The sequence below is a fragment of the Marmota flaviventris genome, chromosome 12 (genome assembly GCF_047511675.1).
Source record: "Marmota flaviventris isolate mMarFla1 chromosome 12, mMarFla1.hap1, whole genome shotgun sequence".
Classification (NCBI taxonomy): domain Eukaryota; kingdom Metazoa; phylum Chordata; class Mammalia; order Rodentia; family Sciuridae; genus Marmota; species Marmota flaviventris.
This window is the reverse complement of record NC_092509.1, coordinates 12,769,102-12,839,844: the sequence shown is the minus strand read 5'-3', so window position 1 is coordinate 12,839,844 and position 70,743 is coordinate 12,769,102. Positions and strand designations below refer to the sequence as shown.

Below are 70,743 nucleotides of genomic sequence, written 5' to 3'. Positions count from 1 at the left end.
TTCCTCAAACAGAGCGACCTTGGGGCTGAATTCTTTGAACCTGTGTTTGGTTATGTCACCAAACTGAACAATGGGGTTTACAGCTGTCCTTCTCTGGACAAGGACGTTTGACCAACTGTTTTTGCAGCAGGATTTGAGGAGGGTGAGGAGCATGTGATTCCATGTTTAAATAAGCCTGTCTACACAAGGGGAGGAAGGGAGCCCTCTACATAGAGGGCAGCGGCACCCACCATCCCCAGGAGACCCAAGGAGAGACCCTGCCTGGGCAGAGGCCCAGATGCCACTGGCTATCCTGTGAGCAGGAGGCTGCTCTGGAGCCTTGGACTGCAAGGTTCCCGGGGTCCTTAAGTCATGCCACATGGTACCCTTCTGAGGCTCAAATCCCCCTCGAGTCCACTCAGCTGCCGCAGAGGCTGTGTCTGGACGCTTCTGAGGGCAAAGCTGTGGCCTGACCGTGTCCCTCCAGAAGTTCACATGTTGGAAACGAATCCCACGTTCACATGAGAGGACATTTGGAGCTGGGGCCTTTGTGGGTAGGGGAACCCCACCGTGGCACTGCTGGATTTGCCAGAAGAGGAGAGGGCCCAGGCTGGATCGCTTGCCCTGTCCCCCAATGAGAGGGGCAAGGAGGTCCCCTAGATTCCAGCCCCTCACCCAGGGCTTCCACCCCCCAGAGCCATGAGAAATGTTTCTTCTCTTCAGAAACTACCCAGTCGGTGGGATTCCACTGAGCCGCAAAGAGTACGCGAGACAGACACACAGCCTCCTGCCACAGCTGGGGTTGATCTACTCTTGATTTTTTTTCCCATGGATTTTTTTCAAGGCACAACTTACAATACAATGTGCAAGTCTTAAATACACAGCTGGGGGACTCCCCCCCACATCACTGTGTACCCATAGCCCTGATCAAGGTGGAGAACGTCATCATCAGCTTCCCCACCTTCCCAGGGAGCAGTCCCCACACACTGTCAGTTCTCTGATGCTCTCACCGTGGGTCAGCCTTGCTTGTTCTTGAGATCCAGGAAAGTGGAGTCAAGGTGACATTCATCAGCCTCTGGCTGATTCCTCTGGACTGAACACCCTCTGGCTCTGCCCACCCCTCTGGACCCCTTCAGCTCCTCTGCCTGGCTTCCTGGTCCCCTTCCTGGTCCTTGCTTGTCTGGTGGCAGGACGGTGGTAGCAGTCATGGTGACATGCCGTGAGGATGTGATGGCGTCCAAGGCTGTGTGGCAGAGTAGGGCTGCGGGCTTCGGTGTCTGGACTGGGAAGGCGAGGTCTAGACTAGGGACAAGGTAGGCTGCTGGGTTGACTGCAAGGCCAGCTCTGTGGCCTTGGGTAGCCTTTGACTTTGCTGGACTTGGGTTTGCCCTTCCCCAGAAGAAGGTGCCCTTTGATTTGGGGGCTCTTCCAGGTCCCTTTGACCCACAGCCTAATTCTTCATCTTCCCCTGCAGGTTTGTGGATACAGCCTCTGCCATTTTGCAGTTCCCAAGGGCAAATGCTCAGGGGCAGGTGTATTTTTCACCCCCCTTGAAGTTCACCATTCTGCAGCCCACTTTATTTTATCCCCTCTGCTGGAAGGAAGACTTGGGCTCTCGGTGGGTGGGTCTCTATATAGAAGGTCCCAGAATTGGCTGCAAAGATGGTTTTGTTTGGAGAGTATTTTGATGTCTTGGTTCAGTAGTTTTAGAAAATATGAAGACACAGAAAGACCTGTATTTGGGATTCGGTTCAACAGGGGGCCCTGGAGCCACATAACAGGGAGGTGGGTAGGATATGGCTGAGCCACCACTCATGGTGACTGTGGGCCAGACCTATACTGTGGTGACAAGACCTATACTCTTGGTGACAAGAGTGAATGAGCCCTTTTAGGATCCTCGTGGTCATCAGATAACATGGCCATCGTAAAACCTTGGTGCAGCGGGTAAACTTGGGTGCAGGTAAGGGCTTACCTGGGAAGTGAGCTTATTATGGGTCTTGTTTCCTGGTTTGGTTCTTTTGTCTCTTGTCCTTATTGTCCTCTCTCATCTCCTTCTGCTCCTTTCTTTTTCTTTTTTCCCAAATGTATTCCCTCTCTTTCACCCCTGTGCCACTCAGGGTGCTTCTGACTACAGTAGTCCCCACTCTTTCACAGTTTCCATTTCTGTGGTTTGTTATTGATAGTCAACTGTAGTCTGAAAATGCTAAATGGAAAACTGCAAAAACAAACAATTCATATGTTTTAAACTGCATGATGAAATCTTGAAGCAATCTGTTCCAACCCCTCACCCCCTTTGTCCAGCGTATCCATGCAGTATACACTACCTGCCCATTATCACTTAGTGGCTGTCTCTTGGTTATTGGGCCAACTACTATTGCATTGCAATGCTTGCCTTCAAGTGACCTTCATAGTAGTCTAATGCTATTGTCACACAACTATGTCATTCATCTCACTGCATCTCATCATGGAGGGTAAAGAAGGGTGATTATGGTACAATAAGACATTCTGAGAAGGAGAGCACACTCACACAGCTTTTACTACAGTGTTCTGCTTTATTTGTTTTATTTTATTATTAGTTATCATTGTTCAGATCTTACTGTGCCTAGTCTGTAAGTTAAACTTATTCATAGGGAGGCATGGAGAGGAAGAGCATAGTCTACCTAGGACTTGGTGGCATTTGCAGCCTGGGGAGTCCTCTGGGAGTCTTAGAACAATCCCCTTCAGATAAGGGGGTGACTGAGTGTACCCTTTTCACTCTCTGCCCTCCTAAACCCACGGCTCCCTCTCACAGACTCCTCCCCTCAGAGCCCTGCCTGGATGTGACCCTCTGCACACGGCCCCCAGTGGCAAGGTAGGCAATCCCAGGAGGCCACAGGGCACTGGGGCTTGACCACTTCTATGCTTGAGCTTTGTTGCACTGGCTGGCTGTCTCGGGACACTCAGAGCCCACCCATTAGGGTGACTGTGGCTCCACACGCCTCACGTCCCTTAACTGAGAGACACAGGGGCCCATGGTCTGAGCCGCCTGCCCCAGACCCTAGGACAGTTCATCTCCAGCTCTCTTCAGCCCCTCAAGTCTGTCTGCTCTCCACTGAGCCCACCTGGGCCTTCCTTGTCCCCGCCTTAAGCTCTTTGAGGACTGGGTCTAAGCCTCACTTTGAAACTCTGTGCTTATTTTCAAGCAGAATAAGCACTTAAATGTCTGTTTCATTACAAGGAAGACCAAAGGAACAGGTGCGCCATGAGAGATGTGTTTGCATGTAAACTTTCTGTGACTAAGCAAGTCCTTGTTACAGGGCACAGCCTGTACCCTTTGGCAGTACCTCCTGCTGTTACTTGGAACTGAGAAGGTCAGGGCCACAGGAGCTTGTGGCTAAGGGTTCATCTCCATCCCCAGTCCTCCCTTTGCTTCCAGTGTGCCAAACATCCTGGGACGTGACCTGCGAGGCACAGGGGCTTTAAACTGAAAGGTCAGCATTTCACTTCCACCTATGGTGCTTGCCCCGAGGGACCAATTGAGAGAGGGTGATCTTTCTCCCGTCACTCCCCTGCGATGACTTCATCCAAGCAGCATCTGCTGTGTGGACCAGGGCCCGCACTAGTAAGGGCTTGGAGCCTACCCTAGTATTATGTCATTTGGTTCCCAGTGACCGAACCTCAGAATCAAAACACAACCAAAACAAAAGGGGAAATGTTTCTCTGAGTTCAGGGTCACCTCCAGGTTCTTGGTGATGGGCAGAACCGGGTTCCCGGGAGCCTCATGGGCACTGGCTTCTTGTCTGAAACCAGCCATCAAATGTGTTTCTGAGGAGGAGCAAGGGCAGAGGGTTGATGTCACCTTCGTGCCTGCATTTCTCAGTGGGGTCTGTGAAGATCAGCAGCTTTCTGCATTCGATGAGGAGTTGGTGTGCTGGGCTCCCAGGTCCCAGCACGATGGGGTGACTTAATTGCGTAGAATCACCTGACTAATGTGCAGTTCAAGGCCAGCTCGCCTCCTCTCTACAGAGCCCGATTAGAAGTGGCTGCAGCTCATGTGCTTTTAAAAGAGACACAAGTTCCCAATCAGGAGGAAACCGTCAAGGTTTTATTTCGCAACCTCCTTTGAAAGACCTGGACATGCCCTTCAAGTGATAGAGAGGTAATTTACAATCCTTCCCTTTAAACTAGTTTCCAAAAATAGCGGGGCTATCTCACAGTCAAGGCTGCCTCACAGCCAAGGTCTGCCTGTGCTTCAGAATGTGGTACTGCCCCATGAGGCTCGGGACCAGGCCCCCCGGGAGTAACAGCCCACGTGGCTCTCCAGGGGCCCCGGGCAGCGGCCTTGTTTCCAGGAACACTCATAACACCCAACACTCCAGGTGAAGGGGGTCTGGGCTCCTCTTTGTAACGGACATCCAGGAAGTCCTAGAAGGAGAGGAGCTCCTGTCCCTGCCAGTACCTGCTGGCCCTGCCTGAGGGCTGTGTAGACCCTCAGCCTGCGTAGACTCCCTGGCTGTGGAGACCCCTGTACAGCACCGAGGTCCCCCGCAGTGTGAGTGAGCAGGGTTTGGGGCCCTGCTGCCCAGGTCCTCTACTCAGCAGGCCTGGTCTGGCTTTCTTGCCTTTTTTGCTTTTGACAAGCGAATCCTCTTGGAACACCTGCCACCCTGCAGGACAGTTGTGCATGTGTGTCTTCTCCACAGCTGTTGCTTCTGGGGAGTTTTCATGGTTTGGGGTTCAGAATAGCCAGTGACGCTCAGGGATGTTCTCTAAGGGTGGTTGATGGTCTGGGAGGACAGGAGGGGAACTGAGGGTGCCTGATGCGGGGGATAGCTAACGCCTGGCCCGTTGCCTGCTGGGAGACTAGCTGGCCTCAGACACGTGCCTGTCCTTGGGGTACCCTGTGGGGAATCTTCAGTGTGTCCCATGAGCACCTTGGGTTGGGGTCCTGGAAGGCTGGCCAGGCTTCTGGCATGGGTTTGTTAAATACTGGCTCTATATGAGGCTCCTTGAAACAATATAAAGAGCAACAAGGGTCCCGGCCCTCATGCACCTCAGTCTTACAGAGGCCGTGGATGAGGAGGGCATCTTGGCACCTGGCACTACAGAGCTCCCTGCAGCAGACCCCACATCCACACAGACCCTGCAGGCCTGTCCCTGCAGTTTCTGCAGCCTGGCTTTGGCGCCTTCCAGCTCTGCCACTCCAGTGGCTGGGGGCGAGCCTGATGTCTTTTCCAGTGTCCTGGTCCTCTGGGGGCTGGAGGCTGCGTGGAAGGACCAGGAGGCCCTGGCTCATCTTGCTCTCTCCCCTTTCTCTGGCCCAGGCCAGCCCACCTCCTGAGTCTTGGGCACAATCCAGGGCAGTGCAGAGTGTGGTGCCCTGGTGTCTGGAGAGGCACTTCCCCTGGAGTCCTTGGCAGTGTCTTCCCTCTGAGTATGTCACAGAGGCCCCCTCTGCTGCACGTGCCAATGGGTATGGTCCCCCCTGGTCCCACGGCGCATGCTCCAGAAGTCAGTTTCTCTGCTGGCCCCTGTTCCAGGCCACCAGCATCTTTGCCCTCCTGTTTGGCTCTCATCTATCCCTTGTCCATCCTGTCCAAGTGACCTTGCTAAAATGAAACTCAATGTGTCACTCTGCTTAGCCCTCTGGGACTGTCATTGCACTCAGGGACAAAAACAAAACAAAACAAAACAAAAACCCCTAAACCTCCCTCTCTTTGGGTGGCCTCCAAGGTCCTCCGTGGCCCAGCCCTTCTCTCCTCCCCAGCAGTCTGTGCCACCGTCTCTCTGGAGCCACCTCTCCTTTCTTCAGTGCCACTGCATTCTGGGCCCTTCCAACCTCCTCAGGCCTCTGTCCCTTTGCCTGGAGGGGACATCTGCTATCTGTGTATCTGCTCCAGGTCTCTTCTACCGGCCACTGTCTTATCCTGATGTGACCCAAATACTGTTCCTCAGAGGGACGCCCTCCAGCCCCCCATCAAATACGGCTACCTCCACTTCTCTGTGTGTCTGTCCCTGAGCTTTGACTCGTGCTGTGGAGTCCTGTGTGTGTGATGACCTGGTTAGGGCCTCTGCTCCCCCACACGGGGCACCTTGGAGGGTCCACCCAGAATGTGTCGTCTGAATGCAACCCAGTCCACAGCAGGGCCTCTGTGAACGTGGGCAAACGGCAGGCTGTTGCCACTGCTGCGTTACCTGGACAAGAGCCCTGATTGCCACGGTCCCCCCCCCCCCTCGTGCCAAGGTTGAATTCTACTTGTAGTTAACTGCAGTGGTCCTGAGGACAGGCCTGCACACCTTTATCTGGATATGGAATAGTTATGCACACCTCATCAGAAAGTACGTCAGAGTCCAAGTTACTCCCATCTCCTTGGCTTCATAAAGCCAGGAGCTGAGGGCAAAGGTGTCCTGAAGTCACACTAGAACAGGCACAGGTGACTTAAAGGGCTACCTCCTAATGTATCTCCCCACACGTCACGCCGTCCTGACATCTACGGAGGCTCCCTTCTTTCTCACTGTTGTGAGCAGTGGCTGGACCCTGGCCACAGTGGCTCATGAGCTCCTGTAAACAGGCCATCCCCTCCTGCTGTCCATGGGCAGCTGCTCAGGACTGTCTATGTGAAGTCCATGCAGAGCTCCAGGGGCTGCAGGGGCTGCAGGCCTCTCTACAGGGGCTGGAGGGTTCAGCCACATGAGCGGAGGAGGTGGCAATGGGGCCTTCAGCTAACCTGACCTTGCAGAGCCACCAGTCCTGATCTGCTGGAGGTGAGACATGGGTGGGTCAGCACCCACCAACTGTGGCTCCTGGTGGTTGTCACACTCAGGCCCCTGGAACACGCAGTCAGTGTGACACTATTGCTGGTTCCCAGAGATGGATGCCCATGGCTGCTATCTCATCAAATCCCTGCTCACCTGAGCCTCTGGTCCTGGATTTGAAGCCACATCCAAGCAGACCTGATGACCGCATCCAGGAAGGCAAAGCAGACCGTGGACCTGCGGAGACAGGGCAGGTGGGGAGGGCAAGAAGTGCAGGTGGCTTGTGAAAAGACCTGGAGGGGTTCTTGTGGCTCAGTCCCTCAGGAAAGGACAAGGTCTCTTGGGACACTCTGAGGGTTATCTGTGTCTGCACAAAGCAGGACAAAGCAGAGCAGCTCCAGGGGCTGGGAGTCTGAGGTGACCAGTAGGGCTCAGCAGAAGGGACATGACGGTGAGAATTCAGAGGGACACATGTGGCAGAAGCCCTCCTGTGAGGAGTAGGCAGTCTTCCTAAAGGAGTTGACTTGGGCCCGGGTTCTGAAGAATGTGTGAGGCTTTCCAGGCAGAGACTGAAAGGGCATTTCAGATAGTGGGCACAGTGTGGACCAGACAAACAAAACTGCTGTCCAAGAATGACAGCAGCCAAGAGAGATGCAGTGGCAGATTCAAGTGGACCAAGGTAGAGGTGACACCTGTCTAGGCTGAGTATGCAGCGGCAATGGTACCTTCACTGTTCCGTGTTACTCCTGCTTTGAGGTGAGAAGGACTGTGGTCATTGCAATGTCTTTCTGAAGCTGTAGGGCCAGTTAAATGGTAATGCCATTTTGAAACCCTGCATCTGTGGCCACTCCACTCCACCCTGGGGCTCTGCTGCAGGTGACGTCTTGAGCTGCAACAGGACTTGGGGATAACAAGGACAGTGAAATTGCAAGTGTTTCCTGAGGGTCTAGGGTCCCCTGCCTGAGGTGGGAGGCTGGCAGTTGGGTGATGGTCACATGGTTGTCAACTGGGAAGCTGTTCCACAAGTCGTCGCGGGGTTCCTAGAGGAGCAGGGACATGCCTCTCACAGGTGTGCAAGGCTGCTAAACCTCCTGGCTTCCTCCACACAGGAATTCTTGGAGTCTTGCAGGTCCAAGTGCCCTGTGGGCTTCCAAAATGGAGAATGTGGCCCAGGGTGGCCGTTTCCACGTGTGGTCCAGAAACCCTGGGTCCCCGAGTCACCTTAAGGGGCCTGGGGAATCAGAACTATTTCCAAAACAGCAATAAGGCCTCATTTCACTCTCACTGTCACGAGTACATGGTGGAATTTTCCAGAGGCTCCATGACAGCCCAAGGGACTGACTCCAGGAGCGGAGACGAGAGTCCAGCTGTTCAGCCATGCGCGAGAGGGGCCTACTGACACGGGGACAGCGCCTTCTTTCCACTGCTTCTGTTTTGGGAAATGAGTCATTAAAAAAAAAAAAAAACCTTATTTATGTTATCATGTAGTGATTTTATTGTTATTATTTAAAACAAATCCATACATATTTTTTAAACTTCCAGGTTGATTCTTGAGGGTAAGTATCCATAGACCAAGCTCTTAGAGATCTCAATAATTTTGAAGCATGCAAAGTGTTCCTGAGGGCAAAATGTTTGAGAACCACTGTCCTGGTTCTCAGTATTTCTTAGACTTATTTGGTCCAGAGTCTCCTGGCCCATCCCTTTAGGTCAGGTGGTAACTGTCTGCGTGTCCAGGTAGCCGTGCTCCAGGTGGGAAGCCCTAGACTAGATGACCTGCCTCAGAGCAGGAAAGACATCGTCAGAGCAGATGCTGTGAATGTTTGGCCCCAGGTTTAAGTCCTGGCTCCTTCGCTCAGTAGCTGTGTGGCTCTGGGCACATCACCAGCCTTCTGGGGCAGTGTACCCTCCTGTGATGTGTCCTGATAGGACCTCTTGGTAACTGGCCTGCACTCTGGGGACGCTGCATGTGCTGACACAGGCAGCCCTGGGCACAGGCACCAGTGACAACGTTGGTGTTGCTATCCCTGCGCAGCTATGGTCGTGTCTTGGTTAAGAGTGATAATGATAGCGAGGGCCAGCCTCTGAGTGAGGAGTGGAGGTCAGGGTGTGAGGAGGTAGGCTCTGGGTCTGCCTTGACCCCTTGGGAAAACAGCTGGCAGGCTTCCCACAGCTGGCCGATGGTTGGCAGCCAGGGGCTCTTGTCCGTCAGCCTGGGTCCAGGCAGGATCTAGCATGAGAGTAACTTCTGAACTCTGCTTGGCTGGCCCTAGCCATGGTAGGCATGAAAAGTCTTCAGGGGCCCCAGAGCATGTGATGGGCCAGGCCTCCCAGGACAGCACAACGTCACTGCCTCCAAAGCCAAGAAAACAAAGAAAATGCTGCCCCGTGACCTGGCCAGCTGGTGGCGTTCCCCTTCTGGCTGCCTCTGGGTAGATGCTTCTCCGGCCAATGGAGTAAAACCAAGACTGCACTTGACCTTGGTGTAGTCACAGCCAGGAAACAGGAAGGTGACCTGAGGGAAACCAGAACAGGGGAGCTGGGTGGGGCCCCTGGGAACCATGTTAGCACGTGAGAGCAAGTGCGCTGATCATTGGTCCCAGGCGTGGTCACCCCGGGAGGGAGTCTGATTCCCTGGCCTCCCTCAGGTGGGCCTGGCTTCCCATCTGTACAATGGGACCAGCGCTCTGCCCTGGACACACTTAAGGAGCACAGCGAGGAAACAGCCTGATCTCAAATCTTGGCAAATACGAAGTGACCTGGCTGTGTTTTCACCTTCTCCAACCAATGAGAAAGCCATACAACCGCCAGCTAAGGAGGGCCATCAGCTGTCCAGCTGTCCCCCACACCCTGGCCCTTCTTCAGCTTTCCTGCCCTGCTGCAGTAACTCTGAGACAAGCGGCCTGGAGGGGACCCCTTAGTCTGTTTGGCACAGATTATCCTCAGAGGAAAGCCACTGTGGCCGGGGTAGCCACTAGCAGGCCCGGGGCAGCTCCAGGCGAGGGGAGGCAGGGCAGCCTGGCACTGATACTGACAGAGGGAAGCTTTCCAGTAAGGAAGTGGACAAGGGATGGAAGAGATGCCATGGAGCCTCATCCCCCTGCCCCCCTGGCCCCCAGGGCTGGAGGGCGTATCCGGCGGCACCTTAAAAGCCATGCCCCTTTTATAGCCCTGAATGGGGCAGAGCACCTGCCCACAGTAGCTGTGTCTATGGGGCCTGACCCACCCTGACACCATCTTGATGCACAGGTGACCCGCATCGGCCAGGTGGCAGGTCTGCCAAGGTGCCACTCAGCCTAGAGGTACAGTGGCCACAGTTTCTTGTGCGAGATCTCTTTGAGCATGAAAGGAGGTGCTATTAATAATCAATCTGGCTGGCAGGAATAAAGGGGGTGAAGGGGACATGGGGCCACCTGCCTGGGTGTCACAGGAGGGTGATAAAGGACGGACCACATGGTGGTTTCCCACGGGATTGCCAGGCCACATCACCAGGCGTTAGCACACAGGTGGAAATAGCCCGGGATTTCTGATCGAGGACGGTCCACCGCTGGAGGCATCTTGGGGAAGGATCACAGGAGCCTGCTCAACTGGAGAAGATCCCTCCCTGGAGTTGGCTTGAGACCGAAACTGCAGGCGTCACAAGACCTCCCATCTTTCCGGGCTTTGTACTTTCCAAAACACTGTCACAAGACCCCCAACCCCATTGAAAATCCCACCCAGCCGTCTAAGGGTGGATGGGCAGGCTGTCACTTGAGAGGCAAGGGAATTGAGGAGCAGATGGGCCCCAAACCTCCAGCCTGTGAGGAGGAAGTTCCCTGGAGTCTGACAGGGGACATTCTACTCACCAGGCCATGGCTGCTCAGGCCACTATCTGGGTTTCTTAGAAGTCATTTCTACCTAAATGAACCCACAAGAGAGTGTAGAGTTAGGAAGGAGGAGTGTCTTGTGCCATGGAGTAGAGGAGCCCAGGCGGGGTGAGAACCTGAGTGGATGTGGGGCTTGGACGCTACGGGCTTTCTACCTGTCCCAAGGCTTTGCATAACAGCCATGTCCAGGGCATGGCACTGGGTGGGCAAAGGAGAGTGGCTTACTACTGTGGTTTCACAGGATGGCAAGAGGTCCGAGCTGAAGGTGGCCTTGGTGGTCATCTCTGGCTTCCTTAAGGAGGAAAGAGGAATTGCGGGTGTGGAGGGGTAGGAGGAGTGGAGGGAGGGGGAGAGGGAGGAGGTGGCCCCCCTTTGCCATGCATCTCACTGGCCTTAGCCTTGTTTAATCTGAAAAGCACTCTAAGATGGGGAATGTGCCTTGAGACTAACTCTATTGCCCAAGCTCACAGGCAAGTGGGGAGAGAGGATCCGAAATCCGTTCTGGGTGTGATTCTCTGAACCTGTTCTTTGTACCGCCCCTCCCTGCGGTGCAGAGAGATGACATCCCTGGTCCTAAGTCACCTCATTGGAAGAGGTTGGGCCAAGCTGACCCTGTCAAAGTCTTTTGGGGTCAACTCTCATTGTAAATATTTTCTCTCTGATTTTGCAAACCAAGGCAGTTGGTCACCAGGGCTGCAAAGTAGAGATAAGCTGGTGGGGAGGGAGCCACGGGCAATTTCTGAATGACTCCTGTTGATGGCAGTTACTCTGGGAGGCGAACACAGGCCACTCTGTGGACTTGACCAGGATTATGGTTTCTATGGTGTCAGAGAAGCCAGAGGACAATCAGTCCAGGGTGATGTGGTGGGACATTGCAGCCACCCAACCAGAGGCCCTCTGCGATACTACGGAGTAGGGCTGTGGTCTCTCTAGAGGAAGCCAACATCCCTCAGGAGAACCCTCATGCAAGCCATGAAGGGTGCCGGGGACCGTCCTTGAGGCCAGGGTCAACACAGTGAGAACAAACAGGTTGTTCTGGAAGCTGTCCTGCCTACTGCCTCTGCCTGAGCACGGGGCCTGGTATTTGTGGAGACCTCTGCCTTATTTGTGGATCAGCACTTACCACATCCTGGAGAAACAGGTCAACACAGGTGGCCCTCCTTACCCGTGGGACCCATGTTTGAATATCTGACCCTAATAGAGGCACCTGGGTTTCCTGGGCTCCTGGGCCACAGCCCCTTTCCCCTCAGGCCTCTGCTGGGCGGCCTCCACCATGACCTCCTGTCCTTTGCCATCTATGAGGTCCTCCTCTGTGCCACCTCCCTTTCACTTTCAGCTTCTTACGTCATGAACCCTGCCAGAGACCCTGAGAGCAAGCTCACCCTCCACCCCCCAGTCCCCATATCCACGCCGTCCAGGTCCCCACTCTGGCTTCACTCCTCTCTCTGTTGTGTTTTCCCCTGAATTTTTTGGAGACATCAGGTCATTTCATCTCTATATTCTTGTTTGCATCCCTAAAGTTTAGGGGCATTGTTAGACATAGTGATATCATGGTTGGCGGGCCTCAAGTTTACACCAGTCCTTTGCTGTCCTCCAACACGGTCCATACTGAGATCCCCCCATTGTGCCAAGAGTTTCTAGCAGTTGATGTTTTGGAAGCGAGTCCACAGTTAGACTTGGCTCTGTGTTTGAAGCATGGGGTTTGCTGTTCCGTGGAACTTCCCAGCACGGCTCCTGTCCCCTCCCTCATGTATGCCTGGATCAGGCCCTTTACTGTCCCTTTCTGGAGCAGAAGCCATTTGAGGCACACTGTCTCCCTTCTGTGTTCCTGCTTGGCCTTGCACTGAGCATTAGAAGTGCCTGAGGTTCTTAGAAACATCACTAGTGTGGAGGGGTCACGAGTAAATTTCGTCTCTGCCACTTAAAACAAAGTCTTGAGATGTTGAAACCCCCACAACTAAAAGTCACCGTTGCATCAGAGGGATGTGTACACAGAGCAGACGGGAGACCAGCTGTGACTCTGCAATTCTGGAGGCCGGAACCTGGCACGTGGTGTGCACGGACTCTGTCCTCTACCTTTGTTCTGGGACTTATCAATTTTCCTGTGGTTGAATCCCACAAGCTGGTGTGGTCTGAGGAGGGCGGATTAGGGCCCAGGGTCTTGCCATTACCTTTCACAGTGTGGCCAGGGTCAGGAAGGCTGCCCTCCCCTTCCTGAATATGATGAGGCTGCTGGAGTCGGGGCTGGCAGGGCAGGCTGCTGACAGCCCCTGCCCCTTGCCCTGCTTTCTGAAACAACCCTCTGATCTCACCACTGAACTTGTTTATTTCTGGAGGCACAATCTGTACACTATCAGTGAGCAAATAAGAAAATATGGCTTGGATTATGGAATTCAGCTTTAGGATTTATTTGTTCAACAAGTTCTTTTAGAAAGTCTACCATGTTCCAGGGCCTGCCTAGGTACTGGGGTCCAGAGATGGACAAGAGCAATCTTGCTAACCAGAACTTCTCCGTTCAATGAAAGAGACTGATGCACAGCGTGCAGTGGAGGGAGGTCCAGGGGTTATGGGGGCAGAAGGACACCCATCTCAGACTACTGGAGCCCAGGGGCTTCCTGGGAGATGGCATCCCAGCTGAGTCTTAAAGGATACACAGAGTTCTCTAGAAGAAGGGGAGGGGAAGAGGGAAGAACTTTGCTTATGTATTCCCAGGAGAGGGATTCACATGGGCAGAGGAAGTCACACTTACTCCATGTTTCCAGAGACACGTGCAATGGGATTCACACCTCATTCATGATATCCACAAAATACAAGCTTTGTGGAGGTTAAAATAGCTTGTGCAAGGAATCAGAGTGATGGTCACAAGCTACGTGGGACCTGGCTCAGTACCCTGACCTCGTTCTAGGCTTAGAAAACACCCATTCTCGATTAGCAATGACAAACCCTCATCAGTGAGGGACACAGAGGGGGGCTGGGCCTGGAGCACCAGGGTGGACGTCGTTGCTACATTTGGAGAAGCAAGCTGAGTCTACACATGAGCAGCAGCCCCAGGGTCTCTTCACAACATCCCTGTGGTCCTCTGGGGCTGGAACCCCAGGCCAGAGGATGGGGATATTCCTCTTCCTGCAGCAAACAAACTGGGGTGCAACAGGCAGAAACACCTGGTTAGAAGTAGGTGATGATTAATGTGCTATGTGAAACCGTTAGAGCATACATTACTAATGTCATTATCAATATGATCAATCTAAGCAGTCTGGAGGAAGATCAGGATTTTTCATCTCTTCTCCAAGCCTGATGATGTGTGTGTGTGTGTGTGTGTGTGTGTGTGTGTGTGTTTGTTTGGTGGTGGTGCTGGGGATTGAACCAGGGCCTTGTGCCTGTGAGGCAAGCACTCTACCAACGGAGCTATATCCCCAGCCCAAGCCAGATGCTTTTTACAAATCTCTGGTCAGATCCCCTGCGTCTCTCCTAGTTGCAGGAATTCTGTTAAAACCGCTGGCCCTGAAGTGTTTGGCACCACAGCAACCACCAAGCAGTGGGCCCTGCACTTGGAAAGCTTGATTAGAGGAGGTAAGGAAGCTCTCATTGCCCAGCTCCATGGCAGGCAGTCTTCTGGATGCTTCTCCATGCTATCCCACTTCTCACGAGCCCCACCAGAAACCCTTGTAATCAGCCCAGATGTTACAGGTGAGGAAACTAATATTCTGACTCTGGAGCTAAACAAGAATTCTGACTCCAAATTTTGTAGGCTGCCTGTGCGTCAGGGTGGTGGCAGGTCCAGTCCCCTGTCCTGCATTCTGACCCTCATACCACAACTGTACTTGTGTGTGATTGGATGGAGTCCTCCAGGCAGACTGTCTGGATTTGAACCCAGCCTCTGATCACTATTCACTCTGGAAAGCCACAACCCTGAGCCTCCTCTCTCTTCCTTCTCAATGGGCTAAACATGGACTATTCCTCCTCAAAAGCCTGACTGATTTGAGGGTGTCTGGAGCAGGCGTCAGCACCAGGGAGCACCCATGAGGCTAACTGCTATCATGGGACCTTTGCTTGAAACCAGAGTGACCTTTTGCCTGGCTTGCATTGTTCAGGAGAGGACAGTGTATTGGCATTGGCAGGGAAGCAAATGTCATATGTAGGAGGATGATCAGGCCCCTGGGAACAGGGAAAAATTGAGTCACTGGAGTCTGGCAAGGTGGGAAAGGCCAGGCAGAAACCAAGAAATCAGGGCTGGTAAACAAGATGGGACCTACGGGACACAGCGGAGGAACAGGCTTGGGCAGGTGGGGTCGGCAGCTCTCGTGGCTGAGGAGGGTGCTGGTGAGGGAGGGCCCTAGTGAGGGACGGCATGGCCCTCCAAGGCAGGGTACTCTGGATGAGCAGTCTGCGCCCATTCCTGCCCCTGGCTAGATGTGCACCTGGGGCACTGTCCTGCAGCCCGCTGGAGTCTCCGTTTCCCTGTCTATTAACTGGGAATAATGCTCTCTGCTTTACAGGGCAAAGTGCAGACTTTTAAGGAACAAGGCCCATGGAAGGGAGTGCCCCAGAAGTAGCATGGTGTGAGGGGGAGTGCCCTGCCCACCTGGTCCCTTGGCCTCCCAAATCTCGCATCATCTCTACAATGGACATAGGAACAACATCTACAGCTGTGGAGCTGCAGGTGGCACAGGGCTTGTGAGGGCTCCCGGTGCCACAAGGTTAGGGGATGGCATGGACAGTAGAGTGATGGCTGGGGACCCAGGAAGTTGTGCTGAGGGCCACCTGAGGGGAGCTGCTGCCCTTGGAGAATGGCAGTTGCTTCGGGACTCCATGGAGGCCCAGCATCCTGCCTGTGACCAGGCGAGTCCTTTGTGTGACAGAGCCCGATCCCCTCTTAAAGGCAGTGAGCTCAGCCCTGCCAGAGCAAGGTTGAATCCTGTGGCTCCTGTCTCCAAACCGCACTGTCACAGTCGTTGCCTGCGGGGGACTAAGCAACAGCCTTCTCTCCTCTGGGTGACATTGACAGGTGGATCTGAGCAACACTGTGTCTCTGGGGGCCTTCCTAGCCTCAGACAAAATGGCCATTGGCAGGACAGGGTAATGGTGATATACATGGGGCCCGCCGGTCGGGCAGGCTGGTGGCTTTCAGAGCTATCTTGGAGGTGACATTCCATTAGGGGTGGGTGAACTTAATTTTAATGGCAGGATGACTTCATATTTCATCATCCTCTCCAGGCCTGAAGGTCAATAGAGAACTTTCTTTTCTCAGGAGTCACGCTGCAAGAGCCCCGTACACAGTGCCAGTTTTGGTTGATGCTGAAACACTGAGCTGAAAGGTACCCTCTTGCACAAACCGCCTCATTAGTTCATGTGGGCTTCCTGCCCAGGGTCCCTGGAGCCAGATGCCTGGGGCTGGACATGGACTCCTGGGCTCCAACACCCCTGACTGGGTGGCCTTTAGCAACTTGCTAACCATCCCATGCCTCAGTTTCCTCATCTGTGAGGTTGGGAATGACAGTGTCCTCCCAAGTGCTGTAGCGAGGACCCCACAATCCGGGTATGCAGAACCCTTGGATCGGTGCCCTAAACCAGCAAGGGCCGTGGAAATGTCAGTGGCTATTATTAGCTGTCCAGGGAAAGAAATCACTGAAGTCATTTGAAAAACGTGTTCAAGAGCAGGGTTGAACCCAGAGTCAGGCAGCAGCCAGGGCTGGAGGGAAGAACAGGGGGTTGGTGTGGAAGGCGGGCTGGGCCGACCACCAAGGCATGGGCACGCCAGGTTCTAGAGGATGACTGGCACCATGTGTGCTGCCTGCCAAACAGAGTTCCGTGCGCTTCTCTAGAGGGAAGGAAGCATTTTCAGAGATCTCGGCCACAGCAGGAGTGTAGGGAGTAAGCAACCAGGAGAGCCACAGGAAAGGGAGCCTGCAGGACATGGGCTATGGGACGGGACGTGGGGTGAAGGAGCAGGGAGTCAGGGCAGCTTCACTGCGTGGGAGAGGCGACCTACTGAAGATGGTGTTACTGAAGATGGGACCTGAGAGGCCTTGGTTTAGCACCTAGCACCGGAGGTCACAGTGGGGGGGGGTCAAGGCTGGTCCTGGGTGGGGCTGGGGTAGAGGTGTAGGAGTCACCTGGGGGAAGGTCTGGGGTGTGGGACAATCGGAAGTGGACTCATAAGAATTTCTACGAAGAGCCCAAAGTGAGCCAATAGTGTCTTCCAACAGAGAACAGGGCGGCCTGCCTGCAGGGAGGAAGTCCAGCTCTCCCACCCTCTGGGCCTTTGCCATGCTTCTTACCTCTCGGATGGGCCCTTGGGCTACTATCCTGCAAGTGTGGTTTGGCTTTGGTGTGACCTTGAGGTTAGCCAAGCTGTTCTGAGATCTCCCTCCCATCGTATGGTGGTGGCCTTCTCTCCCACCCTCTGACCCCACCTGCACACAGCCCCTCCTGGCTACCGCTGCAGACCTGGCCCACTCAGCCCTCCCCTGTTCCTCAGGATCTCCAGCCCTGCTCTCTGTGCCCTCTAGGAACTTAGGACAAAGGTCCAGGAGTTGTGTTGACAATGAAATGGGAAAGCACCCGGCATTGTACCCAGAACTGACCCTTCCCGTGGCAACAGCCCTCAGTACAGGGTGGGAGTGAGGGCAGATTGGCAGCGGCCTTTGTCTCCTCTTCATGGTGTTATTTGCTCTACTGCAGAAGTGAGTGTTGGCCCCATTACTCCGGATGAGTCAGGAGTCCCCACCCTTCTGTGTCCTTTGACACACACTCCGTTATCAAGTGTGCTGTTACGAAAGCAAACGCAGTGAGATACGGAAGCAGAGATGTGTGGAGCCGCGTGGCTCTGGTGGAACTGAGGCCAGCTGTGCTCAGGACTTCCTTCTGATAAGACCCTCCTGAGGAGGTAGGAAGCCTCTGAAGTGGCCTCCTAAAGCTCAAGCCTGTGTACAGTCCCTTTCCACACTGGAGGGCTGACTCTGTGACCGCTAGGACACTATGGAAATGGCCGGCTGTGGCCTCAGAGGCTGTGGCATAGAGATGTGGTGGCTCCTGCCTTGGTCTTTTGGGTCACGCTGGAGGAAACAAGATGCCACCTCAGGAGTACATTCCAGAAGCCACGTGGACAGGCCCACGTAGTGAGGACTTCAAGTCCCCTGCCAAAGGCCAGAGAGGTGGCCATGGAGCCATCTTGGAGTGGGTCCTCTAACCTCAGTCAAGCCTTCAGATGACAGCAGCAGCCAGAATCCCCCAGTAGTCACTCCTGGACCTGGTCCACAGAAACTGTGACGTCAGAAATGCCCTTGTTTCAGGTGCTAAGTTTGTGGCTCATTTGTTAGAGTCCCAGTTAACTGAGACCCACGGCAGGCACACGGGCCTTCTGGCTCAGCCTGGGTGCATGCCCCGGTCTCCCTTCCTGGTCCTCATCCCACCTGTTTCTACCCACCGTTTCTCCCTGTGCTGCTTCTGTTGCTCCGCAGGCTTCTTGCCACCCGTGGGCCTGGGCTGCTCTTCCCTGGGCGTTGGAGTTCCCTTCCCCTCTGTGCCGTGTGGAAGCTAGAGTTCACAGAGATCCTCAGCCCAAGGGTGACGGGCAGAGTCAGGCAGCAAGTGGGTGAGAGGGTGCATGGGAACCCTGAGCCCTGGCATGCCGCTGCCCTGCCGCCCCCCCCCCCCCGGGGTTTTCCTCCTAGGGGATGTCCCCTGTCTGCGAGAGTCCATTTAAGAAATGGCAGGAGAATGGTCTCACGTGAGTTTCAGGATTCAAACCAAAGAAGATGCTGGTTCTTGTTCTGTTTCACTTATGGAAAAACCAGGAAAGCCCGCCATGCTAGAAGAGCTAGTGTGAACCTAGAGATGGCACGCAGTGAGCCTGAAGATAGCACACAGTGAGTCCAGAGGTGGGCACGCAGTGAGCCCGGAGGTGGGCACGCAGTGAGTCCGCAGGTGGGCACGCTGCAGGCACTGAAGAATACTGGCTGAACAAGTGAAGGACTGAGGGGCGATGACCTCACGTCACCTGCTCTGCTCTGAGGAACTTGGGGTGGGGATTGTGCTGTGTCCTGGGACTCACGTTGTCCCAGGAAAGCTGGTGAGGGACTATGAGGTGAATGGGGAGGCGAGGGGCTTCTGGATTATGAGGAGGGGGTGACGGAGCTTAGGAAGGCTGCTGTGCAGGGAGAGAGGCCACAGGCACACCCTACAGGTGCAAGCCCCCAGGGGGTCTTCCTGGGTCAGAGAAGTCCAGCTTGCCCTGCAGGCATCCAAGGTCCCCACTGGTAGGAGGGACCCGGGGCAGATGCATGTGAGCCTAGAGAAGGACATCATGGGCCTCCAGAGCAGCTCTTGGTACTTGGGAGGGGACGAACTGCCTGTCCCAGGAACTGTTCAGTCCTACTCACGTGGGATGGGGGCCCAAGAGTGGCAGGACCAGATGGTTCTTCCTGGACAGATGTGTTGCCCAGGTCCATGGACCAGGCTCTGAGAAGCCCTACGCCGCTGGCCTGATGCAGAACGTTGAATGGGCTGGGTGGGAAGGTCCTGTCCTAGCTGGCTCTCTGTGATCTCACTGTGTGTGGTCTGGCTACTCCAGACGACAAGGGTGTATTTGCCTCTGTGGACAGGAGTCCCTTGTCTCTTTAGCATTTTCAAGGAGAGACAGGAAACACATTGCAGGGCCCTGTTACTCCTGAAAACACCACGGCACCAGTGCCGGGGGCCTGCGTTCTTTTCTTGACCCTTGAGCTTGTGAGCTGGACCCAAGTCTTCCTTCTGTCTGTAGTTCTTGATCATGGGGAAAGGTGGCCCTGGAGAAACCAGTGAGTCCAGGCACGAGAGGACTCTGCACTTACTTTGGGCACATTGAGTATGGAATGGAGAGGGGGTTGGTGGTTCTGCATCATGGCCAGGGGCAGAGCCTACTCCAGTCAGGCCTCCTGAAGCCCTGCCAGGCAGTCTGTGTTACTGCCTGAGCACCCTCTGGGCTGGTCCTCATCTGTCCCCTGCAGCATGGGCTGGGCTGGGGCTGGAACTTGGGCTTACATCTGTGCCCTCTATTAGTGACAGCAAATGCATTCTCCCCAGGCCACTTCAAAAGCCGGGGAAACTGGAACCTCATCAGGACAACTCAGCTCGTTCCCTTGATGAGATCTGAGGCTGGTGGGAACTGGACATTCTGCAGAGGCCTGGCACCTGTCCCCCAACCCCGCCCTGTCCTCCTCCATCCCCCACGGCTCAGTGGTTCCCCTTGAAGTCACAGCGGTGGAACGGCATCCTTCCTTGGGGCAGCAGCTCTGCTAACCTCGAACATACTGTGCTCTGAGCTCATAAATTCACAGCAATCCAGGGAGAAGCTGGAAGCGCTCAGACCGGCAGGGACCAGCGACTCTGGAGACTCTAGTTTGCTTTTTCCTTTCCGTAGGCAGCAGATGTGCCACCTCATCTTGCAGTGCTTGGGCTGGTTCTTGCTCTTCTGAAGAGGAAGGTGAAGCCCAGCTGTGAGCAGGGGACCCTCAGCAGGAAAGATGTTTAAAGCCTGAAGAGAAAGCGGTCCATTCCAGGCCTCTAAGAGAAATGCAGATCAGGAAGAAAGCAGAACAGCAGTTGCACATCTGTGGTCCAGGGAAAAGCTCAAACACAGCAGAGGTCAGGCTGGGCCGGGCCAGCTTTAGCACTAAAGCCTGGAGAGGAACCATTCTGGGGTGGGAGGCTTCTCTTTTCTCAGCTGATCATAGAACCTGTCTGTTGTTTGCCTAGATGTCTTGATTAGTAGCCATTTTCATTCCAAAGCCATCACCGTCCTCTTTTTGAAAAAATAGTTGTCCCTCTGTTGACTTCATCTTCCAGAAATGACCTGTGGTTGGCATCTATCCAACTTGTGGGCATCCTTGGTTACCCATTTATCCTCAACCCTGCCCCCTTCCTCCAGAGAGACTTTAAGATGGGAAAAATACGTGGCAGGTATAAAACAATAGGTTTATCAAGAGCCCAAGGAACTGGCAGGGAAAGAGGCAATTAGTTCACCGTTGTTTTGGAACCAATGACTCTTTCTTGGTTCACAGGATTGAAACTATAAGAAATGTTGCTTCTATCCTTGGTCCCATCAGCTCCTACCCAAATAACCACACGTGTTAGTTCCTTGGGTGTCTTTGTCAAACACAAGCAAGTGGGGGGGAGGGTGTCTTCCTTTCTCTCCCTCTTTCACAGAGAAGGAAATGCAATGGCTCTTGAGAGAATGGAAGGATATTCAATCCCTTATGTTCACAGAAATGCCAACAAAGACTGTGATAAAATAAGCCAGGTTGATACGAGTTAGCATTCTGCATTGGACTTTGCTGTTTTCACTTTACCGGGTATCTTGGACGTCTTTCAAATCTGTACAGCACAGGAAGAATGGCCATATTCATCTTTACAGTTTCAACGTGTCTTATTTATGAACACACCATAAGTTTATCTTACTACTTTCCTATTGATAGACATTTGATTTGCCTCCAATCTTTTGCTACTATAAACAGAGCTACCCAGGTATTTCCTATATGTATTGGCACACCCAAAGGATAAATTCCAGGAAGTAGGATTACTGGGTCGAAGGGCAAGTGTAGCTTTGATGAGGTTTCCAAATACCGTCAGCGGGGTTGTACCCTCTGTCCTGCTGCTAACAATGGACACTAGGCCCCCTCCCCCACAGCCATGCCACCTGGGCATTTCATTGTAGTTTTCATTTTTCCTTCTCGGTTTTCTCAAGAGCCATTAGCATTTCCTTTTTTTTTTAAAAAAATAAATTTTATTTTTTAGTTGTAGATGGACACAATACCTTTATTTTATTTATTTTTATATGGTGCTGAGGATCAAACCCAGGTCCTCACACGTGCTAGGTGATCACTTGACTGCTGAGCCACAAGCTCAGCCCAGCATTTCCTCTTCTGTGAGCTGTATCCTTGTATTCTTTGCCCCATCTAAACAAAACCTGTTGGCTTTGCTCTTTTTTTCATAATAGTTTCTCAGAGCTCTCTGTATGCTGGTAGATCTGCTCTCTGTGATATGAGCTGCTCTGCGTTGCTATTCAATGTCTTTTGGTGCTTTTGCTCATGTTTTGTGAAAATTCAAAAAACTTTAGGTGGTTTGTACAGCAATTTTTAAAATGGATTCTGGATGAAAGAGAGGCCTTTCACACTCCAGAGTTCATGAGGAATTTGCCCACATTTTCTTCTAGTACATTTATTGTTTCATTTTTTAAAAAATATTTATATCTTTGCTGCATTTGGAACTGACGCTGGGGCCAAATACAAGGTTAGGATTGAGCTAAACTCTTTCCTGGCTGTCCAGTTGCCATTGGCTGACACCATTCCTTCAGGATGGCACCTGTGTAATGCACAGGATTCTGACCATAATTAGGTGTACTTATGTATCTTCTAGCTCATCCTATTGCTGGGGCTGTCAGTCCCTTAGTCAGCACCACACTGTTTTCTTTATGGAGACTCCATGATATGAGGCAGAACTATTTCTTTCCATTCCTTTCCCCCTCTCCCTGCCCCTGCTAGAATGCTTTTCTTTTGCCGTTTCTGGATATTCCTTTTGAAGCTAATTTTTTATTAACAAGTATCCACTGTACATATTTGTGGAATTTCAATATAATATGCACCTGTGCCCACTGATCAAGTCCAGCTTTGCTTTGTCCACCTTCCCTCCACCCCTTTCTGATCTCTAGTAATCACTATTCTACATTCAGGCCCACTTTTTTTTTTTTTTTTAAACTTCTGCACATGGGATAGAACTTCTGGGTCTTGTTTATTTCACTTAACATAATTTCCTCCACTCTCACCCAATTTGCTGCAGGCTGCAGGACTTCATTCTTTTTTATGGCTGATAAGACCCCACACCTCTTCTTTATCCATTCGTGCACTGGTGGGCACATGGACTGATTCCATGTCTCAGTCATTGTGAACAGTTTCCTGGCTGTTTCACTTTCCAGATGAACTTTAGAGTCAGCTTATCTAGGTTTTTTTTTTTTTTTAAGCTGATATTTTTATTGAATTTGTAAAGTAATTTAAGGAGAATCAGCTTGGCAATAAATCTTCCTCTCTTAAAATGTGGTACGTGTTCCCACTGGCTCTTCTCTTCCTTTTGATTTTTTAACATTTTTTTCTTAGACATTTCATGCATGTATCCTTCAAGTTTATTTGAAGGTATTTTATTGAATTGACATTGTAAAAACACTGTTGAATTACACTATTACACTAAGATTTTATTTCACACCAGTCAGAAAGAATGGCAATCATCAAGAATATAAACAATAATCAATGCTGGAGAGGATGTGGAGGAAAAGGACCACTCTTACACCGTTGGTGGGATCATAAATTAACAAAACCACTATGGAAATCGGCAGGGAGGCTCCTGGATAGACCAGGCATGGAGCCACCATATGACCCAGCTGTGCTACTTCTCAGCATTTCTCCCTGAGGAATTAGGGCCATTTTACCACAGTGACACATGCTGGCCCATGTTTATAGCAACCACAATTCACAATAGCCAAACTATGGAACCAGCCTAGGTGTCCATCAACAGACGAATGGGTAAAGAAAATGTGGTATATATGGAGTTTTATTCAGCCATAAAGAAAAATGAAATTATGTCATTTGCAGGAAAATGGATGGAGCTAGAGACCATCATGTCAAGTGAAATAAGTCAAACTCAGAAGGTTAAGGATTTTCTCATATGTGGAGAATAGAAAGGACAAAGGAAAAGAAAGGTGTGTGTGGGGGGTGAATCTCCTAAAACTCATAGGGTGATCGGCAGAGGAAAGGGACCAGAGGGAGGGAGGTGGGGAGGGAGGGAAGTGTTGGGGGGTGATATTGGCCAAATGATGTTGCTGTGTTGTGTGCACGTACGGTACATAACGACAAATCCCGTCAACACGTGCAGCTAGAATGCACCCAAAACAAGCCTCCTGGAGGATGCGTGGCTGCCTGGCCTGTCCCCAGTGGGCTGGTGTCTGCAGCGTTGTCCAGCCTGTCGGTTGACATGCTATGGAGCTCTCATTGTTTGTCATCTTTTTTTTTTTTTTTCAGAAAACCTTTAATTTAATGAAGAAAAATGTTACTTGGGCAAGTGTCCATATTGGGTATTCTAGCTTCTAGAAGGCAGCCCCAAATAGGATTTGAGCAAACTGTAATGGGGTGTGATGCGCCAGAGTTCTCCTCTTGAAAATCAGGGGTCCTTCCAGAAGGTAGGATTGGAGGATGCAACCCAATATCAGAAGCTTACTCTGCACCAAGATTAGAAATGTGTAAGAACACAAGCAGTGGCTTGGGAAAAATCGTGACAGGGGTGCCGTGTCTGTGTTTAGATCCTGTAAGCCTCAGAGCACAACTGGGAAGTGTCCCCAGGGGAGTGGGACAGACGCAGTGGGAAGCAGGGTTCTACTTGGCTGCCTGTCCTCCAGCTCAGGTGGCATTGGCGACCTAGGTCCTGGTCCTTAGCCTTGAGCTCCAGCACCCCAACAGCCTCCTCTCTTAGAAAATGGGCAAAGAAAGGGATCAGTCACTCATCTGATTCCTTGGAGATAGGGAGAAAGTGACCTTGGCAGGTGGCCTGTGAGGGCCAGGGAGAGATAGCAAGCGTATTCTGCTCAGGTCAGGTGTAGGTCTAGGGCAGGAGGCAGATCCAGCCCCAACATCCCAAGGCCTGGCGTGTTTGATAGTTTATTCAACCAAAGACTTGAGTTTCATAGGGGACTTGGGGCTCTTTTTTTGTGGGGTGGTGCTGGGGATTGAACTCAGGGGCACTCAACCACTGAGCCACATCCTCAGCACAATTTTATATTTTATTTAGAGACAGGGTCTCACTGAGTTGCTTAGCACCTTGCCATTGCTGAGGCTGGTTTTGAACTGGCAATCTTCCTGCCTCAGCTTCCTGAGCTGCTGGGATTACAGCATGCACTACCGTGCCCAGCAACTTGAGGATCTTCTTCGCCTTCACCGCCCACAAATAAGGGAAGGGTAGAGCTACTGGTGGGTGCTAGCGTCATGCTTCAAGCCATCTGTGCGGCTCTTGATTTGCCCTCAAAGCAGACTCCAAAGTGTCCTCTTTGCTTTCCCAGATGGGCGAATGCAGGCTCAGGGGGCACTCACCGGTGCAAGGCCACTCAGCTAGCAGGCACCTGTCCTGTGGCAGGAACTGGACGCTCGGCTCAGGAGAGCAGCTCCGCCCTTGGCCGCTTTGCCTGCAGGTTCCCATGCCGCTTTGCTTTGAAGAAAGAGCTGGGCTACGAAGAGACTGTGGTCAGAAAGATCAAGTATTCTAAGCTTCTCATGAGGGGGGGCATTGGAGGGGCAACAGCACCCCTCCCGTCCCTGCTCCATCCCCTTCTCCCACTGGACCTGAGGGGTCCCACCCTGCAAGAGGCATCCTCGAGTGCTGAAGGCTCAGAGGGACTCAGGGTTGGAGGGAGCCAAGGCAAAGATGGGAAGGGTGGCTGGCCTCCCCGCCCATCCTGGTCCCCTCCAGCTTGTCACCATAGTGGCTTTGGGCCGGAGGCTCTGCAGTGGAGAAAGCTGGGGTGAGGACAACTTAACAGGAGGCCACAGTGTTCTCCCACCCACTGTGCATGTTAGCAGCACTGTCTCTGGTAAGAATTAGAAGCTCAGGGATTGCTCAACCCAGGCTCCGAAGGCACCGAATAGTTCTGTTCTCAGGCTGGCTGGATTTCTTTCTGCGTTCAACAGTCCTATTTCTGTCTTACTCAGATGTTTCCAAGAATCCTAGAAATAAGAAGACTCGTGTTGGTCTCCTCTTCCTCCTGCTCCTCCTGTGTCTCCCACGTTAGGTTCTATCTGACAGGGATGGCCGAGGCCAGCCTGGTCATCCTTGTTGCCATTCCTACTAGTGCTGAACTAAATATTCAGTCTTCACAAATGCACCCAGTTTGACACCAATTTTGAGGAAACTTAATTTTAGAGACAGAAATGCTATCTTGAGAGGCGGCCACTAGTCGCACATTCCTTGAAGAGATTGAGGCAACTCCTGGACCTGCCATGCTGTATGTCCCTGCTCTGTGAGGGTCAAACAAGAGAAGCTCTGCTGTCCTGTGCAGAAGCCCATGGCAAGGCTGCTGCCTGTGCGGTCAGCGACTGGGTTGTGCACGCGCAGGTGTGGCCAGACCCAGCCCTCCCGCTCTGCACCCGCACACTCCTTTTGTGGACGGGCCATGCAGGGACCTGTCCCAGGAGGGCCTTGACTTTCCTCCCAGGGAATAGGCTTAGATTTGGGGGGACGCTGGTGTAACCCAACTGGTGATGAAATCCGTGGTCCATAGCTAGGGAAGCTTTTACTCTACTTGACAAGCAGCTGGAGGGTCACTGAAGCCTTTTACAAACCTTAACTCATTTAATCCTCATAACAATTATTGTTTCCTTTTCATTATTCCTATTTTCAGATGAGGAAACTGAAGTACAGAGAGGCCAAGTAATTGGATCACGATCGCACAGCACACCTGCTGCACAGGGGGATGGATCCCAGGCCACTTGGGGGCAGAGTCCACGATGCACCTTACTCCTCATGAAGCATCTGTCTTGTGCTCTGCCTTGGGCTTGGCAGAGGGGACCCACGTCCACTTCACCACGGTCCCTTCCCTCTGGCAGCCCATGGTCTATGAGGCACTTTGCCCCTGGCAGGCCCTGCCTCATCTCCTAGACTTCAGCCCTCTTTATAGCCACACTGGCTGCACTCAGCTCCAAGGGTTGTGGTCACTACAGGGCATGATGATTATTTTTATGTGTCAGCTTCGCCGGGCTGTGGTGCCCCATTGTTGGTCAATCACCAGTCTAGATGTTGCTGTGAAGGTATTTTTTGGATGAGATTAACATTGAAATCAGTGGCCCTGGAATAAAGTACATTGCTCTCTATAATGTAGGTGGGCCTCATCCCATCAGTTGAAGGCCTTAAGAGGCTGATCTCCCCCAAAGAAGAGGGAACTCTACCTGCAGATGGCTTTCAGCTTGGAGCTGCCTCCACTCCTTCCTGGGCCTACTCTGAGATTTTGAACTTGCCAAACTCCATGATTGCTTGAGTCGATTTCTTAAGATCAATCTCATTTTCTCTCTCTATGTACAACTTATCGGTTGTGTTCCTCTGGAGAATCCTGGCTACGACAGGGGAATTGTGTTTATGGGCTTCACTAAGCAAGCTCTTCAGAGGCAAATGGGGTGTGTAGGTGGGTGGTCAGAACACAAGTGACTGCATCTGAGAGCTGTCGGACCCTTTCAGAACTTTGGCAATGCAGATGTGCCCCAGGAGACGGCATGTGAATAATGAGCTGAGCTTGAGAGTCAGCTCTGGCTTGGGCCCTGGGACCCAGGCTACACATTTCCGAGGGTGGTAGGCTGGTGGGAGGACCATGACTTTCAGCATAATAGGAGGGTTCATTGTGCAATATGTGCCACCTCTTCAACGTCCCCCAGAGCATCTACCACATGCCAGGACTTGGGCTCTGTGCTTATAAGTGCTGTTGGCAAGAGCTCAGTGAAACATGCACTTTGACTTACTGTTCTCAGAGAGACTTCCAGAAGCGTTGTGTGCCATGCTGTGTTCAGAGGTGGCACGCCACCTGTAGGGATGGGGAGAGGTCCTCTGGGAAGGTGAGCACGGCAGAGTAGCTGTGGGGACAGCCTTGGAGCCAGTTGAAGAACCAGTGAAACCAGAGTTTGAGATAAAACTTAATTCACCACTTCAGCATTTGCTCTGAGGGTCGAGGGTGGAAAGCCATGTTCTTCTCCACTACCGTGGAACGGTGGGCTCAGCTCCCAGTGTTGCAGCTGTATGTGGGACTCTGCTCTCCAGGGTGCAACAGACCCCAGAAGCTCACTGTCAACGTCTCGTCTTTCCGGGTTCTTTTTAGCAAGTCCAAAGAATGAGATTGATGGGACAGCAGAAAGCAAGAGTGAGAGATGTAGGATTTATTCAAGTGTGAAGCATAGAAACAGAACTCAAAGACAAGAGAGTAACCAGTAGCAGGTGGGTTACTGAGTGTGTTGGTCTAGGGGTTTATATAGCACTTGGGTCAACACTATTGGTCCATACTTATGCTAATCGGGTTTGGAAAAGTACTAAAAGCTATTGGTTAAAACTTATGCCAATCGGGTTTGGAAAGCACTGACACTATTGGTTGGCCCTTGGGTCTGCGCTGCCATTCCCTTCTGCCCATTTCTGCAGGCTGCAATCCCAGCTTCCCAGGAGGCTGAGGTCCGAGGATGGTGGATACTGGGGATTGGGGGCCATGGCACTATAAGGAGTGGGCATGAGCACCAGGCCTTGGCCTCTGTAGGGTGACAGGTCAGCGTGCCCTTGTTTGGCTCAGCCCTTGCTTGCTGTGTTCTAGCTGGCCTGGCCATGCTCTGCCGCACTGGGACAAGGGTTTGGCTTTACAGTGACACTATGAAGTATCTCAAAGTGCTCTAGAGGACAAGAGTGCCCCAGAGGGACTCAGCAGAGTCTGAAAGAAGCGAGGGTTCCTGGTGGGGGAGCCTGCTGATGACATTTGCCACAGTTTACTCGCCTTGCATTAGCTGCAGTGCCACCTTTACTGTGAAGCAAATCAGGAGGGAAAAAACTGCCTTTCCAAAGTGGGTACAATGCCCCCTCAGTGCCCCATGATAGTGACGAGCACCTAAGCCTCATTCTGGATAAGAATCAAGTGAAACCAGAAATTTTGCTTGGAACGAACAGACTCACAGAATGCACCTGTCACTTGGCAAGTCTCTTTGGCCTTCACAAGCCCCAGGGGCATCCTGAAAGAAGACTGGAGGCCCTGCCGATATAAGCCATCTGGGTTCCTACCACTCAAGTCTTGGCCGGGAAAGGCCAGGCAGGGACATGCTCAGTAACCCAGTCTCTGCCCTGTGAATGGCACTGGCTCCCCAGTTCAGCTGTGAGGAATCTGTGGGGTTGAGATGGATCCATGATTTCTGGTTGCTCCACAGATGTGGAGTGGAGCCCTGGGGGCTGCATCTGGGCCTGGGTATCCCTCACAAGGCTCTGTCTTTGGGAAAATGCATCCCAAGTATCTGGGTTGGCTGGTTGGTTAGTTGGTTGATTGGTTGATTGATCTGGTCCTTGCCTACCACTCACCAGGAAGTATCAGGAAGTCTATGACCGTCTTTCTGGTGGGAGTTGCAGAACGAGTAGAGCTTTGTGGGGTGGAGGTGCTCCAGAGACAGAGGGATGTGGGGAGGACTGTGCTCTAGCCAGTCATGATCCAAATGTGCTCACCAGGAGCCAAGAGGTAGAGGGCAAGGGGCGGCGGGGGGGGGGGGGGGTGGTCCCTCATTCACATGCCACATGACATGTTCAGTCCATCCAAAATCAAGTTGACTAAGGCAGAGAAGTTTGAGCCCACTGCCCAGCTGGCTGTTCCAGGTGCTCCTCAGAAGCCAGCCTGGGTCCTGGGTGTGTGGGGTATCCTCAGCACAGGCTCTGGGCCCAGCAAGTCAGTGGTGTGTGAGGAGAACATGCAGCCTCCACTCCACTGTCCAGAGGCCTGTTTGCTTTCTCTTGGCTCTGAGTGGGCGAAGGCTGGCCTGGTGGAGCCTGGGCCGTCACGGGGGTTTTGTCCACTATCCTGTGCTTCAGGGCTGTGCTCTGCAGCACACCAAGAGAGAACTTTCCAGAGCAAAAGCCAAGCGTAAGAGCTCAGCCTGGCCCTGGCCTGGCCCTGGCCTTGAGCACTGCCCTTGGGAAAGTGAGATCACCTACATCCCCCTTGTTTGCAGAAGCATTGGCCAACAAGTCCACACCCAGGGGTCTGGAGGACACTGCCATGATCCTTGGCTCCCAACCTCCCTTCCCGCCATCCCGGTGTCCCTTCCATCTCTGTGCTCTGGAAGAGCTCAGGAGGTGACATCCTGTGTGATTCCGTGAGGATCTTGTCAAGTCCTCTTGTCAAAAACATCATTTGTTCTGGTCAAGGCATCAGAGCTGTGAGTCCCCTTGTGACACGGGACTCACACTCCTGCTATGCATTGTCAAAGGGGCTTTGCTGCCCCACCTTCTTCCAGTCTTACTGAGGAAACTTGGGTGAAGACTTGGGCATGGCCTCCCAGGGTTGGGAACAGGCAGGATCACATTTGCTTAGTCCCGAGTCACAGCAGGACACCATCACAGGTGGTGGCCTGTTGGAAGTGAAAGTGTCACGAAGGGCCCTCAGGATTCAAATCAGGGCCGCAGTTTCTAACCACTCTTCCTTAAGAGGTTACAGGCTCCTCCACCTGCAGCACGTGGTGGCTTCAGTTCCTCCAGGACCCCTGGTGTCCTTTGGCACCTCCTCCTTCTCTTGTCCACTGGTTCAGATAAAGGGGAAGTGGAAGAAGGACAGGCAGGGCTGGAGCTGGGTCCTTGGGGGGTGGCTGGAGCAAGTCCCCTGCCCATTCAGCTTGGCCCTGACACACAGCCCTCAGGACTTTCCACAAAACACTACATGTGTTTTCTGCTTTGTTATCTCCTGTGAGTCTTTAAGAACATGTAATTCTATGGCTTTGAATCTGTGGACTAAGCTCCTCCAACTATGCATTGTAAAGAGCTTATTTTTTTAGCTGAAAAATAATAGCAACAACATGTTTGTCCCTGACAGTCTGTGGCAGTGCCTGTGGACATGGTTACCATCTTCTGTCCGAGTGGAAGACATCTGCACGCCTATGACTGGTCCACACACACTTACCAGATCCAGTGTCATGTTGTTGAAGACTTGATCGAAGAATCTCTGTTCCAAATGGCAACAGACGCAATCAGAGGTTTAATGGGAGCAAAGCTGTGCAAGCCTGCAAAGTGATCCTGAAACTGCTTGCCGTTGGAGCACGTCCCCAGGGGTGGGACTCTGAGTCCAGATAGCAGGAACTTCCTTTTTTTAAAAAAAAAAACAAACTATCATCCTTCCTGCAAATGTGGCCAGGGCAACAGGCACAGCCAGCAAATATGCTAAAAATAAATGATCAATAGCTGTGAGGATGGAATTGCTTTCTGATTTGTTCCACCTGGAAATGTCGCAGCACATACCGGTACCACCTCTGGAAAACACCCCTCTCTGCCTTGTGGGTACCAGCTCCTGATAGCATTTTAGGGTCTTGGGTTTAGAAGTTTGACCGTTTGTCCCTGAGTGGCTGTCCTCAGCAAGCAGACCCCGTGTGGGAGAAGGAAGGTGCTGGCCAGGTCTCTTCTAGGACACAAAGCCAGTGCTCCGAAATTGCCTCCCTTCACCCCCATCTTTATTATATTAACGACCCGTTTCTTACCTCATCTTGCCCTCTTCTCCTGACCCTTAGCGTTTCTGCAGAGTGCTTGCCTCATGCAGTGTCTTGGGCCATCAGTGCGGTTCACCCAGGGCATCTGGCTAACAGCCAGTGAGCTAACTGCTGCTGGACGTCAGCCTTCCCTGAGTGGGAGGGCACACTGAAGGAGTTTCTCTATTTTTATTTCCCCAAAATGTACATCCACAATACACAAAGAGAAGCAAACACTGGAAAGGGTACCCTTGTGGACTCAAGATTCTGTACAAAGCCTGAAAGAGGAAAGAGTGGGCCTGTCACCAAAGCCAATCTGAAGGAGCCTTCCAAGGGGGAAGTCCAAGAGTCCACAATGCAAAGACCATTTCTTGTGTGTTTAGCTACAGCTGATCCTTGGTGTCTGCTACTGGAACCTTCCATGCATATACTTCCACGCGTGGCAGGTCCTGGGACGGGGAGAGGCTGGCTGAGGGCCATGGCAGGGAGTCCTCCCGGGACAGGAGCATGTGAGCAGGAAGAGAAATGCAGGCGTGGTGTGGATTCTGATGAAGAGTCCCTCCTGATGTCCACTCCTTAAGCCACCTTCGCTTGGGGAAGCATGTCCTGGACCATTGAAGAGCTAAATCATTTTGAGAGATGTCTGAGAAAGGAGGTCCCCCCACCCTGTTCCATGTAGAAATGACCCATTGAAAGAAAAGCCTTTCTATATCAAAGCTCATCTGTCTCCTTTCCCAGGAAATCTCCACTTCCAACCTCATCTAGCATGAGCACAGGTGATGCTCCGAAACTGTCTCCAGATCCACCATGAACTTGGCCCCAGGGACCCAGACAGACCTGAAACCATCCAATTCTCTCTCTGCCACTTCACCCCGACTCGTCATCTTCAACCCACTCCGCAACCTCAGAAGTAGCAGTGAAGTCTCCATTTTAGTTTTGATATGACGAGGCTATCTATTTCTTTTTTTAATATGTTTTTTAGCTGTGGATGGACTTTATTTTATTCATTTATGTATAAGTGATGCTGAGGATCGAACCCAGTGCCTCACACATGTGAGGCAAGTCTCCACCACTGCCCCCACCCAGCCCCAGCCCGAGGCTATCTATTTTGAAACTCCGAATTTTTAGTCTGAAAAAATACTACTGTCTAATTGATGTTTAGATCCATTTTTTTTGGTCTAATGGACCAAGATGTCTACAAATATAACACAATAAGACCAATTAGCACATTTCTTTGTAAGTCAGGTTAGTGAAAAAGTATTTTAATGGACAGAACCCATCACCATTTAAGGCCACAAACTCATCTTGGGAAAAAATAATGAATCAGAGAGTTTCATTCTAATACTGCTACTTTCCCCAGCCTTTTAAGGCACATTCTAATATCACCAGCTTCTTCTGATACAGAATTCTTCTGAGCAATTAGATCCATCACTGAAACTTCAACAAAAGCTCTTCCTCGTCGTGGCCATTACCAGATCTGTGTCTTACCTGAGGCACTAGACGGGGACTGCCTCCAGATTTTTTATTGATGCTATTGTGTTTCTAGATAAATTGTACTGATATTTAGGTATCACCATTGATGCTAATGATGAACATTTATACAGACATTTTTGAGAAAGATGCTTTTCTTTCTGCCAATAGTCTCTCTGACTCTCTGTGTGTTTTTTTTTCTCTCTCTCTACCCACACCTCTGTGTGTTCACACCCTTTCTGCACTGAGCAGGTCACCTGGCTTGACAGACATTGGAGGTGGGTGACTTTCTCACTTCTTCCAGGGACTATCCCTGATGTGCTTGGTTCATCTTCCCTCCCCATGTACAAGAGATTGGAGCATTTTTAATTGAAAAATTTCATCAAGCACATTTGTGCAAACCCTTCTTTGTGTTTACCCAGCTTTGAGACCTCCATTTTTCTACATAGGGTTTGCTCTGTGTTATTGAATTTGTGCACATGTACAGGATGCTGCTTGCTTGCTTGTTTCTCAGTGGTACCAGTTCTTAGAGCCTACACACAGGATTGACTGCATAATTTTTTTTGTTGTTTTTTGGTACTAGAGATTAAACCCAGGAGGACTTAATTACTGAGCTACATCCCCAGCCCTTTTTAATATTTTATTTAGAGACAGGGTCTCGTTGAGTTGCTTAGGTCCTTGCTAACTTGCTGAGGCTGGCTTTGAACTCATGATCCTTCTGCCTCAGCCTCCAAAGCCACTGGGTTTACAGGTGAGTGCCACTTCACCGAGCGGGCTGCATAATTTTTAAGCCCTAGTGAAATATAGAACTACCAAGCTCTCTGTTCAAAAATTATAAAAAATTTCAAGTTGGTGACAGCTGATTATTTGATAAAGAGCAGAGTACTATTATAACTGCCAGGTCACACCCTACCAATCCAGTTCTTTCTACAAATGTAAGTTATGAATAAATCTAAGCATGTGCAGTGGCTTAGTCTTAGTTTTTCTCTTTATTATTTTTAGCTTGCTAACTGAGTAAGATCATTCCTTAAGTCTCAGTGCTTTGAAAATATTCCACTGACTTCTGGCTTCTATTGTTGCTATTTAAAAGTCTGCTGTCAAAAAACCCCAGTTTCTTTGAAAGTAATCTTTTTTCCTGATTGATTTTTTTGTCCTTTGACAGTTTTTCCAAACATTATGTCTAGAGTTTTGTATCTTGATTTGAATTAATTGTGCTTCCTGAATCTGGTTTTTATCCTGTTCTAAAAAGTTCGTAGCCACTATCTTTCAAAATTCTGCCTCTCTTGCTCATTCTTTCTTTTTGGAGTTCCAATGTAATGGTACACTAGAGTGTCTCATTTTATCTTCTATGTTTTCAGATTCTCTTTCATTTAAAGAATCTCTTTATCTTTTTATGCTGTATTATAGGTCATCTCTTTCCAGAGCATTCCCTGGATCACCAATTCTCTCTTTGGTGATCTAATCTGACTTTTAGCCCATTCATTAAGTTTTTATTTTTTAATGATACAGACTTCACTACTAGAAGGTATATATGGTTGTTTTTCAAACATGTCTGGTATTTTTAAATAGAGTTTGGTTCTTTTCTTATAATTCTGATTTCTCCCTTTACATTTTAACGATTTCAGCCACCACTCACTGGCTCTTCCTGACAGTTGTATTGTTTAATGTTCCTGGAGTTCTTGGGGTTCATGACCTGCCTTACTTGTTGGGTCTGTTGCCTCTATTCACAGCAGACTCTTGTTCATGCCTCTTAAAGCATTTTGTGATTTTTAATCATAAGCTTATATTTCAAAGAATGTTTATCAGGGGAATCTTGTGTGACAGAGTTTGAAGTTCTGTTTCTTTAGGGAAATTTTTCATTTGCTTTAGCAAGCACTCTGAATAGACTAAGACTCTTTATGTTAATTAATTGACTTGGGTTTCCATGCTGTACAGGTGAGTAAATTAAAATTACAAACATATATGAAGTGTGGCCTATGGTTAGGCAGCTTGAGGTAAGGGGGACCTGGAAGAGAAAACTGTCCCCTCCAGGTCCCCCTTACCCAGGCAGCCAAAGTGCCAACACTTTCTTAGGTGTTCAGCCCTGCTTTGCACTGAAGGCCGTTTTTGTTATTCTCATATGGCATATTTCGATGTTTTGTGCCCAAAAGGTCTTTCAGACTCTTTTTTGTGATGTTGTCATGGGTGATAGGTTCTGTCATTCTGCGTCTTGAAGCACAGGAAGAGCTTTCCCACTGTGGTTTCATATTTTGAGATCTCCACAGATGTTGGGAACACCTCAGGAAGCAGGGCAGGAGCCCTTTCCAAACTCCTGGCATGTCTGTTATAGTAAGCAGGAAATAGCACTTACTTTTGTAGGCAATTTTTATTTAGATGAGACTTTGGTTTTGTTCTGCAGAGAAAACAACTAATATATTCTTTGCTAAAAATGGCGGCTGGAGCACACAGTGGTTGGATTGTTACCATAATGACAGATGTTTTTTAAAAAAAGGGTAGGAATTTGTGGACATGCAGAATGTTACTCGGCAATGACAAGGAAACAGAAGGAGGGGACATTTTGGTCCCTTGCACCAGATGTGCTCTCCAACTTTACACGTGCCAGGATTTCTCTCTTGTGTTCCTTTCTTTTGCTGTCGAGTTTCCTATCCCTTAAATATCTTTACCAGAAAATGAGCACGCTTTCACACCAGGAAGCAGCAGAATTGAAGTCGAGTTTCTGTGGAAGAGTCACAGCTGAATCAGCAGGGAAGGCAGCAGTGGTCACTTCCTGCCTTGTCCTGTAGGAAGAAGACACCCAGGAGGGGAGCACTTGAGCTGAAGCGACTTGAGGTGCTTCCCGAACTGTCTAGGGGCTGTGAAATCTCACTGTGTGAAATGCTCCTGGTGTTCAGAGTGGGAAAAACTCAGCACTCGGACCAGGAGGGAAGTTATTATTTCACCCCGACCTCTCAGGAGAGTGAGGTGAGGGCCACGTGGGGGATTCAGACAGGAACTTTCAACGTGGCTAGAAATATGTACTTACCTTTTTTGTTTGTTTGTGTTGAAAATCTTATTTACTCTCATATAAAGCCCTTGATAATGCTCATTGCTGTGACTATTTTGTGAACATACTTTCAGAAAAATCACGATCCAGTGCCATGGAGATTTTGAGCCCACTTGTTCATCCATGTTTTTCCTTTCAAACAGCGTTCATCCAGCACTATGCTGCAGAGGGCTCTGTCCTAGGTGATGTGGCTACCAAAGGAGAGCTGCAAACAGTCCTGCTCAGCATCTCACAGACTAGCTCCTTGCAAGGTGGGCAGCCCTTCAATAGAGAGAGGATGCTAAGGGGCATAATGAATTCACACATTAAGTCATAGGCTCAAAATAAACATTTCCATCACTTTTTATTGTAAAACATAAAATTCGCCATCTTAGACATTTTTAAATGGTGTCGAGTACATTCACATGATGTGCCACCGATCACCTCCAGGACTCTCCTGTCTTGGCCAAGAAACTCTGTTCCCACTGAATGCAACTGTGCCCTTCCTCCCAGGCCCTGGCCGCTGCCCTCTGCTTGGTCTCTATGAGTTTGGGTCCTCCAGGACCAATGTGAAATCATACATACAGAATCTGTCCTCTTACATCTGGGAGGAAATATGCTGTGGAGAAACAGGAGCCCCTGCCTTGCCTCTGACGGACTCGCCACCTAGTTTGGCCGGGAACGCTGGCTGGCTTTTCTTGGGTCCTCAGCTTTGCAATCCCACAACCTTTTTAGTGTCACTCTTTGAAGACGTCCACGTGGTATGATGTTGGTCAGCTGTTGGGACCACAGACCCAATGAGGCTGCTGCTCCCCAAAGGCCTTCGTGGCCCCCTGGATGGGAGGTGGCCAGATGAAAGAAACATCCCACGGGGACACGGTGCTGGAGTGCCGAAGCCCCCTGGCCTCGGTAGGTTGCTTTTATGAGCTCACAGAGAGCCCTGTTGTCCCTGCAGTTCAGATGCCTGACAGACACTCCATCCCAGGACGTGCCCCCAGAGGCATGCTCTGAGCTGGGCCATCCCAAATCTCCCCTCTGGGACCACTCAGACACTCACCAAGAACCAATGCCACAGACGCCTTTAGACTCACCTAATAGATTTCAGATCTGTCCAGAACATCTTAGATTGTCTGGCTGGAGTCCGGGAAAGGCTTGAAGTCAGGAGGAAGGCCATGCCTGGATTTCTGGGCATGTGGATTCGACTTACAGCAAGTGTGGTCTGGGAGTGGGCGTGAGCCTCCCACGCCATCAGAATATAAGTACCACAGGGCTAATGTTCACCGCTGCATCCCAGGCAGAGGGGAGTCTGGAACCACATGTGGACATCTATAAATAGTTGGCAGAGTATCTGGCATGTCCATATCTTTGGATATAACAATCAGCCAGGTTGCTTTGTTAGAAACTGGAAAATGCTACTACCGATAAAGGTACTCATGCTCCTTAGTTGAGAAATATTCTGTATGAATCTACTCCTGTCTTCTTTTTCTGTAAAAAGATTTAATTTGGTGTTTTATTTTGAAATCATCTGAGTAACTTCCTTCCTTAGCAAATTCCCTCTGGTTTTATGGATGCATCTGTGAAGTACTTCCAACTGCAGGAGAGGTGAATCACTTGTTTCTTCTGGGTGTGTGCAGACACTGGCTCTCTGCCACAGTTGAGGGCTGGTGCTGGCCCTGCAAACGATGCAAGGGTTGTGAAGCCACTGTGGTAAGAGGGCCTCTGTGTGATACTCCCCTGCATAATTTCAAAAAAGACAAAAAAAAGCCTAGGTCTTGGAAAATATGAGGAAAGATGCTCTCTCGGCCTTACCACACCACTACCCTGCTTTCTTCTCTGCCGTCTGTGATTGGCTTCCACTGGGGAGTTCCTCTTTCGTCTCTGGGGCTCAGGCCCACTTCCGGTTTCTGACCGCTAGCCAGTCATGCCGTCTCTGACGCAGCTCTCACTAACTCCTCCAGGGCCTGCACAGATGTGGTGTCTGTCCCCAGCAAGTGCTTCTCCAGAGAGCATGTAGGAAGCTGTGTGGCCTGGCGGGGCCAGGGCTCATGATCAGTCCAAAGACTGAGGCTTCGTCTCAGTGCTCCCCAAGTCATCTGGGACCACCTGCCTCCTCGCTCCTGTGTCTTCCCTTTCTTTGGGGGTTACTAGCTTGAACAAATCAGCCAGACGATAGCTGTAGTGGAAGAAAAACTTGATGTTCCTCAAATTGACAGCTTTCCAATTTCCCGTGTCTCCTTGAGAGGCTGCCTCACTTGACAAGAGCATTTCCAAGTCCTCTCAGTGTTGTGGGTAGTCTCCTGGGAGCTTGTGGTGCCATGGCATCTAAACACAGACCCATTTCTGCCCTTACAGAGCCAAAGCTGGTGAATGGCAGAACCAACATTCTACATGCCTGGAGCTCACAGAGTAGCCCGGATGGATCGCAGTGCATTAGAATGGTGAGTTTCTTTTGTCAGATCCAGTTCTACCAATCAACATCCGAGGGTCAAATGTGTTCGGCGTTGGAGCTTCATAAGGGAAAGAGTATTGCTAAGATATTTGCAGACCCAATCCCTATGCACTATGTCCAAACCCTTTCAGACTAGATCACCTTCTTGACTCCTCCAGGAGCTCATCACATCCCTCCACTGAGAGTGACTGGACAAGAACCAGGGGCAGAAGCCGATGTGGGCTGGGGTCCAGCTCAGCTCAGCCACCATAGCAGGCAGGGCACATGAATGAGGGTGGCAGTTCTCGGAAGTGGACATGCCTGGGTTCTGGTTATGTAAACAGGAGCCCAGGCAGAGAGGGTGCCAAGGTGGTAGGTGCAGGAGGGCTAGAGGTAAAGCCAGGACTTTCGGTGCCCTCCCTGGCAGAGAGACGCCTGGCCATACTGCTGGAAAGCTTCTGATCAGGAAGCCCTCTGGGAAGCCCTTACCACCCCCAGATCATGCCCTGTGCAGAGAAGGGTGGTTGGGGACGTGGTGTGTAATGAGCAAGGGCCATCTGCATTGAGGCCTCTGGATTCTCCACTTGGCTTTGTTCAAGCAGAGGAGGCTTATGGCTTGGGGGTATTTCAGTATGGTAAAATGGGCATGGATTTTGAAGTCTAATGGTCCTGGTGTCCTGGTGCTACTCTTTAGCCCTTGAAACCCAATGATACTCTGTCACCACCCTGTAGCTAGCAGCAGTAACAAACACACCCTTATTCAGAGATGTGACAGGATGTCATCTCCTCATTTAGGTCATTGAGTGGATCTCCTCCAGGTGAGCATTCAGGGATCCAGGATCCTTCCACTTGGTGGCTATACAGTCCCCTAAGGCCCCGGAGACCTCTGCCTAGAGGTGATGGTGAGAGAGAAGGTGGTGTGTCTTAGCACATTAGCCCAGAGTGACACATATCCTTTCCAGTCACATTTCCTTGAGCCGGGGGGCTAGGAAACGTAACCCCAGTGACTATTCTGTACTAGGGAAAGGACCACGTGAGTGTAACCAGACAGTTAGCTTCCCTGCCATGACCACTGGGCCAAATCTAAAAGCCCCAATGGCCCCATCTGTGAGGCAGAGAAAATGGAACTCAACCTCTCAGAGCTGCTATGGCATCAGAGCTGAGGTGAGGTGCGACTCACCTCCTGCTCCACGATGGGCCGGCCGCCCCCACCCCCACAACTGCTGTCAGTGCTCCATGTCCTTCTGTGCTTCTATCTAAAGAGGCCTCACAATGACCATCATGCAATATGCATCCTGCCTGGTGATGGTTACATAAATGTGAGTCTGTGTCATGATGACTACTAAGCAACATGTATTATCTACTGTGATTATTACGTCAACGCGAATGGACACTTCACTCTAACGTAGGTCCCATGAAATATACCTTCTGGGACATGGACATAATATTTTAAATATTACCCCATTGTTTGCCATTATTTTAAAAGGACTTTGTTATAAAAGCAATATAGGTCACTGAAAAAATTGCCAACACGGAGACACAAAGTGGGGCTTCAGTGTTTCTTCCTGATCCTCCAGGCCTATTTGGGTAAATAACCACTGTGATGATTTTGGTTTAGAAACACCCTATGCTTATAAGTAAGCATAGGTTGATGCTTTTATTTTGCATAACAGCAAATCATGCTAAAATGCTATTCTGCAGCCCCCTTTCTTTCCTTTTGTTTCCATATGTGCTCTGACGCACTTTTTTAACAGCTCCATACTACCCCACTGTGGGTATGGGCTGCAGTTTGTCTGACCAGAGATGAGAACTTTAGCAATAAGTAAAAAGGCATCATGTTCTAACTTTCTTCTGGGGTATGATGGGCCACTCCCCATGCCTACCTTCCCATCAAACTTCAGGCACTCCAAAACCCCATGGCTCCATCAGGTGTCCACAGCTCTCACCAGAGCACCTTCATGTCCTGGAATTGGACCAGGTTTGTCCCCAAACCCTTGATTGTTCTCTCAGGGGTGAGGTCAAGGGGGTGGGAGGAAGAGTGAGAAGCCTGCAGGAACCCTTCCCTATGCAGGAGCCAAGCTAACCCAGAGGAGCAGTCCTCAAGGTCCCCCAGGGCACTTGTTTCAACCTCAAGGACATGGGCCCAGAGCGTGGGGATCATTAAAGGAATCTCCTCTTTGGCTCACGTCATTCACGGTAAGACTTCCTAACATGGTGCAAAAACCAAGTGGCTCTAGCAACATTGCCAAGGTCCTGGGTGGACAGTCAGGCACTGGGCTGTGAAAATGAATTTGTGCACCACCCCACTGCCCACACCATGGAACCCACCTGGTGCCAGTCCTCAACAACATTTCCCAATTTGGGGCCGTTTGCGTGCTATCTTCTGCTTTCCTGTTTTGCTTCTCTGCACACCACCTTTGCACATATCTCTAGGTTTGAACAATTGCACTTACACATTTCTAATCTATGTCCCTTCCATCTTAATCCCAGGCAACGTCTTGAAGCCACAAGTTGGGTGTGCTAGTTATGCCCAACTATTAGGGCACATGCAACTCTCACCAAGAAAGTCATTCATCTCTGCACCTCCTAAAATCATTGCCTACATCATTCTTGGGGTTGTGGCCCCAGGACTCCCATAGATCATCAGGGAGGGGCTTCTCTCTGTACCGTTTCAGAGGAGGCTCCTTAGAGATCTTCAGCACATGTGAGTTTCACATTATGAGCCAGCTACCCCTGTTTCCTTCATCAGCACAGGAGAAGATTTTTGGCTACAATGATCCTTGTGGAATGTTTTCCTCTCTTTCTGGGAAGAAAAGAAGTGCCTCCATTCCCAATTCCCACTGAGGAGAAGCACTGAGGAGTGAGAAGCATCCAGGACTCTGGCTCCACAGATGTGGAATCTCTTCAGTGCTAAGTGCTCTGGGCCAGGGAGGCATGAGTCCTGCTCATAGGCTTTTGGGTTCACTTGGTGAATTTGGCCTCCTTTTCAGTGCTTGGGTTAATGAGGTGCAGATGGTCCATAGCTGATTCCTTTCCTATGACAACTATTTCACAGGCAAGGAAACATACTCAATGGCTCCTTGGTGAATAGTTACCTAGTTTCTGAAATCCCTACTCAGTCTGGGAAAAGGTTTCTCATCAGAGGACAGATGACCCAAGATGGACTTACTGAAGTACTGGGATGCACATTCCTTGGCAGATACGCTGGGAATCTGGAGATCTTGGTTGCTCTGTGTTTGGTTGTACAGAGATGCTGATACTATCTTTGTGGTAAGTGGCACATTATTGGGTGACATTCAGAAATATTTCCACCCCATAGCAACTCACTCACAACCCCCAGCATCCTGGCAGTGTCCCCAGATACACCCATTCCTGTCTTGGCCACACCTGGAAGTGTTGCCGTATATCAAGGGCTCCTCCAGAAGCACTTTCCCCTTATGTTCAGTAGACCTTTCCTTCAGAGGCGTCTGTTGCCTCCTGTGGCCTCCTGTGAAGTTTGGGCCAGTTTATTCAGTGTGACCAAGCACTGTGGGGGGAGGGGAGACTGAGGATTAGTATTGTGCTCTGACAACAAATAATGAGGACAAGAACTGGTAAGCACAGCAGTGCAGATACTGTCCATCCAGATCTCAGAGAGCCATAGAGCTTGTTGACAAGGAATTGCTGCCCTCCTTTTGCAGAGGAAGTGACGAGGTCTGGCTGGGCATTTAACTTGACAGATGCAGAAAAGCGAGTGGGTGGAGTGTTACAGAGAAGCCCACATTGGACCCAACTCAGACTCCACACTGCATCTGCCTGTCTCTGGGGAGTTGGAGTCCCTGGACTCCCACTAGTCTGTTGGGTCTGGTTGAGTGGGTTTAAATCTTGTCAATCACAAACATGGGATTTATCCACATTCTGTCCTGCTTAGTGCTTTGTCCAGGAAGCCAGTTTTTTCCTCCAGAGTAGGAGTCTCAGCCCCCTGAACACATGTAGCTACCTCCTTCCCGCATCCGACATTGAGTACCAAGAAAATTTGTGTGTTTATCTAGATAAAAGACTGAATTGAGGGCTGAAGCCTCTGCATACAACATGGTGACTGCATTCCAGGTCAGATGGAGCAGGCTTTGCTCTTGTTAGGCTTATTGGAGCTGCATCCTTTCCAGAATCACAGAGAACAACTCCAACTGGTCCCACGCAGGGTGCTCAGCAGCAGTACGCAGCACAGGTAGCTTCAGCCTCTGGAGGTAAGGCCTCCAGTTGCCTGAGTCTGCTCAGGGACATCCTTCAGGGAGGACCTGAAGCTCAGCGCCTCACAGTTCACTTCCTCTCTTGCAACATTTCCCGAGCATATGGCTGTGGCAGGTTAGCAATGAGCCTGCTGGCTTGGAGATGAAGGGCAGTGGGACCATCAGTGTCAGGTTGTGTTAGTCTGTAGGACCATTGGTCCAGCTGCCCCTTTGGGGATGGTGGAGCTGACGGGAGGTGAAGAGCCAGTCATCCCTGTCTGCCATAGAGCTCCAAGCCCACTTGGGTTGGTCTTGATTATGATGGAGCTTTCTGCCCAAGGACCTGGGGCCACACTGAGAAGTGAGCAGCAATTTCCATTCTCCCTGAGTTAGATTCTGGGTGTGCCCAACAGCGACCTCTGGACAGATGGCTGTCAGGAGATCCTGTTTGCTTACCTCAATGGCTCCAGGCACCAGCATCTCTAACGTCCTCCAGTAGGACCCAGGACAGTACCCTAGCGACCCCGGTTCCTCTTTTCACAGCTCTGAGTGACAACAGTTGATGGGGTAGCACTCTGTGGTTTGGTCTAGTTAGGAGATTTCCAATCTGTGCTGGTAAGTGAGAATATGTGTGCCCTACAAGTGTTGCCTGTGTAGAGAAACACCACCTCCTACCCATGTGAGCCACTAATCTTTGAATATTAATGAATGGCTATAATTAATAAAATGCATGCTTATTTGTACAAATAGCTAAATTCATTATAGGCTTTTGTCATGAGGTATTTTCTTGATCAAGAAATATTAAAGGGGCTGGGGATATAGTGCCATTGGTAGAGTGCTTCCCTCGTATGCACAAGGCCCTGGGTTCAATCCCCAGCAAAACACACACGCGTGCACACACACACACACACACACAAGAAATATTGAATAAACAAGCATTTCATGGGGTCTGACATATTTTGGGGTTTATGTAGGATCACTATGATTGGGAATATGGAATTTGTTGCTGCTAAAGAGGAACATCAAGGTTGACTCTGTGATGGCCACAAGGCCCAGGCCCACATGGGGTGCAGGAGCAGAGACACACAGTGAGGCTTCTGCCTGGGGGGACTTGAACCATTGCGCACTCTCATGCTTGTGCAAAACCCACTTTGTTCTCTGATTTTTAAAAATTTATTCTAATTTGTTATATATGATAGCAGAATGCATTTCAATTCACATTACACATATAGAGTACAATTTTTCATGTCTCTAGTTGTACACAATGTAGAGTCACACCATTCATGTCTTCATGCATGTACTTAAAGATGTCCATCTCATTCCACTGCCTGTTCTCTGATTTTTAAAATAAAATATTTTAAAAAAATATTTTGTTTATTTAGTTGTAGTTGGACACAATACCTTTATTTTATTTTTATGTGGTGCTGAGGATCGAACCCAGGGCCTCACATATGCTAGGCGAGCACTCTACCGCTGAGCCACAACCCCAGCCCCTTAAAATGAAATTTTAACCTAAATTCATCTTGGTGTTGCTTGGACCCAATCTGAGTCTGTATGATTAGTTCAGGAGAAGTGAAGGTACACACTTATTGTTTGACTTCGGCCTTACAGAGACAGGGTGACACACCTGATCTGATGCTGGGGCAGCCCCATGTCCCTGTCCAGCAGGGAAGAGGCAAATCATGTTGGGTGTTGGGACACTGCTCTGTTTTCTCCTGTGGGAGGGCCCCAACAGCACCTCCACCTGCCACCTGCACCTTCCCTCCAACGTGGGCTACGTCAGCAGGCTTCGGGGTCCTGGACCACATCTGCCTTGTGGAGTAGCAGCCTGGCTTCAGCAGGAACACGTTCAGAAATACTGTTGAGTGAACAAGTCAGTGAGCAGATGAACCCACGAACAGTTAGCTGTGTCTTCAACATCTTGGGTCAGGGATAGAAATATTTGAAGGAGACTTTGAAAGTGCCGGTCACTGTTTATTATAAGAGGGCTGCTGCAGTTTTCACCCCTGTGTGGACTTCTGGAGGGCTGGAGTGTTGAACCAAAGACCTGTTTTCCCCTTGATTATAGAAACAGTACATGCTCGTTGAATGGGATGGGGGACAGCCAATGGCCCTCACAGACACCTCTCCATGGACCTGGCTCATCCTTCCACACCCCTCCTTCTCGTGCTCTAAATGGCCTCTGCTCACCACCCTGACCCATTCCCCTCCACCCTGCTCTGTCCCCCTGTCCCCAGGGGGGGAACTTCCTGGCATAACTCAAGTTCTTTTCCTGGCTTCCCTTTATGGTCAGCGCAGAGAGGTGTGGCAGGTACAAAGCCTGCGGCTGAGAAGCGGGGGACAGTCCCCTGCTTCGTGTAAGCCAGTCCAGTCCTTCTGGCTTCAGAACCCACTGCTAGACTCACCTGGCAGACTCTGGCCTCCCCAGTCCCCCACACTCTCCTCTCCCATCTGTGCTCCAGTGGCACGTGTTCTGCCCGGTGGGTCTGGAGTCGCCCTCCCGTCTTCACACTTTACTCTGCCCCCACTCTCCAGGAGGCCTCTTCCCTGAAGCTCCTATAAATGGACTTCTTGATGACTCCTTCCTGCCAGGACCCTGTGACAAGACACAGCTGTGGCCGTCCTAGAACATTCCATCGTATAACTTGATTTTTAAAGTTAACAATATTCCACTATAGGAATCTTTTAATCCCAGTAAATGTAATTTCACATCCTCGTTATTTTGATTGATAAAATATCCAGTAGGATTTAGTTAAATCCCACAAACAATTATTGAGGTGCATACAGGACACATTCCTGCCCTTGAGTATGCCGTGATGCTACGTGGGCCTTACCACACACATGGAACAACCGGGAGGAAAGTAAAAGGTGTCATGAAGGAGATTCACCAAGAGCCAGAGGTGGGGCCCAGAGAACAGTGTCCTGGAGGGGGCGGCAGTGTCTGTGGTGTGCAGGACAAGACTGAGGCTGACCGGAACTAGAGGCTGAAAGCCATCCCAGGCAAGAGCTCCTGCTGGAAGACCAACCCCTAAGGTCCCCAAGCAGGGAGGAACCGGGTTTACCCAGCAGAATGAAATACTCTTCCCATGGAACTCATTCATCTCTCTTTTAAGGTGGTTTCCTGGTAGTATGGTTGTTTTCTGTTCCCTGGAGACCATAGCCCCAGGAGGCCAGGGACTCCTCCTCACACCCTTCAAGACCCCCGGTTGGCGTGTGGCTTCAAGTGAATACTGGATAATAAAGTGGAACCCTGATTCCTTGCACTCTTTTGGTGGGGGTGAGGCTGAGGGTCTTGTGGGAAGCTCTCTGCACCTGGCTCCTTTTGGCAATGGCCTCTTTCTCTTTTCAAAATACTCCTGCTCATTTATGCTTACAGGGAATGGAATCGTCCATGTGAGAACACAGTGTGGACAGGATGCTGCCTCTGGAGAGCTTGGGGACACTCTGCCCAGGGTTCCTTCTTCTGAGTGGGATCAGGAGTAGAAAGCCGTCCCTCCTCCTGGGAACGAGATGGAATAAAACCTGACTCTCTGATCTCCTGCCTCTGGTTAACGGGAAAGCCTGCAGCGAATGGTTCTACAGGGCAGGCTGACCTTTGAAGCAGAGGCTCCATCCAGAACTGAGTGGGCTCTTCTGCCAATATTAAAACTTTAGCGAGTTTCCTGCAGCATCCCAAGAACAGCCAGAGGGCACAGATGTTTGCCATGGACACTTTCTTTCTCTTGCCCTCCCCATCTTGCCTATCCTTCTGCTCGGTAGCTTTGGGTGTTGTGGGGCAAGAGAGGAGGGCAGAGTTTGGGATACCCGTCCAGCACCATTAGGAGCCAGCCAGAGATGGGGATCGAGCAGGAGCAGCAGCCAGGAAACAGAAACTGGACAGAGATGGGTGAAGGGCAGGAGCACGTGCTCCACCGGGTGCTGGCTGTCTGCACCTTTAACAGACAGCGCGCCTCTCTTAGATTCACGTCCCCGGCAAAGGATGGAGACGGCAATGCCCATCTGCCCTTACAGAGTCCTGAAAATAGGGGAGGGAAAGGGTGAGTGGACACCCATAGTGTGACCTCTGGGGTGGGCTCACCACATTTCATTCTTTGTCTCCCTGTGCTCCTGCTCACTGTTTTTTTTTTTTTTTTTAATTTCGAACTCCTGTGGGGAAGAAAGGTGCTTTATTTCACAAAGGAGCATCTATTACTACCATGAGCAGTGCGGAGCCTTGAAGGCATGCAGCACATATCCGATCTGGAAGTGGGTAGTTGGGGAGGAATCAGGTTTATCTGCTCGCAGAGTATCTCCCCATGGTCTAATCATCCTGATCTCTGGAAGAACTTTTAACCCAGCTGCGTGTCTGCCTTCTGCCTCTGAGTCCAGTCCTTCTGCTGGCTCCTGCCCACACAAGGCACGGCCTGGAGCTGAGCGGCCCTCCTGGGCCTGCGGCAAGCTGCTCAGGAGGAGAGGCTGGTCTGCACAGAGGGAACCCCAGGGCGTCCTGATTCCATGGCCTTATAAACACCCAAGAAAGTCTGCTGGCTGTTGAAAACTCAGATTCTAAATACTGTTTACCCCTGAATCATTTGTAATTCCTTTCCCAGCTCACATAACTGTAAACTCCTACAAAGTGCTTTATAAATACTCATTAGAGTCTCACAAAAGTCCTTTGAGCTCCACATGATTATCTTCACTTGGCAGGTGAGTAAACTGAGTCACAGGAGTTGAAAGATCTCCTCAAAGCCATGCCAGGAGCAGGGGTAGGGCAGGGCCAGAGCTCAGACTTCCTGGCTCCTGGGCTGGTGAGCAGCTCTGCAGAATGCACTGTGTTAGGCAGGTCCAGACCCCCAAGTGCCTGGGGGGCCCATGTTACCACTGGCCCCCTCAGTTCACTGGGACTGGCTGAGGTCCTCTGGCTGAGACCTCACTCCAAGGGCAAAGTCTCCACTTTTTGAAGAGTCAACCAAGATCTGTGCCCACAACCACCCATGGTCTTTTTTCCAGGCTACATGGCTGCATAGTCCTCCAGCACCTGGTTTTAGTGGTCCACGGAGGGTCAAGCAAATAGAGCAGAAAAATTGGGTTTTTTTCAGCTTTCCTGTGTGTTGACCAGCTGAAAACAGCCAACGAGGCATGTGTGGCAAGCACGCACTGGCTTCTGGCCACATGGTCTTTGAGCCCACTTCTTATATTTGGGCTCTGCACCAGGGAAACAGAGAGGACTGGCTACCTGATTTCTTAGCCCCTAGAAGTGAGGTGCGGGCACAGGACCCAAGCTTGGCCCCCTGGAGGCCCTGCCTAGGCCTCCTGGTGAGGACTGAGTGGGGAAAAACAGCTCGGGGACACCATAGCCCTCCCTGGTGGTTGGCAGTGAAGGCCCAGTGTCCTGTGTCTGTTCGTGCAGTGTTGCGGGGCCAGGGTGACCCCTAAGTCAGGGCCTCAGGGTCACCGCATGGCCAGTCTACCCTGCATGACCTTGGCAGGGGCCAGAGCAGCCTGGCCTGGTTTGCTTCCCTTCTGCCCATCCAGGAAACTTCTGCACTGATCCATAAGTCTTGGTATCCCTTCAGCTCATCCCTTTCCTGGTGATATTCGAGGGTCAGGAGAACCTTTGGTCAGTGTCCGAAGGAACCAGCTGGCCTGAGCAGAGTCTCCAGACCTTTTCCCTTTGCCCTCGTCATGCTGTTGAGAGATCCAGAGTCGAGGCTTGTTTACTGACCTCAGAGGGGAAACAGACAAAGCGTAAGACCGGAAGCCAGAAGGGTAGACAGACTCCCCAGTGCCATGTCACCAGGATTGGTCAGCACGGCTCCCTCACAATGCACTGTGACCACATGTGCTCTCATCACCATACCACATTGCTATGCCCACACAGTAACTTCACAGACCTCATCAAGCTGGCCATGGGTCCCCCCTAGGTGCCTCTCAGCAGGCTGCTCCCTGTCCAGGATCCTTCCCAGCTTGGGCATGGAGCTGAGGCAGAGCAGCCTGCAGCAGTCAGCAGGGAGCAGACCGTCCAGCCAGTCCTTCATGTTGCAGGTGCAGTGGTACTGCCAGGGCATCTGGACATGCTGGGGACTGGGATCTTTATCATGGCGGTGGACAAAGCTCTTCTTGGACTCCTAGAAGACCATGTAGTCAAAGCCCACCTTTGTCATTTAATCCTCCTAGTCCATCACTATTGCCCCTGTTTACACAGGAGGCAACTAAGGTGCCAGGGCCTCCCAGCCCTGGGGTGCAGACCATTTGCCTTTGCCTGGCTCTGGGCAGTCCCTGGGGGTTTCCGAGGCCCACAGCTGGAAGTTTTAATCCAGCAGACCTCAGGAGGGTGAAGGGATGAAGGATGGGTGAGGCACCCCCGCCCATGCTGCAGGAACTTGCCTCCAGTGTCTGGGGACACTGGAGGGCGTGACCCCGGGCAGTGCCTCCCTGCGCCCTGGCCGATGCTCACATGGCTGCTCCTTCTGCTCAGCCTGCCTGGCCTGAATCCTTAGCACAGGCAGCAACAGGCCCTTGGAGGTGGCTTCCAGATGAGACCAGTTTGTTGTGCCCAGTCTGGAGTGTCCAGGAAGGGTATTGAAGAAGTGGGGTTGTATCACAGGCCACAAATTCAACAAGAAGGAGAGCCCCACAGTATCCCGAGTCTCAGGTTTCACTCTGTTGGGTCATGCAGACTTGTTGACTGACCACAGAGGGGCAACAGACAAAGGTGATCGTAGAATTTTTCATTTTTGGCCTGAGAGGGTGGATTGTTATCTGTAATTTACCTACTAGTTAAGAGAATGCTATTCGTCACTACATTTTGTAGAATGTAACTGTCACTGGAACAGTTTTGTGGTTAATTTTTTTTTTTTAGCCACTCAGATGACCAGCGTCTGTCCATGAACCAGTTACTTATACATGTTGGACCTATTAATTAAGGCCAGATCAATCATGTTCTGTCAGCGGCAGGGCCCAGGGATGGGTTCCACCTAGCTCCTCAGGGTCCAGGTGGCCAGCCACTCTGCCAGCCTCAGTGTCTTCCAAGATCACTGGGGTGATGATAGCCAGGAGGCAGACAGCAGAGACAGTGGGAGGGAGAGGATCGCCAGGAAGTTTAATAGGTCATTGGTAGAGGCACCTTGGCCAGTGCACAGTTCTCTGACCTGCACATCCTGTCACATGTTTGTACTCAGCTGTCAGAGACTGGGAAACAGAGCCTGGCATGCTCAGGGAGACAGTGAGCAGCTAGCAGAGTTCCTTGGGGCTAGGAGGGACTGTGGCATGCCAAGAAATAGGGGGCACCTCAGAACCCAAAGTGGGGGTGCTTCAGCCAATGGCGTATAATCTTGGAATTCCTGGGTTGTTCTCACAGTGGACCATCAAAATGCATTCAATATGACAATTTCCAAATATTGAGTAGTTTTTTTAAAAAAAATAAGAGAAATAAATACTTTAGATCTTTTCCATAATTTTAACAATCTTACAATTTTTTAGTCATCCTGGAGTTTTCTCCATTATTTTAGCAATCTCATAATTTTTTTTTTTTTTTGCAGCTCTTTATGATTTTAGAAATGCCTGTCTGGCCCATTTTATGGTTTTGTTCTTATCTCCCAAACAGCTCTTGGAGTCCAGGAGAAATGTGTCTAAATCTGTCCTGGCCTTCTCCATATTCAGGAAGACAGGAGGGATGGTGGAAATTTCTGGCTTCTGAGCAAAACTGTTGATCTGGGCTCTTTCTTGGAAGTAGTTGTCCTTGGTGGAGAAAGTGCAGGTTCTGAGGCTGCTTCTGCTGGGGACAGGCATTGACTTCTTATGCTTCCATTACACTATGAGAACTACAGCACCAACCTCGCAGGAGGTGCAGGGCCAATGGTCCCGTGTCCACAAGCATCAAAACCCATGCTTGGTGTTAATCTCATTGTCAATGCCAGCATCAGCAAGCCACCCCTGGAACTCAGACATGGCTGGGCTGTGTGGGCAGAGTTTATGCCTAGAGATAGGCATTTGTATCTTTATGCTCAGAACAAAGGTGTGGTGGGAAACACGCTCTTGCTGGCCCACCCCCGGAAGGGCTCCCAGAAACAAACGGGTCTCCCAGAAACAAACCCTGTGGGCTCCCAGCTCCTGCTGAGCAGTGACTCAGTTTCCCCCCTGATAAAAGGGGATACAGCTACAGCTCTAAACTTGCCTGTAAAACACATTGAACGCCTTGAAATACAGGTGCTATTTAGTGTGAGTTCAAAGCATTATGTAATTATTTTATTGCCCCTTTTATTCCTGAGATTTTTCTGTTTGCTCGGCTTACAAACCATGCCAGAGCCATAAAACCACTTTACTTGAGGCCCTTCACACACATCCTGTGCCCCCTGCATCGCCTCCACTGCGAAGGTACTTGGGAGGGAGGATGGGGCCCTGCAGAATCTGATCTCAGTGTCCACCCACCTGGAGCCATTGCTGTGCCCTGTCGCTGAAACGGAGCCCTGGCCCGTTGATTTTTTTTTTTTTTAGCCATTCAAATAACAATTTCTGCCCCATGAACTGGGTTGTTTGGAGAGGTGGCCGTCAGCTAAGATGCCCACACACCCAGTCAGTTGCGATTCTCGGCTACTCTTTCCCATGGACTTGCCTTCATATTCTCCAAGTCCTATCACCTGAAATCATGGAGTCAGAGAAGCTTCTAGTTGAAAGGGGCACTGGAGATTGGCTGCTGTCATGGCCCTTTAGCAGGGTGTGGGCCCTCTCACGGCATCCCAGGTGGACAGTGGCCTTTGCCAGCAAACATGGGGCCACCTGCTTCTGCTTTGGGAGGCCTCCTGTTCTATTGTTGGTGGATCAGGTTGCAAACTGTCCTTCCTTAAGGTGAAACAGAGACTGACTGCTCAGGTGAGTCCCATGCAGCGCTCAGTCCCCACCCTGGCCAAGACAGCGGGCAGTCAGAGAGGCTGGGGAGGCTCTGATGAGGGCACTTCTGTTTGGTTCTTTCTGAACTCTGCTTTACAAACTTTGGCAAGTGGTGACCCTTTAAATGAGTCACTGCTTGGGGTTCTATTTGTCAAGCCCATTGCACAGACTAGGAATGCAAAGGCATTCAAGAATGGGCCAACAGCACTGCAGGGCGAGGTGTTCAGACCCTGAGCTTGAGAGACTAACACTCTCAGTAGGTAGGTGAGAAATTCTACCTGGAAAAGATCACTGCACATATCACCCAGAAGTCTCACCTTGGGGTGCTGGAGAGGTGCCCTGGTCACTTGGAGCCCCTCTCCTTTCCTCCATGGGTGTTAGGCATCACACACCACTCTTGCTCCAAGAACCACTTCCTCTTGCCTGGCAGCTGTCCCACCCTGTGGACCACAGAGAGGAGCCTGTGAGTGGGGTGAAGCCTCAAGGCCAGCAACCTGGCTTGTCCTGCAAGGGACCCCTGGATCTGCAGCCAGCCCGTGGTAGCTGGGTCCTAGGGCTGGTAGTCGGATGTTTTGCAGGGAGTCTATGATGAATGCTCGATAAAGTTTTATGGAATAAATGAATAAGTGAGCAAGTAAGCAAATCTGGGTCCACCCTGCATCTGCACGTGGTTCCAAAGTCCTGGCCAGCCCTACACTCACTCTTCAGTGCTCTGGGTTTATCTAAAACCCAAGTATTCCAGAGACACCTCCTGCATCTGTGAGCCCTGAACACATGCTCAGACCTTTTTCTTAAAAGAGCCTTTATAGAGCAGAGGATTCTAGAATCACGTCCCATGGGATTCTCTTTTAATCTCTCAACAAAGATAGGTGGAAGAATTCATTATTCTCCACTTAAGTTGATCAGCATCCAAGAAAATCCAGCAGTGAGAGCACTCACTTCTGGGTTGTTCCTTTAATGTTCCTGCCCAGAGCACTTGGGCAGCATGTGACACCCACGGGTCCATGCACAGCAGGTGGACATCAGGACTTAGCATCCTGCTGCATAGATGCAAACCCGAGGTCCTCATGTAGGAGCAGCCAGGGATGCAGCTCAAGAGAGAAGCAGTGTCTGCCTGACAAGTTGGTCAGTCACTGTCCAAATGCCCCGTTAATGTGGCTCTCAGGTGTGCCTTCTCTGAAGCTGGCTTGCCCTGGCTTGCGCCCCTGCAGGAGCCAGATGTTGGGGTGTGTCCAAAGGCATCTGCACCTGTGCTGTGTCTGTCCCTAGGAGGGTCTCACCAGTTTTCATCCCTGTTCTTGACCTCTGAGGCCTTGGAGGCTCACCCACTGTTTCCCTTGGGGTCTCCTGGACAATGTCAGTGTCCTCAGCCTCCATCTGTGAGCCGAGCACACACCCCCCTCTTTGGTCATGCCCCAGCTGTTCTGTGGCCCTGCCCAGGGCCTATGCCCACAGCCTTGCCATGACTACGCTCGGGCCACATCCCCAGCCAAGGCTTGCTATGCCCAGGGCCCCAAAACTGCCTCACAGCCAGTGCCCTGGCCTCAGGGTCTCCCTCTTTGACTGCAGACTTCCTACTGGATTGACTCATTTACCCTTGCCAGTCTAGGCCTCTGGCCTGCCTTCCTGCACCCCTAAGCAGAGGGTGTCGCCCAGCTCTGCCCTGAACATCATGCCAATCCCAGGCTCCACATGTTCACGTGTTCACAAACATCTGCGGGGCCAGCCCTGTGTCCTGTACCTCAAACCCTGACATCCAGCTGCTTTTGACAGCTGGCTTCGTGGAGTGTCTCCTAAGCATTCAATGTACTGAAGCCTAAATTCCTCTCTCTCCGAGCGTGTTTCTTTTCCATGTCTCTTTCCCCAGCACAATTGCACCTCTCAGGAGGCTCTTCAAGTCCAGTGTCCCTCCAGTTGGCTGCCCCACTGGTCTCTCTCCCCACAGCCACAGCCCCAGTTTTGGCCTTCAGTCTCCTGGTCAGGATGGCCTCGACCTCTTCCCATTGGCACCGTCCCTCAGCTTGTCCCTCCAGCCCAGTCCTCAAACTTTAGCCGGAGAGATGCTGCTCAACAAATCTGCCCGCTCTCCTGCTTCCACCCCAGGATACCATCGCGGCTGCCCTCAGGATGAAAGCAGATGCTGCCCACCCCGTCTCTCCTGCCCCTCCGCAGCCCTGCCCTGCCTGCCCTCAGCTCTTCTCTCCCTTCTGGGGTCTGCTCCCAGCCTGGGAACTTGGCTCCTGCTCCTCCTTCAGCTGAGCTGACTCCCTTCCTTGCGTTCGCCCTGGCCCCCCCAGTCTGGCCAACTTCCGATTCCCTGCTCAGAACCCAGGCAGGGGTCCTGGGCCATCGCTGTCCACCCCACTCCTTCCAGCCATATCAGAGGCCTGCTCTTCTCCTTCCCAGGGAGCCCTGGCCCTCCCTGCTATGCTCTCAGCACAGGGCCTGGCCCTACGTGGAGGCCAACAGGCTCCCCTAGAGCAGGATGGCTTTCATTGGCCTCCCCGTCTCCAGAGGTGTGTGATTCTCTGACCCATCCCTTCCCCAGGGTAGGCAAGGCAGAGCCCCCTGGCACCAGGTTCCCCCCACACCTGTGCCCCTGAGTCACAGGTGTTCTCTGGACCCAGCATATATTCCCTTCCCTGACTCCCGATCCTTGCGCCGACAAGGACCAAGTCCTTCTGGGGGCATGTCTCTTACTCATGGCCTGGGACCACCCTGGTGACCTAGGGACTCACTGGCTTGTTCTCATCCCCTAAGCTCCCAGTGCCAGGGCTGGGGTCCACAGGTGGCCTCCCCCGTCCTTCAGAGGTCAGTTCCTTTCTCTTCTCTACTGAACGCCTCTTCCTGGCACACCCCCCGGCCATCCCTGCCTCTCTGCCCTGCCTCCTCCTTTCTCCCTGGAAGAGCTGGCACATTTCCCTCCAGTGCGGGTATCTGGCCTCCGCTGCTCCCCACATAGGCTGGAGAGCCAGTCCTGCAGGGAACGAGTCCTGAGGCTCACTGTGGGGAGCTGGAGCAAAACAAGACCAATAAAACCAGGTTTATTTGCAATGTTCCCATGTCGGTGATTCTGTCACTCCTCCCCTGTTTCCTCAGTAATGAAACCAGGGAAAGGAAAAAAAAAAAAGAAAGAAAGAAAGAAAAAAAAAACCCTCCATCCGCCCTCCCCAGACCAGCAAAGCCCAGCTCCGAGTGGGTGTGAGTGTTAAGGCCTCCCTCAGCGCCACTCTCTGCACCTTCCCACTAGTGTTGCCAGGACCACTCCCCGGGCCTGTGGATTCATCGCCCAGATCCAGTGCTTCCCATTCTAATTTTATGGCACTTCCCTGGATTAATGGTTAACACATTTACCCCCCCACACACCCCTCCCCTGTTATCAAACAGTGCTTTGAATAACGATTAACTCTCTGGTTAACAGACAGGAGCACGTTAATCATCTTCAAATCCTGGGGCAGGAAAATCACTCTCTGGAACCTTCTCCCAATGGTAGGACAGCCCTGTCTCCCAGCAGCTGACCTTCAACCACACCTGAGTCTACGAGCCTACAAAACCCTCCGGTAATCATGTTACAAGGGCTTATTAGTCAACCAAGGTCATAAACTGCTCAACGGCGGGTGACGTTGGCACTCTGTTCCTCTCGATCTGATCCAGCCACTATTGCTCCAGGACCTTATTATGAGACCAGGCTGCACTTTAAAAAAAAAAAAAAAATTGTTTTGCAAGCCAGGGCTGATCCATGGTACATTCCTTGTTGCTGGGAGACTCGGAGTGGCTGAACAAGCTGTTCTTTCTTGGAGCCATAGTTAAAAGTGCTCCTGACCCAAACACACATGTGGTGTCATCTGCATGCCCTGTGTGTGGGGCTGGGACATCTGACTAGGAAAACTGCCTGAGCAGCTGGCCCAGTGGCCAGGATCCACAGCCAGCCGGGGTGGCTATGGACGCAGCAGTTCCAAGGCTGCAGGGAGGGGGACCTCCTTGTGAAATGAGGTGGTAGCTCCTTTCCAGGGGAGGGAGGAAGGATGGAGGGCACTCCCAAGGGCCCTCTCTCCATGCAGGGCTGAAGTGGCCCAGTCCAGCTGAACATGTGGAGTGTGGACTGCATGTCCACAGGGTAGAGGGCAGCAGGGTGAGAAAAATCCCCAGTGCACGCAGTGGTCAGCAGAGTGGAGGCCAGGGAGATCAGGCTTGTGTCCAAGTTCCTGCTGGCTCTGCCTGCTCTCCTCGTCCTTCAGAAGACAGGGGCGGAGGGAGAGGCCGTTCTTCAGAGGGGGCCTCAGGCAGCGCCAGACTTATTAGGAAAGAAGCTGCCAGGGTCCTGGCAGGCGCGCCCCACCATCGTCCGCTCCAGTGTGGCTGGTTCCCGTCACCCTGGCCTCCTCCTGGCGGCTGCTGCTCCATATCCAAACATTTCCACATTAGGCAGCTGCGTTCCTCCCTGGCGGCAGGGGAGGCGCCCGCTGACCCAGGGTGGCCCCAGGCAGTCTCCCCCCCCAGGTGCACTTGCTCTTTTCTGGGTCAGCCTTGTGATCTGGTGTCCAGGCACTTGGCAAAATTTAGCAAGTGTTTCTCAGGCTGTGTTTCGTAGTTACACTATTTACATGGACACTCCAGGGAGCCCATGGGAGAAGCCTCCAGCTCCCGTTCCAACCCTGGCCATCACGCCTCACCCTTCTCCTGGCCCCTTGAAAGACACTGGAGACTCTGTCTCTGTTTTTCATCTTTAGCCCTCTCCTGTGACCTCCCTTTGGGACCTAAGAATTGGAGCAGAGGTTATCCTTCATTATACACACCTGTGTTTGAACCCGGGTGGTCAATACCCCGAGTGGAGGTGTAGCAGTTGAATCCCAGAGGTGCTGAATGGGGACAACTATGCTTATTACACATGGATTTCAAAGGCTTAGGGAAAAAAACAACATGAATTATCTCATGCATAATGATAATATTTTAGACAAAGTGGATTAAGTAAAATATGCTAGTGAAATTAATTGTATCTGTCTCTTGGTCCTTTTAAAATGTAGTTGCTAAAAAATGCCACATGTGTCTTGTATTGTGCTTTGGTTGGACGGCACCACTCCACACTGTCCCCATGATGGCCTGGCTCTTTCCAGGCCCAAGGGACCCCGTCCTGCTGGACAGTTGCAAGCTTCCACACCAGCGGGTCCAACCACCTGGGGTTCCTTCCTGCCTCTCCAGGGGAGCTCTCAGGCCTGCTCAGGATCCAGGGCTGGAGCCTCTTGTCCAGGAAATGTGCTGCCCTCACACAGCCAGATGTTTGGTCGGCTTGACCATCCCTGGGCTGTGCTGTCCTTGAGGATGTTGTTTGTGCCCAGGGCAGAGAGCTCAGGAACATATGTGTGCTGCTCCAGGCCTGGGTGCGTGGCTCCAAAGGGCGGAGTGGCCAGCATCCAGGTTTATTTATTTTTCCACTGTGAGGGGTGATAAATTATTAACCTCAGTTGGGATACTTTGGTTGCTGCTATCAGCACAGACAGCACCAACCAAGTCTGTGCTTCAGACCTGCTTGTGTTGTTTGAAAACAATTTTTGGAAATTCTTATTTTATTAAGCACACTAGAATTTTAAATCAAAGCAAATTTCCCATGTGGCAGTTTCATTCATTCTATGTAATGTGTTTAAGAGACTACTACGGTGGCCCAGGGGCTCTTCTGAAGCCCCCATCTCTGAAGTGACGCTGTTCTGCATGCACAGGCTTGAGTTCTCACACTGGAAACACGTGGGTCCAAACCAGGAGTGCCACACAGGCAGCACACACCCAGATCTGGAAGGGCTTGCATGGAAAAAATACAAAATGTCTTACTGATAAATTTTACATTGATTACATGATGAAGTCATGTATTTTAGGTCAATTGTGTTTCACATATTATTAGAGTTAGTCTCACCTGTTTCTTCTTTCACCGGGCTTCTAAAAATTAAAAATGACATATGTGGCTCACACTGTGCCTCTATGGGACAGCACTGCTTTAAGGCAATCATGCTGTGTTTATTTTGAGACACAGAGATGTATGTGAGCATTTCAACCAGGTTTTTCAGCAGCTTAGTAGCCCGGGAACTGTGACTCTGAGCCTTCTGCTAAGTGACAAAGTATGGGTCAAGTTATATCAAGTTGTCATTCTGGCTCCTTGGGTTAGATCTTGCTCACAGGACCCACCTTGATGTATCTCCAGAAATGGCCCAACTGGCCTTGTGGGAAACTCCCGGGTTCTGCAGGAACTTGCCAGGTAGTAATTACAGATGTGCAAAGACCCTCCTGCTTCATGTACTCAGTCATAATTAGTTACCTGGAGCCGGCACCCAGTGGGACGGAGCTTAGCTGAGCAGAGAGGAAGCTCAGCGGGCAGATCACCTTGAAGTTGCCCTGGCAGCCAGATTTCACAGCAGCTGCCTGTCCCAGCCCCAGGGGCTGTGATCCACTCATGGGAAAGGGCTTCAAGGGCTGTATCCTGGGTGCATTCGCATCTTTGCTACTCTTCTTTGGTGCTGGAGGCAGAACAGATGCATCCACAGAGCCAGGGAATGCTCTTCACCTGTATTTGCTTTTTGGATGGTGTCTCTAAGAAGTTGATCTTTTAACATACGTGTTTTACACGTAGATGTGTAAACACTCAAATCCATGGCATAATGTGCTCACCTGGAGATGGAGTCTTGAGGAACCTGCTCTCCTCCCATGGTCCCTCTCTGGAGTGAAGATCCCTGGATTGGGGGTAGTGGGGGGAACCCTGAACAGGTGTCCCTCCCATTTGCATAAACTGGCTGCCCTGAATGGCCCCACATGCATGATGACCACCGCTGAGAAGAAGAAAGGAAGCATTTATTAAAGGCGAAGAAAAATTAGGGCCTTTGCATGAAGGTTGGAAGAGCTTTGAGGTTGGATCAGCTGGCCAGGTGCATGACCAATTTTCTTGGTTCCTTGGCAGCAGCCAAAAGTATTTGAAAAATAATGGAGCTCTCAGTCCTATGAGTAAAAACCCATTTATCTTGGGAATTAAAAAAAAATGCTGGCGCTGGAAAATTTCCAAGGAGATGCATCTCCTCCCTCCTCACGTCTTACGCCCGTTGCTTCTGTCTCCCTGTGAGACACTCACACAGGCAAGTCTGTGCTTCTTGAGGTGGGGGATGAAAATAAGGAGTCTGTTGAAGACGTTCTGAGGAGGGCTGAGGCAGGAAGCCACTGGAAGCACAATCCAAGGGATGTTTGCTTCTCTGGACTGAGAGCAGGGCTGTTCACCCACTGCCAGGAGAAATGCGCTTCGCTGCTGTCCCGTGGAAACCAAGGTTCACTCTGGGTCTTGGCAGGATTGGGTTATTTTCTCAGCTTAAATTGTTTTTATGTGGCTGCCCTTGGTACTCCTTTCTGTTTTGGGGATATTTTCATGTTTTTTATTGGGGAAAAAAAATCTTGACTTTGAAAAGGCATGTTCACCCAAATAAGGTGCCAAGGGCATCAACAAGGCTCCTGGGTCAACAGCCAGTGTCTCCATTCTGTGCACAAAGTCTGAGAACTAGGAAGGAAAAGAGGCTCCGCCCCCACTCTCCCAGCATCTCCCAGGCCCCTGCCAGCCACACGGGTTCAGCTTCAGAGGGAGAGGACTCTGTTGCAGAAGAGGATGTTATGTGCACAGAGTACAGGACGAGGAAGGCATTCCAGGGTGCATGTGGGGAGGAAGCAACAGGCAGGGACAGCGGGATCTGTCTGCCAGCGGAGGTCTCTGGTCTTGGGGGAGTAAAGCCCGTGCGTGCAGCTACCTTCATGGCCTCTCACAGCTCACCGGGCCGCAGCAGCTGTCACACGCAGCCGTCACACGCAGCCCCTGGATGAGGTCACAGCTGTGTGGTCCCATCTCAGGGATGGGTGCTGGGTGATGTTCTAGGAAGTTCTTCATCATCTCTGGAAGGTGCAGGCTCTGCAGTCATGGAACATAATTCTCCTGTGCGGGAAACCCAGAGGGTGCTGCACACACGGCCAGGGGAACTGTCGGCTCTGCACTCTTGAAAGCTGGCCAGAGTTCCTGCCTGTCTGCATTTCCCAAACCAGCAAGGCCACCACATCTTGTCACTCCTCCCTCCATCTCCCTGTCTCCATCTCCCCTCCCATTCTCCTCTGTGACACTTGTCTGAGTCAGGAATACTTGTTAAGGAGAAAGAGGCACCTGTGGGGGAGGCCCTAGTGTCATACTGCCAGGCTATGGTCTAGAACAAGCTCTGCAAGGTGCCCAGGACAGAGGCAGATCCCCAGGAGACTGGGGGACAGAGTCTCAGGCCCAACCATGTGTTGCGAGCTCGAGTCCCAGTGATTATCTGCCTCTCATGAGGGGACCTGAAGGCTGAGACTCTGAGGGTAGGTAAATTGCCTGAGGTCACTGAGGTGACTAGCAGCAAAACCTGAGCTGTCACCCAGATTTCCTGACTTCCATTCACTCTCCCAATCTACTGAACAGGAATGTTCTGCCAGGTCAATGTCCCTTGCCAGGGCAGAGCAGTTGCCTGGAGTCACAGGTTTGGCTTGAGGCTACTTCTCCAGACACTTGAGCACCCAGTGGGTCACCGAGTGAATTTCCATGTCCATCACCACATTTCCTGAGACTGTCTCTGACCTGGGCCGCCAGGCACATGGAGAAGCTGGGGAAATGGCTTGGTAAAGAGTTCTGGGCCAGCAGTCCTACAAGCCTGTCCTAGGGTTGGCTCCACAGACCAGGTAGAGCCAGTCCTTCACTGTTCAGGAATTTTGTGAGTCAGTTAGCCATTGATAGCTTGAAAGTAACCACGGTGGGGTATTTACACCACGGAAGCACAGATACAGCAAATCAGGGCTTGATTTTTCATCCTCCTGCCCCGGACAGCTGGTTTATCAGCCTATCATCCATTCTGAGGGAGACCCAGATCTTCTCTGGCAGTTAAGAAGTGAAGGGTGGCCCCATCATGTGCAAAGGAGGACATCAGATTTGGGGAACAATGCTGCCCACTCCACAGGAGGCAAGTGCTCTGCAGTCACTGTCCCCAGAACCGAGGGGCTCCAGAGAAAAGCAGAGCTGTCCAGGGTGAGGCTTGGGCAGGTCCCTGACAGCCATCCCCACAGCTTCCTTGGCTCCCCACGAGCCTGTGAGCTGGGTGTGCCCCTCTGGGTGGGCAGGCAAGCACAGGCTGCTCCTGAGACCCTCTCTCCTGAGTCTACCAGCAAGGCCTGCCAGTCCCACCTCCAGCACACATCTGACTGTGCCCTCTCCTCCCAGCAGCTGCCTGTCTATCCTGCCGCATCTGCTCTGAAAGGCCTCCTGCATGCGTTGACGCCCACCTCTAGGCTACTCTCCATGTGGCTGCTCAAGCCATTGTCTGAGAAGGAGGAAGAGGTGGATGGAGAAGAAGGAGAAGATGAGATGCAGGAGGAAGGGGGGACCTACACCATCACCCTCCCCCCCAGTTAAGATCCTTTAGCGCCGCTGCTCAGGATTTCGGGGCAGGAGGATTGTGAGTTCAAAGCCAGCCTCAGCAACTTAGTGAGGCCCCATATAACTCAGCGAGTCCCTGTCTCAAAAACTAAAAGGCCTGGGGTAAGGCTCAGTGGTTAAGCGCCCTGGGTTCAATCCCCGGTATCATCAAAGAAAGAGAAGGAGAAGGAAGGAGAAGGAGATGGAGCCCCTTCAGTGGTTTCCCATTGCACTTAGAGAAAACTCCACATGGAGTAAAACTCTATGTGGTCTGATCCCCGCACACCCCCAGCTCCGGTGCTCCACACTCGTGTCACACCTATCTCCTTCCAGGTCCTTGAACACTGGCAAATGGCTTTACTGCCCCAGGACCTTGGTGTCTACTCGCTAGTCTGCTTAGCTTTTGTTTTTACCTTTTTGTCCGACTTTCCCTTCTTCAGCAGATGTCTGCAGGGAAATGGTTTCACAGGGTACGGCCAGTGCCTGGCCTGCGGTGGTGCTCACGTGAGCGGGTGAAGAACCAATCACTGGTCCATTATGCTGCCACTCCATGGAGGACAACTTGCCAATGTTGAAATAAAATCAGCTCTTGGCTCGCTCTCAGCCCCGCAGGCACCGGCGTCTGTTGCCCTTCCAGGTTTGCGCTGTGCAGGGACTCTGTGTGCTCAGCCCCTGGGGGACTGCCACGCATGACCCAGCTACAACTGAGCGGTTGGGATCTCTGGGTGAAAGGCGCTCTCCAGGTTCAAAATGTTCCCGCTGAGCTTGCCTTGGTGGTGACCTTACTTCAAAACTGCTTGGAGGTTCACATTGGGGACTGGAGCCTGTGTCCATTTTAGGCAGAGCGCTGACCAAGTGAACCAGGGGCACGTCCAGCCATGTGCGCAGAGATCCTCCTGACCTGTGGTTACGCACAGGCTTACAGTGGCTCCAGTCTTGTCTGAAAGACCTAACTGGCCTCTGGTTTGTTGTTGGAACTGGAACTGATGATTCGCTTTAAGTAGATCCCCGGCAAACCTCACAATTTGTTTTTCTTGAAACGGTCCTGAAGGTGCTTTCCAAGAAACCAGGAGAAAGCTGAACTCACAGTGGTGAATTTGAGTGTGACAGGGAAAGCAGAGGGGGGGCCGGCTCCCTCCCAGCCACAGAGCCAGCCCCTATTCTGGGAGGCTGAGACATTGAAGTGGCCTCGCTGCTGTCCTAGTGGGCTTCCCAGGGGGAGCAGGGGCTGCAGAGCAGGGATAGGGGCATGAGTTTCCTGGAGCTCCTCCAACACACTGCCACAAACTGGGGGGCACACACAATCGACATTGACTCTCCCACATTTCCAGAGGCCAGAATCTGCAATCAGTGTGTCACAGAGTCACGCCCCTTCCAGAAGCCCTGGGGGGGGGGGTCCTTCCTGCCTTTCCTGGCTCCTGGTGCCCTGGCAGTACTCAGGCCGCAGCCCACCGCCTCAACCTCACCTCGACTTCTCACATCTACAAAGACCCTGTTTCCAAATAGAGTCAACGACAGGTACCAGGACCAGGCCATCAACATATCTTTTGGGGGCCACAATTCAACACACAACAGAAGGGGTCCCTTTGCTCCTAGGCAGATCATCAGATCACGTGTCCATTTCATAAATATGTAAGTGGGTGAGAAAATGAAGGCTGAGATTTGAGTAAGACAAGATTACAAGTATAGGATGTGTAATTTACTAAAGCATCTGAGGCTTGGAATTTAGGAAGACTCTTTTATTCAAAGGTTTCCAGATATTCTTCCTAGGTCCCAGGGGTGGGCTGAATAATGGCCCCTCAAAGACGGCCACATCCTAATCCTGAGAACCTGTGGGCTATGATTTGACATGGTGAAGGGCTTTGCAGATGTGTACAGGAGACCATTTCAGACTACCTGGCTGGGCCGAGGTCATCTTAAGGGTCCGAGTTAGACATGGAGGAGGGAAGCAGGTCAGAGGGAGGGAGCTTCAGATGAGCAGCTTCTGGTTTTGAAACTGAATCAGGAGTGTGTGTTGCTTCTAGAAACTGGGAAAGGTGAGGACACAGATTCTCTCCTCAGAGCCTGCAGAAGGAATCAGGTCTACCAATACCTTGCTCTCAGCCCAGTAAATGAGCTTCACTTCCAGGAAGTCAATTTATGTTATTTGAAACCACCAGATTTGTGGCAATTTGTTATAGCAGCAATAGGATACAGATAAAACCTTATGGTTCAATTTGGTTTTCTTGTGTGAATGTAACAAATTATCCATTTATCCACCTGTGTCGTTTTTATTCACTAACATCTAGAACAGTATTTGTTCCATGTGGAAGACCTTAATGACTACTTGTTGAATGAATAAAGAGAGAGCTTAAAATACACTTGCTAGCAAGCTAACCCCTTTGGATGCATCCCCATCCTCGTATCCATCAGCATAGAGGACAGTTGGATATTGAACAGGTAAGTTTGCAAATAAAATAAACATGATTTATGTGGCAAGCATATGCTAGAGAGCTCCAGGCTGTGGACAGAGTAGGTCAAGGGAAGGCTAACTCAGATTCTGGGGTTAGGCAAAGCCTTCTGGGGGTGCATGCTGAAACAGACTGGACACACCTGTCTCAGTTCCAGGTCTAGACGAGAATTTCTCTGCTCCAGGAGGTGACATCTGTCGGGAGCACATGGTGTCCACCATTTGTCCTTGGAAGCAGTGTGGTGTGGACCACCCAAGCATGGCTCTGAGCTCCAGGTGCTGACACACTGGCATTCTGGCTCTGCTGTTAATTTAGTAAGTGACCCTTGATAAATCGCCTGCCTCCCTGCAGCTGATGAGCAATGACCTCACCAGCGCTTCACAGGAGTGAGGTGTGTGATGATGATGAAGAGGTGGCCTTCCAGAGATGCATGGCCCTGCCTGGCACTGGCCCCTGCTGCTGGCTGCTTCTGAGGCGGAGCAGGGGCTGAGGGCCACATTCACGTTTTCTGGGCCCCTCTATTAGCGAAGGGGACTGGAACTGAGGGGACAACACTGACCACAGCTGTTGGTGACTAGTGGGAAAGATAAATGCCAACCCCCAGAGGGTAAGACATGGGGGGCACGACACAAGTGTGCCCAGGAGTCCCAGTGGAGGTAGAGGAGACTCACGACAGGAAGGGAAGGAGTGAGCCGCACTGCAGGGTTCACCTGGTGGGACACAGCTGGCTGCCACCTCCAGAGCCTCCTCACACAGCAGGGGCAGCACGTGCCACTCCCTGGCACTTCCCTGTCCCCCATGCTCTTAGCTGCTGCAAGCCCAGGCCTCCTCCAGCCTGGCACAACACTGGTCCTCCATGCCACACCACGCTTCCAGCTGAGTCACAGCACCGCCATGACTCACCCAGGGTCAACAGCTGCGAAGATGTGAGCACAGCCACCTGATATGGCAAGTCCAGACTCTCCCCACTCTTCAGACCCTGGCCTTGTGGGGAAGCTGCAGGCCCAGCTTCCTCCCCTGTTGCCACCGACACACCCACACTTGACATTCTCTGGAGGAAGCCAGGATGATGAGTTCAGAACCTGTATGCATTTGGGGACCTGAAGTCACCAACACGACTCCAAACCCCAGGTGGCCCACTGTTTACAGGGTGGCTCAGGGAAGCTCCAATGGTGGGTCAGCCCAGCAGACTCGAGGAGGTTGGCCCCTCACTGCTGCAGAGGAGTGCTGCATAAGGGGGTAAACCTCCACCAACCACATGCTCTCTGGTGTGCTGATGGGAGGGTTCTGTGAGAGGAAGCCAGCTGAGCATGACAGCAAGAGCACTGGAGAGCCAGAATGTTCTGTAGGCTGCCAACCAGAACCCCTATACCCCCCATCCTGCCCTCTCCCGGCCCTGTCTTATCCAGTGGGATCTGTAGGACAGTTGGCATTTGTACCCATGGAGGGACACCTGAGTAAAATGAGGGCTTTCAGGATTTGGCAGAAAGGGAAGAGTGGCACCTGTACCTCACTTTGGTGGCAGGTTTTGCTTCTGACTCAAACATTCACAGGGGATCCAAAAGCCCTCCTACCCAAGGCCATCCTATGCATTCTTCCCATGAACCATTTTTTTGGGGGGCACCTTGGCCCTGGGAAATAGCAGCTTGAAAATGAAGGGGAGCAGGGATGCTTTGGAGCAGGGCCAAGGAGCTGGGAGTGAGTGGCCCCAGGCCTGTGAGTCTGTATCTTCAACACCCGTCTCTGGACCCAGGCAGGCACCTGTCCCTGAGAAGATGGGGGGCTGGAAGCTGCGGCCAGATGAGGCTTGAGTGCACGAACTCTCCAGGCTTAACCAGGGAGGCTGGCCCAGGCTGGGAGCATCCTGGCCTCTGCTAAAGCTCCTGGGTGGACTCACAGAGGCCCCCAAAGCCCCCTCCTGTGGCCTTTGCTGTGCTCTGGGCCAGCTCCTCTGAGTGCAAGACTGTGAATAGCAGGTGAAGCCCTGGGGTGGAGGTACCTGACCTCTGGCTCTGGGCACCATGGGGCCCTCAAGTTCCTGTTCGTCTAAGTTCTCACTAGTCAGCTTCTCTGCCATCAATAGTTAGCATACCTGCCACCAGGTGGGCCACTGTGCATCACATTTTTGCCTTGTTTTCATGATTGTATGCAAGGTTGTAGCTGGGGGTAGGGGTGAAGGGTGTTATATAGGTGATAGACCTGCTCCTAAACATCTGTGGCTGACCATACTATGAGGGTCTTTGAGCTCTGTGAGGGAAGAAGCCTTGTATTTCTTTGTACCTCAGGTTCTGAGATACCATAAATATGGCTGCTTGCATGAGTGGATGAATTGTGGTTGAGTTTTGTTTTTTGGGGTTTTTTTTTAGATACTGGGGATTGAACTCAGGGGCACTCAACCACTGAGCCACATCCCCATCCCTATTTTGTATCTTATTTAGATACAGGGTCTCACTGAGTTATTTAGCCCCTAGCTTTGGCTGAACTTGTGATCCTCCTGCCTCAGCCTCCTGAGCCACTGGGATTACAGGCGTGCACCAATGTGCCCAGCTGCATTGAGTTCTTGAACAGAGTGGCAAGGGGCTCCTTATAGCCTGGATCCACCCTGTGGCAGGGAAGGCTCCAGGTAATGATAACCAGATGAAGGGCTCAGGGTCTGCTCCATGCCTTTGGCCTCCTGGGTTTAGTGTTGTGTATTCTCAGTGGCTCCATCTTCCTCTGAAATCATAGTGCAGATAAGCTTCTCTAATCTGAAGATCCAATATTTGAAATTTTGCAAAATCTGAACCTTTTTGAGCACTGACAAGACACCACATACGGAAAATTCCAGCCCTGACTCCCGGTGAAAGGTCACAGTCAAACAGGTGCAGCAAAGGCACTGTGAAAATTTACCTTCAGGCTTCGCGTACAAGGTGTATGTGAAGTCTAAATGAGTTGCGAGTTTAGACGTAGGTCCCATCCCCAGGATATCTTACTGTGCATATGCAAAAATTCCAAAATCTGAAGTAATCCCAAATCTGAAAAATCTCCCAAGCATTTTGGATAAGGGTTACTCAGTCGGTGACAATCTCAAGGAACTCAGCAGGTCTGAGCTGGCTTTGCACCCACGCCCAGGTAGACTTTCCCATCTTCATTACCAGAAGTGGAAAGGGACTCTAGGGAGACCAGTGTCCTGCTGAAGAGAAACAAGCTAAGCGTCATTCATTCAATTCTTATCCAACACAAATTTATTGCTCTGGGCCTGCTACGGCCAAGCCCAAGCACCAGGCCAGGCCAGATGGGGTGAGGAGAATAGCAGTGGACAAAACAGACAGAAATTCCTGGAGAGGGGAGGAAGAGTCTCAAGGAGGAAGAAATCCTTGGGGTCACATGCTCCTGGGAGATCACAGAGGAACAGGACTGAAGTTCAACCCAGCTTCATGCTACCCAGTACTACTGGCTGAGAATTATAGGGGGAAAAAAAATCCCAAGTATCAACACCAGGGCAGCTCCTGTTCATCTCCCTGAGCCGCTGCTACATGGCCCAGCCCACTCCCGTTGAGTTCTCCATGGCGCTTCCTCCCTGTAGCAGGTGAGTGCCTGAACAGGAATGGAAAGGGGGCTCTTCTAGGGTGTGACAGATTGTAATTGCTCTAGAGGACCCCACTAGTTAAGACAACTGTGAATCATCTTTCCAACAGAAGGGTTGCCTTCTACTTTCTCTGTGATACGTTAGGGTTTTCAGTGAGTGGAGCCTGCCTTTGCTGAGATTTGTGACCCATCTTAGAATTACTATGCAAAAAGTGCTCCAGGTGGTTCTGGAGGAGAAACCCCAGAAACAAACCTACAGGCACTACCAGAGCTGGCTCAGTGGGTGTGGCTGGCAGGGAGCATGGACTGGCACTGCCCGCTCGGTGGGCTGGTGCTGATCTTGGGTAACCCCTGGCCCTTTTCCTCAGGTACAAAGAAATACAAGACTTCCTCCCTCACAGAGCTCATGGGAATAGCTCTGACTGCCACTGTACTCCATGGAGCACGGACTAAATGAGGGGTGCAAAGGCATTTTGTAAATGCTATTGCATGCTTAGCACATGTGACCCCAAGGATTTCTTCCTCCATCACTGGATGCTGTTCTTAGATATTATTGTGCATTTTACATGGAAATATCAAACGCTATTGAAGTCTGAGACATGCCAGGGGCTAAGCTGGGAGACGAGTGCACCCCAGTCCCTGGCTTGCATACCATCTGAGTGGCTTTGCTCTCGTTCCATCTCCAGCTCCACAGGAGAGGGGCTTAGGTGTAGTGTGAATGTCTCCCTTGGAGGCTAGCATGGCCGAGGACATTGAGGAAATCTACTGCTATCTCCGTGAGGCAAATAGTACATCCATCATCACCAGTGTCATCAGCATCCGCATCATCTCGGCCATTAGGAAGGTTGGCAGGGCAGCACGTTGGCGTGGCTGATGGGCAGCACAGTTAGTCTTCTCAGTGACTTTTCACAGTTAGGGAGCACACTTCATCAGAGCTGCCCAGGGGTCCCCCTTCCCCAGCTTCCCAACAGGATGTGCTGGGCTGCTGGTATGCATGGGGCAAGCCCCTCTCAGGAGGAAATGCAGAAGAAGCTCCCGGCTATTCCCAAGCCTGGGTCTGGAGCAGCATCCCTCTGCCTTGGTTGCTGGCTCCTTTCTCCCGCCCTTTAGTTTTGTGTGGGTGTGATTTTTCCCAGCTTTGGGCCACTCACTGACTTTTATTTGTAGAGAGCTGTGTCCTCTTGTTACTCAACAACTTGCTTAATTAGAAAATCCCCACTCCCTGGTCTGCTGTCCACATCCCACTGGCCTCCTTCCCATGCTTGAAAGCACAGCTGGGCTTCTGGCTGCCCCTTGAAGAGCCCTCTTCCTAGGCACCCTGCAGCCTGCCTGGTCACGGAATGATCTCTGTGAAAGCAGTGAGGACAGAGTTGATGCCTGTGACTTCTGGGTCCTTGGGGGAGGGACTTGTGCCTTCCTTTCATTCTCTCACACTGGGCTATGGATGTGGCACTAACTGACTTTGGTCAACCGAGAAGCCACCCACTCAGATGTCAAAGCAACAGGATGGAAGACACCAAGTCTCGACTGCTTGCCCTTTAACCAGCATGTGAGGGAAGTGAAGTGCCATCTTGTTTCAGCCTTCTTGCTCTGAGGTTCTTGCTGCTCTCGTATTCCATCTAAAAGCGTCTTGAGGCTCTGACTGACTCAGCAGGGCATGGCTACATGCCGAGAGCCTGATTTGCTCACTCTTCGTCAGCAGGGCTGGCGCGGGTTGAGAACAGGTAATAAGCACTTGCGGGGTGTGTTAATGGGTTACTCTGTTACTCCAGCTTTGGGACTCTTGGTTTCCAAAGAGTGAGTAACTCCTGACCCATCGCCTCCTGGCACTACTACAGCCTTGGTCATGGGCCAAGTGTGAAGGTCCCCAGGAAATGAGCTGTCAGAGGAAGAGAGCTCCTGCCCCCTGAGGACCCCCTGGGATTATGAGTTGCCAGACAGGCTAGGGGATGCCTTCTATGAGTTGTGGAGACAGAACACTATTTAGAGGATTAAATGCCCCCAGCTCCACGGAGTCAATGACTTCATGGTGTGGGGGCCCATTTGACAGCGGAAACTCTGGGGCAGATGCAGCAGGGCCATCAGGTGGACCTGGAGCTCCAAGGATAAAAGACTTCACTGGGCTTCATAGGTTTTCAGAGCTCTGACTGTCCTTGGAACAATCCCGGGTCCTGGGCTCTCTGGGTCTTCAGTTCCTCCTGACCCACTGCATGAGAACATTCTGCAGTACCTGCTCTGCGCTTCCTTGACTTGAACCCTGGCCTGGCTGGGGCTGCCCATGAACACCACCCTGGTTCTTGGCTCCTGATGCCCAGTCTCTGCAGACTGCCCCATCTATGCGGATCATCTGGACCTCTCATCTGACTCCCCTCTGTCCTACCTCCCATGTCACTTCCTTGCAGAAGGTGTTGTCTAATGGTCCTGGCATGGAACCCAGCTGCTTCTCGCACCCTGGCTGTCTGCTTCCTCTAGTAGATGGTGGCAGTTGGCTCAGGTGGCCAGGTCTGTGTCCTGACACCTGCCTTGGAGCTTGGCCCCTGGTAGTTCCTCACGAGACGTTTGTCAGACACATGAGGTGGTGTAAACGTGCATATTTGTTCTGCTCAGCACAGCCTCGACTTGACTAAGCTGTGGCCCCGAGGCCCCAGGGAGGCGCCAGACCTTATTCTTGGTGAATACTTACTTTAAGATGCCTGAGTATCTTCTTGTTTGCTGACCTATCTCTAACCCAGCTTCCTGAAGTGAAGCCCCTGCTGGGCCCTAGCCTTTCTCCACACCCTCGTGACCACTGCTGCTGCCCTGATGGCCCATGCTGGCAGGTGGTCCCACCACCAGGGACAGTCACCTCCTTGGAGCAGTTCCCGGTACAGCCGCCTTCTCCAGGGTTCGATTGCTGCTGTCTGAGAAGGACGAAGAGGGGGCGGTCATGGGTCTCCACAGATCTGAGTCTCTGGGTGTGAACACCTCTCTGCAGAAGGTGATTATTTTTTAATAAGGGATGATTACTTTTTAATTAAACTTTTCACTTTGAGATAATTGTAGATTACATGCAGTCATAGAGAGCTGTGTACCAGCTTCCCCCCATGGGAACATCCTCAGAACTCGTGCACAATATCACAAGCAGGATACCAACACTGATCTGCTAGAGACTCAGAACATCTCCACCACCACGCAGGTCCCTTGAGCTATTCCTTTAGAGCTACACTGCCTTCCCTTCTCTCCCCACCTTCTTCCATCCATAGCTCTTTGCAAGACTTTCCTATGAAGGGGACCATGCAGGACGCCAGCCTCGACTTGTTTCCCCAGCACAGCTCTCTGGAGGTCCATCCCAGGCACGGCCTGTGTCAAGTTGGTTCTCTTTCATGGCTGCATAGCAGTCTATGGTGTGGACGGATGAATCACCATGTCCAGCGTTTCTGCTGTGGAAGGGCATCTGCGTGGCTGGCAGCGTGGGGCTATGACACATGGAGCTGGTAGAGATACTCATGTGCAGGTTTTTGTGTGAACATGTTTTTCCCCTCTGGGACAAATGCCCAGGGATAGCTGTGTGGTAGCTGACTGTGTAGAGAGGCCCACTGCTTTATAATCCTGCCACAAGGCACAACTGGCACCCTCCCCAGCATTTGATGATGTCACTACTTGTCATTTTAGTCGTTCTGATAGGTGTGCAGTGGCAGCTCATTGTGATTTTCATTTGTGTTTTCCTAATGGATTTTGATCATCTTTTTGGTACCAGGGATTAAACCCTGGAGCACTTAACTACTGAGCCACATCCCCAGGCCTTTGTTTTTATTTTTTATTTTGAGGCAGAGTCTCCCTAAGTTTCTTATTTGCCATCTGTATAGTCTTTTCAGTTAAATGTCTCTTTATGTCTTCTGACCATTTTCTAATTTTTAAATTGTGTTTTTAAAAGAGTTTGTTCAGCTTTGAGAGTTCTTTATATATTCTAGAAACTAGTTCTTTGTCAGATGATTAGATGATTTGCAAATATTTTCTCTCAGTCTTCATCCTCTTAACAGGGTCTTTCACACAGCAAACTTTTAAAATTTGATGAAGTCCAATTGATCCATTTTTTTTTCTTTTCTGGCTAATTCTTTTTTGCCTAAGAACTCTTTCCTAGCCTTAGGTTTTAAGTGTTTTCTCTCTTTCTTTTTTTCCTACAAGTTTTGTAGTTTCCATATATAAGACCATGACCCATTTTGTATAAGTTGTGAAACTAGATTGAGGTTCTTTTTTATTTGCTTGTTTAAGCATATGCCAGTTTATTCAGCTCCATTTGTTGAAAAGATCATCTTTCCTCTGATGAATCTCCTTTGCAGCTTGATCTAATCTCAGTTGGGAATATCTGTGTTCTGTTCCATTGTCTGTGTCTCTATCTGTTCCTTCACTAATTCCAGGTAGCCTTGGTTACTATTGTATAACCAATCTTGAAATCAGGTAGACTGATTTCTCCTATTTC

The 70,743-nt window shown here is 51.2% G+C and overlaps 3 long non-coding RNA genes across 3 annotated transcripts; 2 read left to right on the top strand and 1 right to left on the bottom strand.

The window, feature by feature from the left end:
* Positions 1-22,779: 22,779 nt before the first annotated feature.
* On the bottom strand, positions 22,780-30,922 carry LOC114102502 (uncharacterized). Its single transcript, XR_011709296.1, has 2 exons — positions 30,836-30,922; positions 22,780-30,444 (listed from the first exon to the last, which is right to left on the bottom strand). It is a non-coding gene; the product is annotated as an uncharacterized lncRNA (long non-coding RNA).
* A 6,327-nt stretch (positions 30,923-37,249) lies between these two features.
* On the top strand, positions 37,250-38,612 carry LOC114102505 (uncharacterized). Its single transcript, XR_003584524.1, has 3 exons — positions 37,250-37,325; positions 37,668-37,753; positions 38,539-38,612. It is a non-coding gene; the product is annotated as an uncharacterized lncRNA (long non-coding RNA).
* Positions 38,613-39,890: 1,278 nt separating this feature from the next.
* LOC114102504 (uncharacterized) lies at positions 39,891-45,485 on the top strand. The gene is made up of 2 exons (XR_003584523.2): positions 39,891-41,013; positions 45,328-45,485. It is a non-coding gene; the product is annotated as an uncharacterized lncRNA (long non-coding RNA).
* Positions 45,486-70,743: the final 25,258 nt, after the last annotated feature.